Source organism: Capsicum annuum, chromosome 9, assembly GCF_002878395.1.
Source record: "Capsicum annuum cultivar UCD-10X-F1 chromosome 9, UCD10Xv1.1, whole genome shotgun sequence".
Classification (NCBI taxonomy): Eukaryota; Viridiplantae; Streptophyta; class Magnoliopsida; order Solanales; family Solanaceae; genus Capsicum; species Capsicum annuum.
The window spans coordinates 37,395,993-37,458,015 of record NC_061119.1 but is presented as its reverse complement, the minus strand read 5'-3'; the positions used below and the strand labels follow the sequence as shown (position 1 = coordinate 37,458,015).

Genomic DNA, 62,023 nt, shown 5'->3' with positions numbered 1-62,023 from the left:
TCATGGTAATTACACGATCAACTAAGTATGTTTGTCCTGAGTAGAGTGATCAATTGACCAATTTTATTTGAAATGATTCAAACTAAGTCATCATTAGAAATAACTATATTGATTTAACTAAAATTAAAGATGAATTAGTAAGTTCAATTACGATTTCAATTAATCTCATAGTAATTGCATGATCAATTAAGTGTTTCGTACTGAGTAGAATGATTAATTGACCAATTTTATGTGAAATAATTCAAATTTAACCATTATTAGAAATAATTAATCTCGGTAATTACATGATCAATTAAGTGTTTCATCCTTAGTAGAATATTTAATTGATCAATTTTATTTTAAATGATTCAAATTAAGCCATTATTAGTAATAACTATGCTTATTTAACTAAAATTAAATATGAATTAATGAGTTCACTTACAATTTCAATTAATCTCATCGTAATTACATGATTATCTAAGTCTATTCATTCCGAGTAGAGTGATCAATCGACTAATTTTATTTGAAATAATTCAAATTAAGTCATTATTAGTAATAACTAAATTGATTTAACTAAAATTAAAGATAAACTTGCTATTTCAATTAATCTCATAGTAATTAAATGATCAACTAAATGTATTCGTCATGAGTAGAGTGATCAATTGACAAATTTTATTTGAAATGGATCAAATTAAGCCATTATTCGTAATAACTAAATTGATATAACTAAATTAAAGATGAATTAATAAGTTCACTTACAATTTCAATTAATCTAATAGTAATTACATGATCAACTATGTGTATTCATCTCGAGGAGAGTTATCAATCGACCAATTTTATTTGAAATGATTCAAATTAAGTCATTATTAGTAATAACTAAATTGATTTTGACTAAATTAAAGATGAATTGATAAGTCCACTTACAATTTCAATTAATGTATTCCTTAATAGAATGATCAATTGATAAATTTTATTTAAAATGATTCAAATTAAGCAATTATTAGTAATAACTAAATTGATTTAACTAAAATTAAAGACAAGACCTCAGACAAGGGGACAAATATTTGAGTTCTCTTAAAAACATATGAGCTTTAGTATTTTAAATTATTTTCAATATATGTCCAATATGTTTGATAATTTTCAACAAATGAGTCATCTGATGCAACAACTTAGTTCTCTGTTGCAACAGATGTCTATATTTTTTATTAATTTTCAATAGATGAGTCATTTATTGCAATAGGTTAGTCATCTGTTGCAACATATGTCTATATTTGTTTGGTTATTTCCAACAGATGTCTTTATCTGTTTGGTTATTTCCAACAGATGTCTTTAGTTGTTTAGTCATTTTTAACAGATTACTCATCTTTTGCAACATGTTAGTCATCTATTGATTCATAATAAGCCATTATATTAGTAATAAATAAATTTATTTAAATAGAATTAAACATGAATTAATAAGTTCAATTACAGTTTCAATTAATCTCATGGTTATTACACTATCAACTAAGTGTGTTCATCCTTAGTAGAGTGATCAATTGATTAATTTTATTTGGAATGATTAAAACCAAACCATAATTAGAAATAACTATATTGATTTAACTAAAATTAAAGATGAATTAATAAGTTGACTTACAATTTCAATTAATTTTATAGTAATTACATGATCAACTAAGTGTTTCGTCTTAAGTAGAATGATCAATTGACCAAAGGCTACACTTCCGCAAGTTGAATTGCTTGAGGCTTGAATTATTACTGTGATTAATAAAGCAATGAGATATGTAAATCTAAACCTCCCCTTTCCGTTAAGGCACCACCCCACGTCATGTGCTCCTTCTTGTTAACGTTGATATAACCGAGAGTAGAATCTTTATATTGCCTTACATATCCTTCCCTCGTTGTACTATCAAGCTTATAGGTACTTATCTTTCCCTCTTTGTGTTATGTTTTCATGAAACTTCCATATTATTATAAGTTCCTCTACTTGAAGCCTTTAGGAAACAATATATATATATATATATATATATATATCACACGTTAGGAGTAAAAGTAAATAGTAATAGCATAGTTGTACTTGTATATATTAGGTAGACAACCATTATCTTAATTCACATGTTATAGGCCTTCAAGGCATTAATTGATAAGCATTGCGATGGGAGGGTACATAGGTTTGGCTTGGCATACTGCTCGACGTGATTCTGTGCACAAGATCGAGACCATACCATTATAGTGAGCCCATATACTGGGGCGTACCCATTTTTGTGGAATCATTTGTATTTGGAGTCAGCTGGAATGTCATGTACTAGTTTCCCCTGACTCGAGCCAATATATGGCATATATGGCCTGCGGGCAGGCCCTCATAGTGAGCCCCTGGGTGGAGCATACCTAGTTACAGACTGTGATTACAATTATACATATGGGATCATAGCAATAATTATTTGAGTAGCATATGCTTTATACTTGCCTCAGATTGCCTTAGGTAGGCCATTTTGTGATTATTTGTATTACTTATAGGATGCTTACATCACCTAGATAAATTATAGTCGCTATATTATTATGAACACCTTTCTAAACATTACACAAAAATTCCTGTAAGATTGGTGCATAGGTTACCAGTTCATATCTTATATGTGTTATTATTGGCTCTTAATTTTCACTTTAATGTTTGACTCGTATGAGATTTTGTACTTGTTCAACTGTTATTCTGTCTACTTTCATACTAGTACATGTTATTTTATGTACTGACATTCTAGGGGCACTATATTTTATTGATGCAGGCTTAGGCCCTCAGGATAGAAGACGTCCACATTAGGCCCTGTTGTCGTTTTCAGCTGGTATTTTGGTGAGCTCCTTCTCTTTTTGGAGCTGGCCTATGTATAGTATTTTTTATTACATGTACGGGTTCTTAGTTGCGCATGAAGGGCCCTATACTGACTAGTCACTTGTATTATAGCGTGTTAAACTGACTCGAGGCTTCATGGACATCGTGTAAGATTGTATTGTATAGTTTTGTTAATGTAACTCCCTCGTGTATATATGCAACTCTTATTGAATATTTTGCCCGTTATTATCTCATAACCTTGTGTATGTCTTAAAGTGATTGTAGATTAAGTGTATATGGTTCTTGTCCATCATTATCGTCTTGGGGCATGACAACAACGAATGAAGAAATCTAAAATCATTAAGGATTATTCTAACAGGTTGCTTGTGATTTCAAATAAGGTAAGAATACTTAGAACTGAATTTAATGACAATAGAATAGTTCAAAAGATGCTTGTAACCTTACCTGAGAGAAATAACGTAACTATTGCTTCATTGGACAATACTAAAGATCTATCAAAGCTTAGCTTGGCAGAGTTATTCAGTGCTCTGTAGGCACAAGAACAATGAAGGATGATGAGGCAAGAGGGATCCATCGAGGTAGCCCTACAAGAAAAGTTTCTACTTTGTTCAAGTGCTGCCATAGAGCATAAAGGAAAAAAAAAGAGAAGAAATTATGGAAACTACGAAGCTACATCTGCAAAAAAATGCTACTGCCACCGGTAACAAAAAAAAGAAAAATATCCTCCTTGTAAACATTGGGGGGGGGGGGGGGGGAGATCATCCACACTTCAAGTGTTGGAGAAAGCCTGATATGAAACACTGTAAGTGTCAAGAATTTGGTCATGCCGAGATTATCTTCAAAGAGAATGGTGTACAACAACAAAATGAAACACACATTGCAGACCAAGAACGTTAAGAACAATTGTTTGTGGCTACCTATTTCACAAGAAAAAGTTCAAGTGAAAGCTGGCTTATTGATAGTGATTGTACGAACCACATGACCAGTGATGAAAATCTTTTTAGAGAGCTTAAAAATCAATTAATCAAGAGTTGGGATCGAAAATGGGGAATACCTTCCAGCAATAGAAAAAGGGACTATAGCATTTGGGAGTTATAAAGGTACAAAATTATTTATAAAGTTTTATTTGTTCCTGAACTTGATCAGAATTTATTAAGTGTTGGACAACTTCTGAAAAATGAATTCAAATTATTATTTGAATACAAAGCATGTCTAATCAGTGATCCTAGTGATCAGGAAAGGTTCAAAATTAAAATACAGGGATAAAGTTTTTCCTTGAATCCATTAGATGAGGAACACATAGCTTTCAAGTCAGTCCTTAGTTGCAAAAATGTGGCATAAAAGGTTGGGGCATTTTCATAACAAAGATTAGTTGTTTATGTAAAGGATCAAAGTGGTAAATGGTTACCAAACTTAGAGGAGCATATTTCAAGATGTAAGGCTTATTTGATTGGCAAGCGGACTAGATTTCCATTTAAAATTTCCACATGGAGAGATACATAGAAGTTGCAACTCATTCATACCGATCTTTGTGGTCCACAAAGAACTCTATCGCTTAATGGCAGCAGATATTATATTATCTTCATTGATTGTCTAACAAGAATGTTTTGAATTTATTTTATGAAGTTTAAGTCCGAAGTTGCTGAAAATTTCATGAAGTTAGATGCTTGGATAGAGAATCATAGTAGCTGTAAGATTAAGATCACTAGATCAGATAATAGGACTGAATATACATCTGATAGGTTCAATTTTTTTTTGTGAAGAAGCTGGAATAGAGCACTAGATCACTGTCCCTTACTCTCCACAACAAAATAAAGTTAGTTAGAGAAAGAATAGAACAATCATGGAGATATCAACATGCTTGTTGCATGAGAAAAATCTGTCGAAAAAGTTTTGGGCAGAAGCAACAAACACAGTTCTTTTCTTGCTGAATAGACTGCCTACATACGTAGTGGAAGGAAAGACTCCATTCAAGGCATGGTATGGTTTCAAACCTGAATTGAAAAACCTTAAGCTATATAGATGTCTATATTTCTCTTATGTTCCACAGGTTAAGAGAGAAAACTTAGCTAAGACAGTAGATTTAGGAATATTCATTGGCTATAGTTTATTGTCTAAAGCATACAAGATCTTTCAAGCTCAATCAGATAAGATTATGGTAAGTAGAGACGTTCAATTCATCAAAGATAAGCAATGGAACTGGAATGAGGAGTCTCGAGTTCTGAACGATAGTTCAATATTTGATTATGATGAATTGGTGGATGATCAACCTATTAAGGGAATGAGGTCACTCTCTAATATTTATCATAGGTGCGATGTTGCTATCTTTGAACCTGTAGGATATGAGAAAGAAAAAATTGATCAAAAATAGATTGATTCTAAGAAGGAGAAACTGGTCATGATAGGAAAAAACCAAACTTGGAAGCTAGTGGAAAGACCGTAAGACAGAAAAGTGATTGGAGTTAAATGGATTTTTTTAACAAAGCTAAATCCAGATGGCTCGGTAAACAAGTATAAAGCTAGACTGGTGGTGAAAGGATATGCATAAGTTTCCGGAGTAGATTTTTCTGATACTTTTGTCCTAGTATCTAGATTGGATATAATTCGAATGCTTTTGGCTATGGCAGCACAAAAAATTTGACAAATTTTTCAAGTGGATGTGAAGTCAACTTTCTTGAATGGTCTACTACATGAGAAAATATATGTTGAGCATCCAGAAGGATTCGTTGTACTCGGACATGAATATATGGTTTATCTGTTAAAGAAAGCTCTATACGGTTTAAAGCATGCTCCTAGAGCTTGGTATAGCCGAATGGATAACCATTTGCTAGACTTAGGTTTCGAAAGAAACTTAAGAGAATTGACTCTTTATGTCAACAAAGTTGGATTTAACATTGTTATTATTTCTCTGTATGTTGATAATTTACTTGTGACAGGAAACAATATAGTATTGATTGAAGAATTGAAGGATGAGATGCTGAAAGTCTTTGAAATGATTGATCTTGGAGAGATGACTTATTTTCTGGGAATGGAGAATAAGAAAAATGAAGTCTTTTTTATCAAAAGAAATACATAAAGGAGATTCTATAAAGATTTAAAATGGAAGAATACAAGAGTATAAGCACAGATATGAATCAAAGAGAGGATCTAATGAATGATAATAGCCTTGAACGAGTACAAGAAGAAAGCTACAGAAGCTGGATACAAGGCCAGATATATTGTATATTGTAAGTGTACTATCCCATTTTTGAATTCTCCAATTGAATTGCATATTAAAGTTGCAAAAAGAGTGCTCAGATATGTCAAAGGCCCAATAAATTATGGAGTCAAATTTAGCAAGTGTCAGAATTTTAAACTTCAAGAATTTTCTGACAGTGATTGGGGTGGTTCTCTGATGATATGAAAAGTACTTCAGGGTAATATTTTATTTTTGGCGCTCAATGTTTTTCTTGGTGTTTGAAAAAATAAACGATTATTGCTCAATCAACTGTAGAGGTAGAACTTATTGTTGCGACAACTGTGTACACTCAATCTTTATGGATAAGAAAAATCGTTTGCAATCTTGATTTGCAGATGAAGGAAAACACTGAGATATTTGTGGACAACCAAGATCCAAGCACTTTAATGTGAAGATATATTTTATTATAGAAGAGCAAAAGGATGGTTTAGTAAATTTGGTATACTGCAGAACGGAAGAGCGGTTGGCTGATATTTTTTACAAAAGTTCTTCTAGAAGAAAATTTGAGTTCTTGAGAAGCCAACTTGGAATTTGCAGCTCTTGATGCAAGGAGGAGTGTTGAAAGCTGCCTCATGAGCTGTTAACTAATGTTGGGTTGACATGATTACATGGCTGCTGATGTGTCTTTTGTTTTCAGAAGATAAATATTTTATGTATTAGTTTTTCCAGTTGCGAGTTTTCTAATATTTAGACATGTAACTGTTGGTAGATTTAGTTTCTAGTTATTAGGAAGTTTTGTTTTTGAGTTACTGCATTACTTATTGCAGATTTGTTAGGATTTTTTGTATTTAAACAACTTTTTTCAACTTAATAACAGACCTCTCTTTTCCTCTTCTTTTGTTGTATGTTTTTCATCAGTAAACATCAACAAAAACTAATTAGATTTACCCCTCACTGATTAAAACTTCATTTTCAATTTTAAAAAGTCATTCTTACAATTGGTAATGTAAATTTAAATTCTTACATAATAACGTTCTTACAAAATAACGTTAATAAAAGATGAGAAAGAGCTAATTTTCAGATACCATCTTTTATAATCTACACAATTCTCTTATTTCTACAGTCTTAATTTATGTGATATAGTTTAATTGAGCACGAAGTTTAAAAAATATGAAAAGACTTTGTTAGGACCAAAATAATCAGGTATCATGCGGAAGATATCAAAGCAAACCTCGAAAGACCATGAGTAAGAAGATAAATGAGAAATACACCAAAAGAGACACAATAATTTAATGTGGTTTGATTAATCGACCTACATCCACAAAAGGAGATGAGCAATCCACTATATAAAAAAGAGTCCAAAATATAGAAAGAAAAACAGCCTCACACAAATTCAACCAGAATAAAAAGAGGTTCACACAAGTGATACCGTAATACTTGTGTATCACAAATTCTCCCCCAAACGAAACTCTCAAAATCCTAGGACTACATTGTGGATGCTACCAAGCAAGAAGAAAGGAGTCTCTATTTATAGAGTCGGTGACCTTTTCCTACAAGAACAAGAATTAGCCAAATATGGAGAATATGTTTTCCTTCTCCTAAAACGAAACCCAATTATATTAAAGTGTGAAAGATTTTTGAAAACTGATTTGAACTTTTACACTTTATTAAAAATCTCCGCAATAGACAAAATTATTTAATTTTGAATAATCAAATGTTACACGTGCGAGGTATGTGCGGGTGCGGGTTAAACTAGTTATAAATAAAACTATATATAATCGAATAAAGTTATTAAAAATAGCAATTGATATTAAAATAAATGCTAAAAATATGAAAGGTTTTCTTTTAACCGTTAGTGATAAAATATTAGGAAAATTAATAACATTTTTACGTGGAAAAACTTCCTAAAAATATGGTACATGATTGAACATTTCTTTTCGTATATGTTGGTTTGGTGAATTTAACTTTTGTCCTTTTTGTGATCTTGTAATGTATATTTAGACGAGTTAGTGCCTATGTATTACTATTCTTTGATGCTTTATGTTGTGTTGGGATTCACATGATTTTCATCTGCTAGTTTAGATTAGAACCAAAAAATTTTGATGGACCTTAAAGTAAAGTTTGGTCTTTATTTCACAAAGATTATTTATGGTGAAAGATCCTATTTTCAGGATTCTTCAAGCTAATATTGATCTATAAGATCACTTATCGATAATTTTGTATTTAATATGCAGAAATTGTTTGAGATATTTCTAAAAATATATATATATACTTTAATACAAGAATAATATGTAGATATCAATTGAGTTATTTCATAAAAAATAAAATATAAAATAAATGGTTATGGATCCGAATCCGTTAGTATGGAACATTTTCTTTTCCAAGTGAAATAAATAAATTTAATTCAGACGTCAAAATCGATCAATTTAAATTATCCAATCACTTCTCTATTGATTTGTTTCATATAATAAATAATGACCAATTTGTTTACCAAACAAAAGCATTAAAAGAAATTGTAACTCAACTCTTGTCATCTTTCCACCAATTCATAGGGACGTCACCATGAGAAAGAAAAATTCAAATTTGCAAATTCAACAAATAAACAGTGTGCCTTCATTAGACAAAGACAAGAGAGGTGGAGCTATAAAGTTTTTCATTGAAGTAGAAGACTCATAAACCAAACAGGATACTAATTAATATTTTAGGAGAATTTTTCATATAATGCTATTTATTATTTATTATAGTTTAGTAGAATTTTATTTTAGGGTCGTACCATATATTTTAGGACTCCTTAAATATTAATTAGACTCTTTAATTTTTGAAAATATATTTTTCTCTTATCGTATATTTTAGGACTCCTTAATTTTAAATATTATAAAAATAATTAAAATAAATGAAAAGATAATTTTGTCTATTGCAAAAATTTAAGAGAAAAAAGTTCAAATCAGTTTTTTAAGGGTTTTCACACTTTTAATATATTACTAGTTTGGTGTACACGCCTCACGCAGGTACCTTACTTTAATGAGTTCAAATGTTACACTAAATACGATATTCATTTAAATAATAAAAATAAATACAATAATTAAATTCAACATCTTTTGAATATGCAAAGATGGAGAATTTATTTAATTAGTTATATAGTATTTGTAAGTAAAGTAGGTGACTACATTGACAATTTCTTAAATTATTGTTGGTTTCTTCAGTAAGTCGATGTTAGTCCTTAATAATCCATAAAGTTGTTCAATTTGATTTGATTTTATCATAGAAATACAAAATTTGATCTGTAAATTTCATGTCACTTCAATCCCTCTTCGTGATCATCGAAAAGAAGACCACTAAAATTAATCAGCCTCCAAAATTTTAATCATCAACTCTCATTATTCATCATTATTCATTATCAAAATATCTACAAAATCAATTCATCTAAAATTAAATCAAATATTGCAAAAAAAAATATATTTATTGATATAAAAAGAAAAGAAAATCTAAATCAAACAATAAAGAACGATATAAGACCAAAAATAAATAAATCTTGTTTCATGTATTCATTGTAGATGTCATTGTGTTATTGTAGAGAGAAATTATCTAAATATGATAAATTTTTATTTTTTCTAGAAATTATTTATCAATATTAGAATATTATGAATTTCAACTAAACTAAACTAATACAAATAGCAGTTTTAGCTTTAGTCCCTTTTAGACGTTTATCGTGTCTTTTAAAATTTTTTGAAGACTTTTGCTTTCCTTTTATTTAATCGATGCAAAATAGAGTTCATGTTTTTTTTAAAAAAAAAACAAAAAGCAAAAACAAACAATGCAAATGTGATTCCTCGTGTCAAAATATTTGTTGATTTTGAACTTTTAAAATTAGAAAAATAAAATAACATGTGCTATACCTATATTTTTAAAGTCCTTAAATAGATCTACAAATCCAATTTAAAGTAGAAAATAAAATATTTTTCATATATTTATAACTGGAGGAACATGGTGAAAAGAAGATTTTGTCTAAAGCAGAATCTTTTAATGAAGGAAAAAAAATTTGAATCATTTTCTAAGAGTCTTTACACCTTTAATACATCACAAATTATAGATAATTGAGACCCAACATGGATAAAATATTGATATTGTTATTAAATATTCACCAAATAAGTAAATGTGTCTTTTTCTTCAGATGAACTAAAAAGAAAAGTCATATAAATGGGGATAGATGAGATTCTCGACAATATCAATTTACTTATCGTCCTTACTAAAATGAGATGATTCAAAGTAGTTATGAAACACCCTAAATTTGACCCTTGGGAATTTCCTGGGGTTTGCACTCTCTAGTCATTATACGATTTGAGCTTACTAGTCGTATGATGTGGGTACGACTTAGGAGCAAGTCGTATGGTAAACATTGTGTCCTATGTCACTTACTATCCAAGGTATGACTAGACTCCATACAAGTCGTATGGAGATGCTACAAGAAGAGTAGGACAATCGTATGATTAAAAGTGTCAAGCCCTTGAGGTAATATCTAGGGTACTAGTTAGGGGTACCACTCGTGTGATTGGGTACGAGTGCGGTGCCCAAACCGTACCCAGTGCGTTCATTTTTTAGTTTTTAAGCTGAGGATATTCCAAATATTTTTCACCCGAAAACCCTTAAGACCTCGTGTCTTAAAACACATTGTAGCCTCTCATAGCACACTTTGAAAAATCAAAAAACTCGTAAAACTCTCTCTAAACTCTCTCAAGAAGATTGGGCAAGAGTTTCTACAAGGTGTTCATCTAGAGGCTCAAGAGTCAAGTTCTTTCCGTGAATCTTCGGAATAAGGCACGTGACTCTTCCCTCATTATTAGATCATGAAAATCATGTGTTTAAAGCTTCGATTATGAATCATTAATGGTGGTTTTGAAAACCAATGTTGAGGATTTTGTTGCATATTGTTGAGTATTGTTTACTCTTGGTTTTATTGTATTTATACATATTTTAATGATGATTTTGCACATGTGGGTGCTTGGTAATTATGGTTTAACAATTGGATCATGGTTAACCCTAAACTTGATGGTTTTTAATTTGGTTTTGGTCTTGGTGATGGTATGCCTTCAATGAATTTGTGAAAATGTCTAAGAGAACAAATTAGTCACATGTTGAATTGTGTTTTGAACTAAGGCATTGACTAAAGATTGTGAATCATTGGTAAATGATTTTATGAAGGCCTTATTGGCTATATATTGATTTAAATGGTAACCTTGGTGGTTTAATTGGCTAAATGAGTTCGAGTCCCAACACAATGAATTGAATTAATGTCTTTGTTAGACAATGGGTGAGTCCGAAATGAGCAATTGGTTATTAGTGGTTATGTCATGTTGTACGCTTGCAAGTGGTGTTAGTATGATGATACCAACGAAATGCCTTTGTAAGTAATTGGTTTAATGATTGCGTATATGTGTAATGGATGTTTTAATTAGGTTTTAAAGCGGGGTGTGTAGCCAGATCATGAAAGTGGAAGTATAAAAGACTAACAATGAAAATCGCGCTAGCCAGTGCGATTTTCTTTGTGACCGGATGATTTGAGTACCCCAAATGAATATATGAATGGGAGGTTCGAGTCCCCCATGATAAATATAATGGTGCTTAAGTCACTTTGATTGTGCCGGGAGTTTATAGGCATATACAATTATGGATATTTTCTATTTCGTGCGGCTACATGTACTGGGCCCTTTCAACTAGGGGAGAGCTGGGCCCATATAGCCCGTAAGTGCCTTGATATATGATGGTTATGCTGCACAACCTAGGTTAAGGTTTTCAAAGTTCATGCTAAACTTGTTTCCTATCCCGGGATGGTATATATATGTGTGTATGTATTGCATTGGTTACATGCATTGGTTGATTGGTTTTGAACTGTTGACGTTATATTATCCTTATCCTTGAGTTACATGCTAGCACTGCAACCGCTAATTATCTTTAGATGTTGTATCCCTACGCGATGCAGGGACTGGTCATACTATTACACCTCCTGCATAGTGACTTGGATTCATAGACAACTTGTGTTGACTTGAAGAGGTGAGCATCCATACTTCGAAAGGCTCCATGTCTTGCTTTGAGTTTTCTTATGTTTATATTGGTTTAGACTTAGATATTGGTTTTGGCTATGGTCAGGGGTATGTCCCGACCGTATATTCTTGAATTATTTTAGAGGCTTTGTATGAACAAACTGTGGACTTGGGTATGTTATGGAATAGATATGGATTTTGTTGTTATTTTTTGGTTGTTGGTTTTGTATTGGATGGTTTGACTTGTTTGGATTGGTCATGGTCATGAACCTATCCCAAAGTCTTTGAGTTGTAAATTACTCTATGTTGTTATATAGTTGGAACTCACCCAACCCAAGGTATATATGTTGGTTGGTTGGATTGGGTAGCGAGATGATCTCCATTCCTTGTTGGACTTGAGATGCCCATTACGACAAGGCTCTGGTTCGAGTCGTATCAAGTTATCATTTTACAAAAATCAAGATAAAGTTAGTTGTTTGTTTTCATCTTTACCTTTAGTCATAAATATGAAAAAATATTTGCCTAATTCTTTCTCATATAGCTACTAGGAACAAATCTTGGACCCTTTATATTGAGGCTCCTTGTTTCTCATTTGATAGCATTCACATTACTCCTTACGTTTCTAAATAAATGAAGTTTTAGCCTTTTCATTTTGTTTTTAAATATGTGATTCACGCTTTTTAAATGTTTTATAAAAAGAATGATATCTTTTTATATATAAAAACAATGTAAATTTAAAAATTACATAATATTTATTGCTTGTATTTAGTCTACCACAAATTTCAAAGGATTTTGTTAAATCCTTTCTCCCATTAAGTGCATCACAGAAATATAATTGAGACAAGAAAAGAAAAGTGTAGTCAAATTTCATTTTTTTAAAAAAAATAAAAGGAACCCCATCAAAATCTTTTGTAAGGTCTTACATGGAAAAAATAACTAAAAAACTTACTAGAATGTTGAGCTTTCCCTGGAAATAAACGATAACTTTCTCCATTAGCATCTCCTTTGGGGTCTCAAAGTCAAGTCACATACACATCCTTCTACTTTGTAACCTTTGCCTCTCCATTTCTCTAAACATTGATCAAGTTGATCTTGGTTTCGACATGTATAAACTGTAGTACCAAATCCAGCCAATTCTTCTACTATGGCATGCCTATTTTTCGACCCAAGAAAAAGAAAAATAATGTCAATGGCAGCAACAATAACAAAAAATGATAATGTCAACAAGAATAATAAATTCAGTATAATTTTGTATGTGAGATTTGGGGATCGGATAGTGACTTGTAAGTCTTACCCCTTGTAAATAAATTATTTTTAATAGACTTTTAACTTTAGTAATAAAGCACTGAATTAAGTACAAAAAGAAAACAGAGTAATAAAAGTAGAAAAACAATAGCACCATTTCAAAATTACTACTATATAGAAAAGTGAGTCCCTGGATGATCAGGGGTAATTTAGTCCAACAAAAAAAGGAGCAGCTTAAAAGTATTTGTACATTGTGTAGCAAAATGTTCCATTGATGAAAAATCAGACAACTTCATTAGAATTATTGGAGTACTCACTACCAATTACATGCATGTCATTGTCAAAGTAGAGTGACCACCACGTGTAATTGTCTTCACATAATCAAAATGAACTCCTGTTCATTTCTGAATGTGGGGCCATCCATTTGTTGCTAGTGCACTTGCTAGGAGGTTTTCCAAAAGTAGCAGCAAGACCATTCAATTTTTTCTCTTAAAATTAGCCTCAATCTAATTTAATTATTATATTTAAGTATTCACTAAATATATAATAGTAATATTTTTTCAGTTTCAATTTAGTGTTTCTATTAAAGCAAACATGAAATTTAACAAATTACAACTATGATCTTAAATTAAAGATTGTTTAATATATTAAAATTTTTTTTTAATTATTATTATTATTATTATTATTATTATTATATAGAAGAGTGAGATAAAGGACGATCAAAGATATATTTGTCATTTCACATCTAAATAATACAATCATTAGTTAATAATAATATCAACAAAGAACTTTATTAGCCACTTTTTTTCTAGTTTATGTATCTACATTTTCTAAGTGGACCCATTATGTGACTAACAACGTTTTCACTTCTAAGTCCCAACTTATTCAACCACATTATTTATGAAGTAATATTTTAAATAAATTTAAATTTATAATCTAAATCTCCCTTCACAAAATATTAGATTTTTTATATAGAACTAAAATTATTTTTTATTTTTATGTGGTAAGTGTTGAATTTTTTCTTCATATATTTATTTTCTTATATTTTAAACTTTCTAAGTGAAAAATTTGACCCCATCCAAAATTTCAATACTCCAAACTTTTAATATTTTAATTCTTGCTCAAAAATTACTATCGTGCATTAATTTGGTGGGTTAAAATTTAAATTTTTTAATCTATTTAAAGATTTTTTTTGTTCATTGTCAAATAATTATACAAAAAAAAATCATTAAATCATTCTATAAATATTTACTAGAAATAAAAAAATTACGTATGTAATATCCATATAAGGGTTTAAACGCACAATTTTTGTATTCACTTAGGGATTGTAGGTGTAATCACAATTGATGTGCATGTCAATTCGCAAAATAAATATTTAAAAGATAAATTTATAAAAAAGGATTGAAGCACATTAAATGGTCAGTTTAAAAAACTTTTATTATTGAAAAAGTTATGAATTACGAAGGCTTAAGCTTTCATAAAAGTTGAGATTTGTAATCTTAAAAATAAGATATATAATACTTCATTCATTCTTTTTTATTTGCTCAATTTGGGTTGTCTTATATTCCTAAAGCTTCTTTAATATTTCAAGAATAATTTGAGCAAAATCTTTCTATTATGTCTTTGTTAATAAATGTAATCATTATTGATTTGGAAAGAGGCATAACATTTAATTAAGGGTATAATAGTGAAATTACTTTTTTTGGTGAAACAGATTGCATTGAAATTAAATAAACATACTGTTTAGGGCCATCCCGTTACAATCAGTCTAGATTTAATACAAAAGAGAGTCCATTTCCCCTACCAGGGTTTGGATTACAAAAGTTTGTTGATTTAACTGATCTTGCAAAAATATTTCCCACCATGTCTGCCCACAGGGTTTGTTGCGCACACATCGGCAGAACTTCAAAAAGACTGGTACTGATTTGGATATCTAGCTGTGACCCCATCTTTTCCATAGCATCTGCTATTCCATTTTGATCCCTATAGCAATGGGCCACCTGTGGACTTCCTAACCTTCTTAGTTTTGACCTGCACTCATCAATAATAGAGTTATATAGTAATTTTTCATTTGTAAGCCAAGAAATAACTTTAGTCGAATCAATATTAATCTCAGCAGGGAGGAGGTTTTAATGCTCTATAAGAGTAAGGCCTTCATTGAGAGCTTGCAGCTCCATTTGGTTATTAGTATCTCAAGGAAAATCTTTAGCAAATCCTATCACCCAACTGCCATCAGCAGTGCGCACAACCCCGCCAATTTCCTCCTTCCTTGGGTTTCTTTACAGGCCCTATCAGTGTCAAGCATGAAGCATCCCATGTGAGGTTTGACCCACCTAATATTAAGGTCAATTCTAGGGTGGTGGCTCTGGTTGGGTGAGATAAGGAAGGTAAACTCCAGGGCTTCATTGTAAACTTGGCTGTGACTGAGGTGGCCACTCTTATTATTAAAAGTATTCCGATTCCTGTTTCTCCAGATAGACCAAAGGCTAAAGGTGAGGATATTTTGCCTAGACAGCAGCTTCTCGAAAGCTTTATGTTTAAGGAATTTCCAAGTGGAAATCCAATTGCTAGGGTGGAGGCTAGTAATGTTGAGCCCCTTGATCCCGTAACCTTTCTCCAAAAAGGTAGCCCAATTAGGTTTTATGATGGGGTATTCAAAGAAGAAATGGGTTATGTCTTCTGTGGGGTGGTTATAGATATTGCATCCTGGATTGATATCCAAACCAATCCTATCCAGGTAAGAAGAGGTAGGAAGCTTATTGTGGTACTCTAGCCAAAGAAAGGTCTTGATTCTAGGAGGGCAATTGGTGGTCTATATCCATTTAAAATATGGTTTAGCGAGCCGATTGGGGTTATATGACTTATTGGAAAGCAGGTTGTCAATTGAATTAGATTTATGAAGCTTTGATCTGTCGATCACTGGTTTAGCTTTGGAATTCACTTTACAGATTATTACAGTTTACAAATCTCAGATTAGCTTTATTTATAGATTTACTCATATAAATGCATGATTGGTTTTCCATATGAACCTTTATGTTAGTTCTAAAAGTGGATTTCCAATGGTTTGAGCATACAAATTTAAGAGGGAGTAGTATTTAGCATCGAGCGGAAAGTATGGGATTAACGTGCCCTATCTTCCACAGAACTACTTAGCCAACGTAGTTACAGATTATCAGATATTTCTATTTCTATATGGATGATAGTTTTAGCTTGTGATCGATCACCTGGATTAGGTTATAGTCCCTAGCAAGAGTATGGCACCTCTCCCCAACGTGAGATTTCTTTCTTAGGAGGTCAAGACGTTAGACTCTTGTAGCTCACATGGTTTATGTCGGTTAGGAGAACCTCCCTAACAGTAAAGATTTTCAGAATAAGTTTTCATATTTTACTTAGCCTATATGATTTAAGAATAAGAACAAAATACATAATTAAGAACTAAGCGTTGTGACTCACAAGAATTGTATTGTATGCTTAATTCATGATTTATGGTCTTCAGGTTTCAGATTTACTCAAGCCTATGTGAGTCATTTACATTTAGCATGCATGATTTTATAAATTGTGATGACATTGTTCACTTATTTCATTCATCGCCTTATACTCAGTACATCCTCAAAGTACTGATCCACATATAAGTCTATATGCTACATTATCTCATAATGTAGGTTCAAGTGTCAATCCGTAGCAGCACGAGTAATTTCTGAGCATCTTATCTACATCTCTGCAGTTGGTAAGTCCTCATAGTTCGGGAACTTAGCTATTCATGTTTTTAGTTTATTAATAGATGTTTCCATATTCATTTCAGATAGTTTAGGTCAGCTAGGGCCTGTCCTAGTGACTCTCTAGATTTAGTCAGTAGAGGTTTATCAAACTAGTAGATTCAGTTTTAGATCTCAATTACAGTATTCATATTTTCAGTATTTGATTTATTAGACTTTTAAGATTAGTATGATTCAGATATACCCAGATAATTCAGATAGTTTCTACATTTATTATTATTTTTCATTCATACCTTCCCAAATTTGAGATTCAAACTTAGAAAAGGCAGCCAGGGTTATCTCAGAACTACTTGTAGTTTGGAGCACCGTGTGGCATCTCGGGAATCAGATTTTGGGGCGTTACAAACTTGGTATCAGAGCCTAAGGTTTAGAGAGTCCTAGGGAGTCAGACAACCCACGTTACGTAGAGTCTTAATCATCGGTGTGTAGTGCCCCACATCTACGAGCAAGAGGCTATGGAGCATTTTAGGAAATCAACTCTTCTTTCGTGATCTATTGTGCATTCAGTATCTTTATCTGCTGCTAACTTGTACTTTCACGTGACAGAAAATGCCTCCTCAGCGAGCTAACGTACATAGAAATAATAACCAACCACCTCAGCCTACAGATCCTTTGAATAAGAATGTGTCACATGCAAAGTTTTAGGCTGCCTTTCAGGCGCTAGCCTAAGCTGTGACAGCTAATATTCAGGGAAATCATCAGGCTGCAGCCCTACCTCAACAAGATAGGGACTTAGTCGCAGCCAAAATTCAAGATTTTATGAGGATGAATCCACCGGAGTTCTTTGGGTTGAAGACAAGTGAGGACCCACAGCTCTATCTAGATGAGATAAAGAAAATCACCTGAATTATGCATGTTTCTGAAGAGGAGAGTGTAGAATTAGCATCCTATAGGCTGAAGAAAGATGTTTATGATTGGGTAGTGATATGGAAGAAGAGTAGAGGGGAGAATACAGCTCCCATAACTTAGTAGATTTTTCAAGATGCATTCCTAGATAAGTTCTTCCCATGTGAGATGAAAAAAGATAAGATAGAAGAGTTCATGAACCTGAGGTAAGGCTTAATGACAGTGAAAGAGTATTGCCTCAAGTTCAACCAGTTGTCTAAGTATGCCCTTAATCAGATGGCTGACCCTAGGCCAAGCATGAGTAAATTTATGACCAGTATGTCTGGGTTGATAGTTAAGGAGTGTAGGACTGCTATGCTCATTGGAGACATGGATATCCCTAGATTGATAATGCATGCCCAGCAGATTGAGGCAGAGAAGATGAGAGAAAGAGAGAAAGTAAATAAGAAGGCAAGAATAGGGTAGTTTAATTATGGTTAGAATAGGTCTGGAGGAGGAAATCATTCGTAGTTTCAGAGTCATTTATCTATGCCAACACCTTCTTCAGCAGTGTTTCAGCACTTAGAAACAAACAAGAACAGTGAGGTAAGTCTTCTATGTCCAAATCTCAAAATTACATGAGTAATAGGCCCAGTTATCCTTAGTGTGCTAGGTGTGGTAAGAATCATCTTGGTGAATGTTTAGTTAGTTGGAGAGGTTGCTATGGTTGTGGCCACCTGGTCCATAAAATCAAAGAGTGCCTACATATTAGGCAGGAAAATAAGGATGTTTGTCCTCGGACTCAGGCTACTAGTACACCAGCCCCTCTAGGTTGCCCAGCTCCTCATCCAGATGCATCATCTAGTACCGATGGCAGTCAGCGCCAGAATTGGTTTTATGCTACCATCTGCCAGGAGTAGCAGGATTTGCCAGACATTGTTACTGGTATCTTCATGTCTTCAATTTTGATGTTTATGTGTTGTTATTCCCCAGGTCGAGTTTCTCTTATGTGACCTCGCTAGTTGCTATGAATTTTGAGATAAATCCTGAAAAGATCTCCGAGCCCTTCTTGGTTTATACTCTAGTAGGTGAGTCAGTTATTACTAAGAAAATCTATAAGAAATGTCTTATCACTGTCCTTCATAAAGTCATGTTAGCAGACTTGATAGAGTTAGATATGGTTGATTTTGATCTTATTGTTGGTATGGTTTGGCGCTATTTTTGGTATGCTTTTATAGATTGTTGCACCCATGTGATGAAGTTCAATTCCCAGATAAGCCAGATTTCGAGAGGTCAGGTAATTCAGTGTCTCTTAAGAGTCATTTCATATCTTATCTTAAGGCCAGAAAGTTGATATCCAAAGGTTGCATTTACCACGTAGTTCGAGTCAAAGACACAAAGTCTAAGACTCCAACACTTTAGTCTGTTCGAGTGGTCAATGAATTTCCTGATGTTTTTCTATAAGATCTCCCAGGCGTACCTCCCGATAGGGAAATAGAATTTGGTATTGACCTTTTCCCATATAATCAGCCTATTTCTATCCCTCCATATCGCATGTCTCCCGCAGAACTTAAGGAGTTGAAAGAGTAACTCAAAGATCTTTTAGATAAAGGTTTTATAAGGCCTAGTGTTTCTTCATGGGACGCTTCTGTCCTATTCGTGCGAAAGAAAAATGGTTCTTTGCGAATGTGCATTGACTATCATCAGCTAAATAAGGTCACAGTCAAGAACAAATACCCTCTTCCAAGAATTGATTACTTGTTTGACCAACTCCAAGGTGCAAGTTATTTCTCAAAGATAGACCTTAGATCCGGCTATCATTAGCTTAAAGTAAGGGAGTGTGACATTCTAAAGACAACCTTTAGAACCTATTATGGTCATTTTGAGTTTCTAGTCATGTCCTTCGGGCTAACCAATGCTTCAGCAACTTTTATGGACCTCATGAACCGAGTGTTCAAACAGTATCTAGACATGTTTGTCATAGTATTCATAGATGATATCCTTGATACTTTCATAATGAGGATGACCATGTAGATCATCTTAGAATTGTCTTGAAAAATCTTAGAGATCATTAATTATTTGCGAAATTCAGCAAGTGTGAATTCTTGCTAAGATCAGTAGCATTTCTCGGTCATATTATTTCCGCCGATGACATTAAAGTTGATCCCTAAAAGACTGAAGTTGTAAAATATTAGCCTATACCTATCTCGTCGTCAGACATTAGAAGTTTCTTTGGTCTAGCTAGTTATTACATATCTTTTGTTGAGGGTTTCTCATCTATTGCATCCCCTATGTATGGATTGACCCAAAAGAAAGTTAAGTTCCAGTGGTTAGATTTCTGTGAGAAGATTTTTTAGTAGTTGAAGACTTGACTCATTACGGTCCTAGTCTTAGCGTTACTCGGTGGTACGGATGGTTTTGTGGTGTATTGCGATGCCTCTAGAGTTGGTTTGCATCAATGGTAAGGTCATAGCCTATTCTTCTAGACAGCTTAAGCCTCATGAAAATAATTACTCAACCCATGACCTTGAATTAGCTACTGTGGTGTTTGCGTTGAAAATCTGGAGACACTATTTATATGGTGTACATATTGGTGTGTTCACGGACCAGAAAAAGTTTGCAGTATGTGTTTACCTAAAGAGAGTTAAATCTTCGTCAGAGGAGATGGTTAGAATTGTTAAAGGATTATGACATGAGCATGTTATATCATTCGGGAAAGGCAAATGTAGTGGCATACACCCTTAGTAGATTGTCTATGGGCAGTATTGTCCATATGGAGAATAATAAGAAAGAGCCAGTGCAAAAAGTTCATCGTTTGGCTAGATTGGGTGTTAGCTTGGTTGATTCAGTTGAAGGAAATTTTTGGGTTCAGAGTATTTCTGAATCTTCCCTAGTTTCAGAAGTGAAGGAGAAGCAAAATATGGATTCTAGTTTGGTCAAACTGAAAGAGTCAGTGAGAGACTAAAGGGTAAAGGTTTTCTCCCAAGGGGGATATGACATGTTAAGATACTAGAGTAAATTATGTGTGCCATGTGTTGATGAGTTTAGACAATGGATTATGGTTGAAGCTCATACCGCGCGTTATTCTATTTACCCAAGTGCTACCAAGATATACCATGACTTGCGGAAAATCTATTGATGGAATGGTATAAAGAGAGATATAACAAAGTTCGTAGCTAAATCTGCAACTTGTCAATAGGTTAGGGTATAACACCAAAGACCTGGTGGTACATTGCAAGAGTTTGGTATCCCTACTTGGAAGTGGGAAGAGGTGAATATTAATTTTATGATTGGTTTACCCCATTCGCGTCATCAACATGATTTGGTTTGGGTTATTGTAGATAGATGACTAAATCAACCCATTTCTTACCAGTTCACACGTCCTATGCAATTGAAGATTATGCTAAGATGTACATCAGAGAGTTGGTCAGATTGCATGGAGTTCTTTTGTCTATTATCTCAGATAGGGGTACTCAATTTACATCTAAATTTTGGAGAGCCTTTTAGAAGGGTCTTGGTACCCAAGTCAATCTTAGTTCATCTTTTTACCCTCAAATATATGGTCAAGCAAGGAGGACCATCCAAACTTTAGAAGATATGTTTAGGGCATGTGCTCTTGATTTTAAAGGTAGTTGGGATGAGCATTTGCCGTTGATTGAGTTTGCTTATAATAATAGTTACCATTCTAACATTCAGATGACCCTGTTTAAGGATCTTTATAGAAGGAGATCTAGATCACCCATAGATTGGTTTGAAGTAGGTGAGGCCGCTTTGCTTGGGCCGATGCAGTGTTTGAAGATATGGAGAAAGTTAAGTTGATTAGAGAAAGATTGAAAACAGTCCAGAGTCATCAGAAATCATATGTAGATGTGAGAAGAAGGGACCTCAAGTTTGAGGTTGGTGATTTAGTATATTTGAAGATTTCACCCATGAAAGGGGCGAAGAGATTTGGCAAGAAGGGGAAACTTAGTCCCCAATATATTGGCCCTCATAGAATTTTGTGTAGCGTTAGGAAGTAGCTTATGAGCTTAAGTTGCCAGCAGACTTGCTAGCTGTTCATCCTGTATTTCACGTCTATATGCTTAAGAAGTGCATCGGTAACTCCATAATTATAGTTCCTTTAAAAAGATCAGATATCTAGAACAACCTCTCATACTAAGAGAATTTAGTTGAGATTTTAGATAATCAGATCCGTATGCGAGCCAAGTACCCTCACCTCTTCTTCACAAACTCTGATTTAGCTGAAGGTAATACTGTTTCTTAATTCAGTTCGTTTCTAATCTCAGATTCAGCTATGTAGCTATTTTCATGTGAACTAATGCACTTATAGATCAGTTCAGTAAGCTCAAGATGTTGAGAATCCATCATTTAGTTAATTTAGTTTTGCATGATAACTTATAGCCCCAGATTCCCCAATATTCTCAACTTAACCAGCCACATTTGAGGACGAATGTACCCAAGAGGGAGATATTGTAATACCCCAAACTTTCCTAGCTTAAATTTGTCCCCAAAATGTCAAGGATTAGTTTCTAAAGTGAATGATAATTATTTCGTGTGGAATTTTCCATATTTAGACCTTCCATTGTGTGGAAAATTTAGTAAGCTTTCCAATGATATAAGATTTGCCCAAATCCGATAACCAGGTAAGAAGTTATGGCTATTTTAAGTTCCAATCGCAAAACACCATCATTTCGGTCATTAGAGCATTGCATAGAGGGTTTAAATGACGATTGTCAATTTCCAGTGGCCCTCCACGATATTCGCTAACCACGGAGAGGGCCAATTTCCCATTCATCAATTTCCAGAGGTCCAGTGCGATAATGGAGTATCGCGCCATGTGCTAAAATGGCATTCCAAAAGGGCACCACGACTGCCCAGTTTTATTTATCAATTTCCAGCAAGCCATCGCAATAGTGGCACGTCAAGGTGGCCACCCAGTTTGGGAAAATGTGTATTTTTCAATCCGTTTAATTATTAAAAAAGGGGTACTTTGGTCATTCTCCTAGCCCCTAATCCGTCTTAAACAGTGAATTAAACTCCTTCAAAGCACTTTACTTCCATTATTCATCAAATCTCTCTCAAGCAAAACCCTAGTTCATCAAACTTTCTCCCCAAGGAATCGAAATTCCTTCATTTATTTCTCCAAAGAAATTCAAGATTGAAGATTCCCAACACAAGGGCTCTAAGAATTTATCATCAAAGCATCAATAGGAATCCAAGATTCAAGTTTTTCATCAAAGATCACCAATTAAGGTATGCGGGGTTATGAAAAAGGATACCTCTTTCATCCTTGAGCCCAAAGCTTATTTTAATTATGAATTTACTGAATTTTATATGAGTTTCCATGAAATTGAAGTTAGGGTTTATGCCCATTAATGTTGTTTACAAGCTCATGAGATTTCCAATGATTTAGAAGTTGAATTACATGATTATGTTCATATTTTCATGCATATTGCTGAAATTTCTAGATTTTAAGTTGAGTTATGAATGTTTACATTACCAAGCATGAATATTATGATGTTTTAATATGAGATTGAAGCATGGATTATTTTCCCAAGACTGATTTTATTATTTTAAGAAAGATGATGCTTTAAGCATATTATAAGCAGGTTATTTATAGTTTTTTAGTAAAGTTTTGATATTTCGATCACTGGTTTAGCTTTGGAATCCACTTTACAGATTATTGCAGTTTACAAAACTTAGATTAGCTTTATTTACAGATTTACTTATATAAATGCATGATTGGTTTTCCCTATGAACCCTTATGTTAGTTTTAAAAGTGGATTTTCAATGGTTTGAGCATACAGATAGAAGAAGGAGTAGTATTTAGCACCGAGCGAGAAGTGTGGGATTAGCGCATCCTATCTTTTATAGAACTACGTAGCCAACATTGGTACAGATTATCAGATTTTTCCATTTCTATATGGATGACAGTTTTAGTTTGTGATCGATCACATGGATTAGGTTATACTCCCTGGAAAGAGTATGACACCTCTCCCCAACGTGAGGTTTCTTCCTTAGGAGGTTAAGACGTTGGACTCCATGTAGCTCATATGATTTATCTCGGTTAAGAATACCTCCCCAACAGTAAAGATTTTTAGAATAAGTTTTCAGATTTCACTTAGCCTATATGATTTAAGAATAAGAACAAAATATAGATTTCAGAACTAAGTGTTGTGCCTCACAAGAATTGTATTGCATGCTTTACTCTTCATTATTTATGATCTTCAGGTTTCAGATTTACTCAAGCTTATGTGAGTCATTTACATTTAGCATGCATTATTTTATAAACTGTGATGACATTGTTTACTTGTTTCATTCACCCCTATATACTCAGTACATTCTCAAAGTACTGATCCACATATAAGTCTATGTGCTATATTGTCTCATAATATAGGTTCAGGTGCTTAGCCGCCGCAGCAGCGCGAGTGATTTTTGAGCATTTCATCTATATCTCTGCAGTTTGTGAGTCCTCATAGTTCGGGGACTTAGCTATTCATGTTTTCAATTTATTAATAGATGTTTCCATATTCAATTCAGGCAGTTTGAGTCAGCTGGGGCATATCCCAGTGACTCTAGATTTAGTTAGTAGAGGTTTGTTGGACTAGTAGATTCAGTTTTAGATCTCAGTTATATTATTCAGATTTTCACTATTTGCTTTATTAGACTTTTAATATTAGTATGATTTAGACATACCTAGATAATTCAGATAGTTTTCATATTTATAATGATTTTTTATGCATACCTTCCCGATTTTGAGATTCATACTTAGAAAAGGCAGTTAGGGTTAACTCAGAACTACTTGTATTTCAGAGCACCGTGTGGCATCTCGAGCATCAGATTTTAGGGAGTTATATTGCATCATATGAGAGGGTATGCTATTAAGAGAGGATTTGGCTAAGGTGATTTTACCACCCAAGCTGAGCTGTTTGACATTTTTGCTAGCCAACTTGGCATTAAGATTGTCCAGAATGTAGTTGAAGTTCCTGTTAGTGGGTTTTCCATAGAGGATGGAAAAGACTAGGTACTGACCAAAAGAGTCAACTGCTTTAATGAAAAGGAGACTGGACAGGTGATCCCTAGTTTGAGAAGTGCAATTCTTGTCAAAGATGACTTTGGATTTGGTATAGTTGATCCTTTAACCAGAGTGGGAGCTAAAAACCTGCATTACCTAACAGATAGTTCTATAGTTGACTTTAGTGGCTTTAACAAATAGGGTTAAGTCATTAGCAAAGAAGAGATGAGAGGTATTGGGTCCTTTCTTAGTGATGGTGATGGGACTCCACTTAAGGATATCTATCTCATAGTCAATCCTTCTGGAAAGGAGTTTCATCCACATTATGAACAAGTAAGGGGAGATAGGACCTCCCTGCTTAATTTCTCTAGCGGGTTTAAAAAACTCATTTTTCTCTCCATTAATAAGAATAGAGATGAAAGGGGAGAAAATACAAGACATGATAAGGGAATAAAGCCTATGAGGACATTGAACAAGTGAAGGTCTTGCTTGATGAAGGACCACTCCAATCTATCAAAGGCCTTTACAAGATCAATCTTGAGGATTATGTCAGCCAGGTTTCCCTTTTTCTTTTAAAAATAGGAGATAACCTCTTAGAAAATGATGGCATTATTAGAGGTTCTTCTACCAGGAAGGAATCTAGCCTGCCTATGACTGATGATATTAGCCAGGTGAGGCTTGAGTCTTCTGGCAATGATTTTTATGATGAGCTTATACCAAGTGTTACAAAGCCCAATAGGTCTAAAATTTTTAATAGTGGAAGGATTGTTACATATGAGGATGAGATAGATATAAGTGGTGTTGACTTTAGAATCCAAGACATAGGTTCTAAAAGTGTTTTCACAATACTTGGAGATGCGGGTCCCTAAAACTTGCTAATATTTTTGGTAGACGAAGAGATGGTGATCATCTGGCCCACGGGCCTTATCTGGATTGAAGGAGAAGATTGTGCTTTTGATCTCTTCTATGGAAGGAATATTGTCCAAGAATTCATGGTCCTCAAACAAGATAAAGCCCCTAGTTGAGGGATTAGACTGGCACTTCTCCAAGGAAGAGGTATGGTCAATATTTAAAAAAGAGGTGTAAAAGGATATTATATAGTTCTTTATATCCTGATCCGCAGTAATCTAGTTCCCACAATCATCTTTAAGGGCACTAATTCTATTGGATCTTCTTTTGTTAAGGGTAAAGGTGTGGAAGAACTTTGTATTAGAGTCACCCTTAGCCAGCCAGGAAATTCTAGATTTGAGTCTTCAGAACTCTTGCTCTTATCTAAGAACAAGGCTGAACTCCCTTATCAGATTTCTTTCCATGTCATGGAGGAAAAAACTGGTAAGGTAGTGGGGAGATTTCTGAATGCCAGAGAGTCTGGCAAGGAGCTTCCTTTTCCTCTTGAAAATATTCCCAAAGATTTGAATGTTCCAGGCCTTTGCCTATCCTTGAAAATGGGCAGTAGCATCAGTTAGAGGAACATTACTACCAAAAGAATCCTAAATTACCTGAATGAAACTAGGGTGAGAGCACTACATTGGCTCTACCCTAAAAGGTTTATCAAGTATAGGAGGGAGCCTTTAGAGATTGACTAGGATGGGGCAGTGGTCAGAGTGAGTTCTAGGCAGGTGAGTAACAGTGGCATCAGGGAAAAGGTGAATCCAGCCATTATTAGCAAGATATCTATCCAGTCTTTCTAGGGTGAGGTTCCTCTTATTTTTATATCTTTTATTGGTCCAGGTAAACTTACTGCCTTTAAAACCTAGATCATTTAAACCACAATGATTGATTCAATTCTAAAACAAGTTGACTTTGTTCCTATTAATACTGTTGCCTCCAAACTTTCCTAATGCTCTAAGGACCTTATTGAAGTCGTCTCCAATAAGCCAAGGTTTGTGGGGGTAGTTACTAATAGTTTGAGCAAAGTCCATAAGGTTGGACCAAAGGGTTTACCTAGTATTAAAATCAGTACTGGCATAGATAGAACTGAAGAATCAGTTGGAAGGGGGGTTACTAACCTTAAAATTGATATATATGCCTTGGGGGGAAACAGATATGTCCTGGATAGATAGAGCAACACTGTCCCACATGATAACAATACCCATCGAAGACCCGACAACAGAGAATTGGATTTGACTGTTGAATCCTAGGGTCTAGGTGATGTTCTTGTGATCCTCCATGTGAGTCTCAAGAAGAGCTAAAAAGGTGGGCTTGTGAGTACTGATCATATTTTAGAACTGTATCTTAAATTCTGGGTTGGTAGCCTTTCTAACATTCCATAGAATGAAGTTCATCATGAGAGTGAGTGGTGGTTGTTGGAGACTTTCCAGTAAGCCCTTACCATTGTTCAAGGAGGGAGTAGAAGCATTAAATGGCTCCTTCCTCTTCATTGAGATAGGTTTCATCTTTGAAGAATAGAAGATGCTTGTTCTGGTAGCTTTAGCTCTAGTTTAAATTTGCTGACTTCTGTAAGGATGAGGATCAGGAGAAGCTCCCTGATAAGATCTTTGAAGATATGAGAGGGGATTGTTTAGTTCTAACACCTCTGCCTAGGGAGATTTCATGGAGGCCAGGATATTCTCTATTTCTCTGTTACTTTCCCTCAAAGCTTCTAAAGTTTTCTTTCTTTCAAATATTTCCAAGCTTTTTGTGAGAGGGTCCTATAAAAGAGTGTATGTTTGAGGCATTGTCTGGGGCCCCCAAGACCTTAGCATAAAAAGAGGGCCCTCCATTATTAACTCTGATATTTTGGGTGGAAAGAATGGAAGACTCTGGCTCATGTTGGACAGTTCCACAAAGATCAACTCCGTTGACCAGCTGGTCGCCAGTCCCTGACTAAAGATATTTCTCATCGTTATCATCCATATATTTTGACTATAGTTGGTCAGAACTTGGTTTACCCCTTCCCGTACTAGCCGTGCTAGATAGTGGGGTCCTGTATTAGAAAAGTAATGTTCTTTCCTTCCACATTCAGTTTCATTGGAATGGAGAGTTGGGATAGGCATATCGTTAGCCAAGATGCTGAAAAGTGAATTGGCTCCAGAGGTTTGATGGTAAAGATTAGAGTTTGGAGAGAATTCTGAATCGAAGAAGCCATTGAGGGGAAGAGAGTGAGTTAGAGTGTGTATTGAGGTGACACTAGGGCTTTCAGACTTAAGGGTATCCTTTTGGACTTTGTCTGAGAGAGTGTCTTTTGGGTTTACGTCTCGACAAAATGGAAGAGCAGTAAATGAGTGTTTGTTGGAAGTAACACTCTTTTTTTTATTGATGTGCATCGACAGAGCACAATCATAGGGGAAGCCAAGAGTTTGGAGAGAGAGAGTAGAGCTGGAAGGGGTGTCCAACTTAACAATAATTTGAGGATTTTCTAGAGATGTATCTTGTTGGGGGAGGGGGGGGAGGGGCTGGGTCAGAGTACTGGTTTGGCCTAAATTAATAGGCCTTTTCCTGATATTAGGTCGTTCCTGGAGAGTAGGCCCAGGGGCAAATTTAGCAGTTGGCCAGGCTTGCTGGAAAGGCCTATGTGAGGATCCAGGCCTGTCCTCTTTGGACCTAACTTTATGGTTGGGCTTAGGGGAACCCTATCCATTAGGGTAGTGAGGGGAGAGGACTTGGTTCTTACTTTTCGCTGCTATGGAGAGATCCACCTTGGTCGGCGATCCCGGGTCAGTCGGAGTTTTAGTTTTGAAGAACTTGCCAATAGTGGCGTCAAATGTCTTCTCCTTGATATTTTGGTGATATATGTTACCTACTTAGGAATATTTTCTATGATCTTTCCTCCTTCGGTTGAAGTGTCTGTCTTCCATCTGTCTTTTGTTGGTTGGTACCGCTCCATGTTGCTTTGGGGATTTTTGTCTGCTCTATCCTGTATTTGTTGATACTTACTCGAGGTGTGTCCCAAGCATCCACACATTATGTAGAGGAATCCTTCTCCTTCGTAGTGAATTGGATGGGAGTGATTCCCAATTCTGACAGTAGATTTTAATGGAGTGTTCAGGGGGGGGACCTGTATGTAGATCCTGGTGTACCTACCCCTAATTGTAGCGGATGTGCATGCATCTATATTTAGTAGTGTAACGATATTCCTCCCCACCCTATGTAAGATGGAATTATCATAGTATTCGGTTGATAATTGAGACAGGCGAATCCAAATTGCCGTCGATTTGATTTGCAACTTATGAGTGATAAAGTTCGAATCCTATAATCTGAAGGAGAGATAAGCTCGAGACACAAACCAAGGCCCCTCCTACAAAATTCTCTTCTGTGAGTCGCCCTCCATCAACTTGACGGTATAGAATTCATGGCCCAAATCAATTAGTGAAAATAACTCTTTCAATTTCCATAAATCGATCAATTTCTTCTTTAGATATTGGTAGTGGAATTTCTTCCCTATCAAATTGATGATGATAGAGAATCGCCAAGGGGAATAGAATCGCTGTTTGTCCTCGGTGGATAATGAGATGAGGTCGTCTGAATCTTTCCCAGGGAAAGACGATCCAAGGAAATCTGCTATTTCTGAGGTTATCTGCGTATTTGATAGATTTTTTTGTTTAACTACTTCACTAAAGAGAAGTTTACATGGGGGATCTATTGCCATGTGGCCCTCCTTGGTATCGACGGGGGAGGGGGGGGCAGGGGGAGTCCGAGGTGGAGAAGAGGGGTTGGTCATTTTCGGTTGGTGAAGGGAGGTTATTTTAGAGAGAAGACAGTCTTTCTCTCTCTGATCTGGAAAAATTTTGATATAGTGAAATTATTTTTAATTTCATAGGAATAAGATATTAAGATGTGTATCTAACCCAAATAAATTAAATAAAAAGAAATGAAGAGAGTAATGGATAAATTAATGTGCGTGTAAAATAACTTTAAACTAACATTAAATAGCATATATATTTTTAATCCCTTTTATAAAATTTTTAACTCAACCAATATTAATTTAATTAGTGCTCTATCTTTTTATAGATAATTTTCAACTATCAATAATGGACCTATAGTATTTTTATATTATTTTATTATGAAAATGAATGTATGATATATTTATATTGATAAGAACTATCTCTTACCTCCTTAATCTAAATACGTTATTTATGTTTATTTATATAGTATATTAGGTAAAAGGATCATATTTTAAGAAAATATTGCTCATAAGATTTTATAAAATATGCTATTATATTGACACTTATAATTTAAATTTATCCTATTGAATAATTTTTAAATAAAATTGAAAAATAAAAATATTAAAATTACTTTAATTTAAGAAAATTTGTTTGACTTGATGTTAAAATAAGCATTGAAGAATACTATATTTTAATTTTAATTATAAAGATTTTAAAAAGTTGTAAGTTATTATTTGATTTTATAAAAAAAAAAATATAGTTTTTTTTTTAAATGTGATCTCTATTACCATTTTCTATCGTATTTATTTCAAAATATTAATTTAATTTTTTTAATAAATTAATTAAATATCGATAAGTATATTTAAAAATATAATAGTGGGCCCGTAAAATGGGCTCTTCATTATCTAGTAATATAATTACTAAAAATATACAAATACACTATTTATGTTTCCAATATTACAAAAAATTTCAACTCCCTAAACATATTACAAAAATCCCAACATATACATAGAATGTTATGTATATGTCGACTATGTTGTGTATATTAATAGGGGAGAGAGAGTAAAGTAATTAAAAAAGTGGAAGAGAGTGTAATTAGTTCCAAAAGGATTGATATTTATGTTATTTAAACATATAATTATGATGTGGTCCAAGTAAAGAATTTAACTTTTATATATTTAACACTATAGAAGAAGGAGTTTTACATTTATAGAAAACTGTTCATAACAATTGAAACTAGTTTCTTGAAAAATAAAACAAATAATAACTTGCGCTATTAACAATAAAAGGAATTGAGAGATATATTTTTCTCTTTATTTTTCATTTTGATTGACCCTTATACTGAAAATAAAATTTTCTTTTTTTATTTATTATTTATGCAAATAAGGAGAGGTTTATTATTTTTTTTAATATTAGCCTTATCATTAAGTAACTATACAACATAATAGTTGTCAACAAAATTCTTTCAAAATATAATTAGTAGCTTTCTAAGGGAAGTATCAAATCAACAAATGTAAAACAAAATAAAATTGATAAAGTACATTATGAGTTATTGTACATTTTAGTAAAATTTGTGCAATTTTGAAGTTACAATTTGATTTTTAATCAGAACATTTATAATGTCTTACTAATAATATCCCACATTCTCTTTTTGGATGTGTTTGGTATAAACATGTTTTTTTTTTATCAAAAAATAAAAAATTATTTTAAAAATATTTTTCAGAAACATTTTTTATTTATTTTCTTGTATTCAATAAGTAATAAAAAGTATTATTCAAAAATTATTTTTATATAATTTAGATTACTATAAGAGGTAGGAGTATGGGGTGGCAGAGTGAGAGCTACGGGGGTAGGGTTAAGACAAGGAGGACCCAATGATAAAATATAATTTTTCTATTTTCACAAAGTCATTTTCCAAAATTTTAAAAACTTATTTTTCAAAAGAATACGTTTTTAAAAAATTTAACCTGTCAAATGTGAAAAAAGAACATAGTGAACACATCATTTGTTTGTTTAAACTTGAATTCTATATCCTTTGTGTTTGCTAATTCTCCTTCATAATTCTTTCTCATAAATAAATTCCTTTAAAGTTGTCCAATTATATGACCAAAAAACTTAATAATTATGAGACTTACCAAAGAAGACTAATTAATGTATCACTAAATTAAATTAATTATGCAATAATAAAAACATTACGTAAGTCATATTTTTTAAAAAAAATTGCTATTTTTATATCATGAGTTTGGGCCGGGCTTAGCGCAAGCCTTATGCAACTAGTCTAGAATATAAATTATGATTCCACCTCCAATTACTCTAAGTATAAGATATAATAGTCCCGAAATAAAATACAGAATTAATTTATCTCATGTTTAGTTGGAGTACTAGCTAGTTATGAAATTAGTTATTTCATCATTTGTATCTTAATGATGAGATAAGTTATCTTATATACATAATGGGATAACTAATTTTGAAATAACTTGTTTCCAATCAAACGACCCATAATGGCATGAGTACTATTTATACGAGTATGTATATGTAAGTACAATCGGTAGTTATATGAAACACTCAAACCAAAATAAGCTCATACCCTATGCCTTTAGTGCCTCCAGTAACAAGGGCATTTTTCCCTTGAAGAGTCCACCTTCCATCTTCACTACTATTAGATTTCTTTTCTGCCATTGATGATTCTTGGTATAGTTAACTGCAACTGAATAGGAATTTATAAGCAATAAATCTGTGTTAAATAGGTGAGAAAATGTATTAAGGCCACGTGAAAGAGTGGTTCAGTTACAACTATAATATTGTCCTTGTAAGTTTGTGACATATATACACTTATTATAGTCCCTCCTTTTGGCAAATAATTGGGATAATATAAATAGGCTAGCTAGTATGTCTTTTCAATTATATTTTTTGTGGCCGTCCTGGTACCACAATGGACCTCTAGCTCTTTATTATCTTCTTGTTTTTTCTGTCCTTCCACTGCAACAAGAATTAATATTGTTATATGTCAAATATCATGGACAGTTCTTTAACTGATATTGGTTAAATGTCAAACATCAATTTTAAAAAATCTATATTTGGGAGAAGGTTGGGGAGATATCTGAAAAAACAATTCATTTGAAAATTAATTTGAATTGGGCTTCTATTAATGTTTATAGTGCAGAGTAACCTACCCATCTTGACCAAATTACCTCGTTTAACACGTTATGTTATTACTTGTTCATTGACACGAACACTTTTTCACCTGTCAAAATATGAGTCTGGAACTAAATGACGTGTAAAACAATAAAGCGGACAAAAAATTTGAGTGCAAAACTAAATTTTCTATTTTTCTACATATGCAATGTAAGATATTACACAGCAATAGCGCAACAGAAATATAGATCGGCATATTGATTGTTATAAAGTTATCGCAGTGTTGACGTTGTCGTCGTTCACTTTCCACTTCTGATGAGTTTTATATGTACTCAAAATATCTCAGCAGATAGTGTGGTGTTTTAAGAGATGAATTTCTGTAGTTTGGGATCCAATCTGTGCATTCACATTTATAGTGTTCTCCATCAAAAAACTGTTACTAAAGTAGCTTCTTTCGGACAACAATTTCTTTCTAGGGCAGTTTGAAATGAAGAGAAAGAGTTGCAACTGATCCAGATAAGAGGGATCATTAACACACGTTAAAAAAAAAACGTAAACTTACATGCAATCCTATTTTTTTTTACCTTGGATTGGTCAAAATATTCGAAATTAAAGACTAGCTAATTAATTTAAACAGATATATATCACCTCCATAAACAACATTGTCTTTAACAATTGTTAGGCCTATGGACTCATATAACACACTAAATTAGTGTGATACACGAGTCTTTAAATTAGAGTAGATATCTGATTTCCATCAACCATTTACCAGATCTAGAGCCTGTTTCGAAAGTTACCTTGAGAACTGAATTGGGTGTAATTACATAGTTTGACATGTTTGGTTGGTCCATTAATTCTTTGACTAGTAGGTAATTGGATATAATTAGGAGTGGGTAATTGCACTCTCCAATTCACCAAGAAATCTGTGAATTATTGGTAGTGCATGGTGTAATTACAAGCTAGTTACTTGAGAAAATTGAAGGAAAAGTGTCTTTTAAGTCTTGAATGAAGGATTAATGACATTGACCAACTTAAAGGGTCAAACATAATTAGGAAATTTTATCAAGTTAATTGTGGACTTGATTAATATTTTCAAAACTTTCTAATCTTTTTAAAAATACAAATCAACCTAACCCACACCCCCTCTTCAATCCATATCATCAACCATCTCTTTTCTCTCTCTTAACAGCTTCTCTCAACTAACAATTCTGCAAATTTCTCCTTTCAATCCCCGGCGACTGCAACCTCCGACAATAAATAGTTGGGCTTCGAGTTTCTTTTTGACTTCAACCGTCAATCGACGTGACAGCCTTGCTCTCCGGCCACAACAGCTTTGAATTCTTCATCATTCCTTTTTTTCTTTCACAGGTAAAAAATTATGGCCTTTTAAGTTTTGAAGAAAATGAGGAACTTGAGTCAACTTCTCTTATAGTATTGGTTAATAATTTCAAAATTTATTTCTTTAATTTGAAATACGGTCTGAATAAAATCCTAATTTCTGGTATTTCTTCTCTTCTCTTTTCGAAGTGAATTATGATTTTTTGTTGTTTGTTGCATTTTTTTGAAGTTTGATTTTTGTTGTTTGTGTTTATACAAACAAAACAATAATTTTGGTGTTTTTCGTGTTGTGCCCATTGCTGGGTTGTTTTGTTCTTGGTAAAAAATGTGATATTGCTATTGTTCTGTTGAACAAAATCGTTCTACTATTTTTTTTCTTCAGTAGATTATCTATTTGGTGCAACATATTAACCATCTCATGCAATAGATTTAACATATGATGCAACAGATCAACCATTTGATGCAATAGAGGAACCTTCAAATTAAATTCTAATGCAACAGATTAACCATCTTATGCAACAGATTAATCATCTAATGCAATAGAGGAACCATCAGATAAAAAATTTGATGCAATATTTTAACTATCTGATGTAACAGTTTAACTATCTGATACAACAGATTAACCATATGTTGGAATAGATTAACCATCTGATGCAACGAATTTACTATCAGATGCAACAGAGGAAAAATCGCATTAAAAATCTGATGCGACAGATTAACCATTTGATGCAACGAAGAAACCATTGGATTAAAGATCTGATGCAACAGATGAACCATATATTAGGTAAAATCATATCAACTCTTCCAACAGGATATGTTCAAGACTTAATTTTTCCAACTGATCATTCATCTATCGCAATAGACGATTCTTCTATTGGAAGAAATCTAAACAATATTGACCGTTGATAACTGTTCCAATAGATCACTCATATGTTGCAACAGATGTGTGACCTATTGCATAGACCATTCATCTTTCTCAGCAGATAATTGATATGTTTTATATTGTCGCAATAGATTACTCAATCGTTTCTACAGGTTAGTTAACTGGTCTAATAGATTACTCATATATTGCAACCGATGTATGATCTGTTGCACAGACCATTTATCTTTCTTAACAGATGAGTAACATATTTTGTATTATCACAACAGATTAGCAGTTATTGCTACAGGTTATTTAACTATTCTAATTGATCATTCATATATTACAACAGATGTGTGATTTGTTGTATAGACCATTTATCTTTCTCAATAAATGAGTGATATATTTTGTATTATTACATCAGATTACTCATCTGTTGCAATAGGTTATTTAACTATTCCAACAGATCACTCATATGTTGTGACAGATGTGTGATCTGTTGCACAGACCATTCATCTGTCTTAAAGGATGAGTGATATGTTTTGTATTGTTGCAACAGATAACTCATTCATTACAACAGGTTAGTTATTTGGTGCAGCAAATAACCTACCTAGTGCAACAGATGTGTAATTTGTTACAACTGTTATTTTACTGTTTTGCATGTTAGATTTACTGTTATCCTTTTTTAACGATATCAACTATAATATGTTTTTTTATGTTCCTATTAATTTTAGATAATATGGCTCTGAAAAGAGCAGAAACCAAATCAAGTCCAAGTAAAGGAATAAGTGAAGTACCTAGGCTACATCCACCACTCTATGAGCTTTCTTTAATAGCATTATCTCAATCAGGAGCAGAATATGATGAACACGGGAGGAGGAATGTTTCAAAAGAGATGATTCAAATGCTAATAGCCCTTTCACCGAAGAGTTGGTCAAAACTTTCAGCATTGATCGTTATCTTATGAGAATGCAGTACGATGGTACCACATATTTAATGGGTGAATTCGTGGTTAAGTCAGCCATGAAAAAATCATTTGACGCCTTCAGAAAAATACTTCAAGAATAAAAATAGGATGCTTATTTTTGGGACAACTGATTTGGAAAATATCTTGATTTGTTGGAGGACAGCAATGCTCGTTTCCAAATGAAAATGGTACATGAACTTCTCAAGTGTAGGTTTATGTATGAATACAATAAAATAAAATAGATGAGGTGTGGATAAATTACTGTGTCATGCCTGTTTGTTTTAGTTGGAAGGAGTTTGCCATAGTTACTGGACTAAAATTTTATCCTCCTTCTCCTTCTCATGTTATACCTATTCTAACCCCCCAAAAAATACCCCGCACACCTAAAAAAGGCAAAGACAAGTCATGTGATCATGATGACCTAGTGTCCATTGTTGGTCCAAGCTTCAAAATTTTTTTTTGATAGAATCGTTGAAAGGTAAAAGAATTTCAAAGAAGCACAAGTAGTCATTGTGCTTGGTTTGGTTTGTACATAATATTCTTTGGTAAAGAGACGTTAACAACAATATAAGCGTTGGTTTAATAAAGCTCTCTGAGGTTCTTGAGGCTTTTAATAGCTATCCTTGGGGTTATGAAATCTGTAAAATGACTATCAAATATTTGTTGACTTCGTTAGTGCCAAAGACATTCAACTTATACGGATTTCCATAGGCTTTCATGCTAAATGTTTCTTTCTTTTATTATGATATCATTAATTTTTTACTCAATAATGGTTTTGATTTATTGGCGTTATTTTATAGGCTTAGGCGTTTGAAGTCATTCCTTATTTGAGACAACAAGTGAACTACCAGAAATTTTTTTTCTATCCAAGAATCTTGAGATGGTTGTCAGCCAAAATTGATTAAAATGCAAAGTTTTTTGATCTCTTCAACCCCTCGAAGGATGCAGTAAGTATAATTATAATTAAGTTTTTATTTTAATTAATAATTTTTCTGAATGATCTAATCATTATTCTAATATATGTAATGATTTATGTTAGATTGTGCATCCGTCGCTAGTTCCGACCAATCGAGAGTTGAATATGTCATTTTTTCTTACTTTACGACCTGTGTAAATTGTATCAGACCCTAAGATCATTGACAGAATAAAAATGGAATTATTTGGAGCAATAACCATTACAAGAAAAATAATTTTGGAGGGTGGGCTTATTGTTGTTAATGGTCTTAGTGATAATAGAGCTATTGGTGGTGGTAGTGGTGTTTCTGTTGGTGCTAATGATGCTCCTCTTATAGTATTTAAAACAAATTATTGTGAGTATGATCATTCTGGTTATACAGATTTTGCCTCTCTTAGCGAATGTTCTGCATGCAAATGTCAAGACTGTAAGGCGAAACATGATGTAGTGATTAATGTTATTAATGCATTAACTGCTTCCATAAAGAAATTGATATGTAAGATGGGTGTCATTTCATCAAAGAGGATTTCATATTCATTTACTCCATTAGAGATTAAGGCTAAGAGGAGAAGAAAAATAATTTCCAAGGCATTATCAAGCATAAAAAAAATGAAATTGCCACTCCGCTGTCCGTGTGTTGTATTGAGCAATGTACAATGGACAAAGGAGATCAATACGAGCTGAAGAAGGTAAATATATATATGTCTGTTTCAAATAACAAACAGACACATATCTTTTTCAACAGATGACACATTTGTTGAAAATTATCAAACAAATATACATATTTGTTGCAACAGTTGACTAACTTGTTGCATTAGATAAAGTATCTATTGCAACATATGTCTCGTCTGTTTTAGCAAATCAAACAGCTCTTCGTACCACTGTTATTTGTACCAACAGACAACCTATCTGATGCAACAGATGAGTCATATGTTGCAATAGATGGTTCATCCATTGGAAATAATCATACAGGTTTTCCTCATGTAGACATTTATCTCAACAGTTGATTCATCTGTTGTAATAGAAATATAATCTATTTGGGATAATTTAAAACAGGAGGAAGACCTGTTTGATTTGCTAGAATAGATGAGTTATTCTTTTCTATTTTCTTATATCTCTATGATTAACATTGACCAATTCTAGCTTTTCAGGTGGATGTAAAAGCTACTGTTGAATAACATTGATAATATGTTACTCTTTTTATGGAAATACAGGGAACAGCAAGCGCAGAAATCATATGTAAGCAAAAATAAAGATCCATGATGAACAAAGCCGAATTTCATAGCACCGGATGAAGAATAACTTGTCCATATTGAGTAGATCTTTATAGCTTAAGTCTGTCAAAGTAATAACCTCATCCCTCCTTAGGAATTCTTGGCATTAATACTTAAATTATTGATGTATTTGTTGAGATCTGTACCCATAATAATTTTTTTACATTTCATTATTTGTTGATTTAGTTCAGCTAATTTCTGAAGGCTTCGATTTATATTATTTTGTCTATGAATTTTTTTTCTTAGATTTGAACTTATTAACTGAAGTGGAATACTAGATTCAAATATTACAACAGATAATGTATCTGTTGCAACAGACGACACATCTGTTGGAAAATATCAAATAGATTTAGAAATATGTTGCAGTAGGTAGGTAATCTGCTGGAAATTATCAAACAAGTCTTTCCACTGTTGCAATAGATAGACTTAGGTAAAAACATCGACATAATGCAACAGATGACCAACCTATTGCAACAGATAAACTATATATCAGAACAGGTACAATATCTATTACAACAGATGGACAATCTGTTGCATTATAAAAATTCAACTTTCATTAGACATAAAAAAATTGCCACTACATGTAAAAAGTGAAAGTGACTTGAAACAAAAAAAGGCGAAACACATTGACAGTGTTCAGTTTAAACACCTAAAATAAAATAGGCATCAAGTAGACAAAGTTTATTTTAAACATGTAAAATAAAATAGGCATCAAATGTGTCAGTTTGTCACTCTTTGCCCTGTTGGCTGCTCGCGTGTAATTCACATAGTGAAGGCTTGTAGAACCCTCATTTTTGCTGATTTGGCCCCCAATGGTTATTTTTCTCACATTGTCTTATATATTAATCTTTTTCCTAAAATTTAACCATAACTTCTCAAATCTTCTTTTTCTTCTTCATTTTTTTTCTATCCAAATTCATCTCGATTATTTGTATTTTTTCTCCATATTTTTTTTCATTTTTTCCAACTGAGCTTAATAATGTCGAGCTCATCTTCAACTATTATTTGTGATAAAGATTTTTGAAATTGTAAGTATGGTCATGAAGCTCTATTGAAGACTTCTTGGACTCAACAAAATCCAGGTCGTAGGTTTTTTACTTGTAAGATTTCAAAGGTGATATTTTTTTATTTAATTAGTTGATTACTTATTGACTTGTAGTTATTTTGTAATTGTGGTCTTATTTTTGTAGAAGTTGGGTGGATATAATTACTTTAATTGGTATGAAGAATGACACTTTTCATAAGCAAATCATGTAATCTGGGGTTTGTTGAAGAAAGTTAAGGCTTTTGAAGAGAAACAAAATCGAGCAAGGAGATACTACATTGTTGGCATTATTGCTACTGATTTGGTGGTATTGGGCACATAGATATTCAAGACTAATTGCATAAATTTTCATGGTGTTGTATTGCATTTGCTACTAGTTTGGTGTCGTTGAGCACATTGATAATCAACCGTAATTGTTAGAAAATATCAAATATATTTGGACATATGTTGCAACATATAGGTCGTCTGTTGGAAATTATCAAACAGGTCTTCTCACTGTTGCTACAGATAAGACTATATCAGCATAATGCAACAGAGGACCAACCCATTGCAATAGATAAACTATCTTTCAGAACAGATAGAATATATTTTACAACAGCTGGACAATCTATTGCATTATGAAAAATTCAACTATCATCAAACAAAAAAAATTACCCCTACATGTATGGATGTATGTAACGTAATGTAATGTAAAGTATATAAAGTGAAGTGACTTGAAATAAAAAAGTTGTTATTTCACAGGATCTTCTTTATAAACAAGCTCCAAGCGTCCAGTTAGTACCCCATGAGCCCAGACCTCTTGCATGTTTCCCACAACTTTGTCGCATAAAAAGGTCATTGGCTCAGCTAATTCTGTGCTGGCTAGCAAACATTTGATGTGTACAAGAGCATACAACCCGCACGCAGCAGCAATTTTATTTTTTGGAAGGTCCATGTTCTTATTTCGACCTTCAAAATCTTATGGCTGCTTCATCAACACTTTCGTAGGAAAACGATCCATCAGTTTACTCTGCCTCAACAAGATGGGGAACAACTCCAACAGTGGCTGCATCTAGATAAAAAAAATTGACCTTGTCCAAGGCAAGTAAGTTGCAGTCATAAACATTGATCTTTCCCTCCTCGAGAAGTATCTCAACAGCCTGATAATGTATGTTGTCCACGTTCATAACTCCAATAATCCTCTTTGTCGTGTGGATTTAGCCTCTCCTCTCCAACATATTTTATCATTTCCTTATCCCATTGGGTTAGTAACGAATGAAATCCCTCGCCACCGGGAGTTGATGCTAGGTTACTGAGATAATCGTACCTATCCTTGAGATTCCTGTAGATGTCAAGGTCCATTATCCTATCGCAGCATCATAAGCTTCTAGGTAGGCTAATTGTCTGCCCCTCATGAGGCAGAGGATTTTTTCAACATACTGTGATATAAGAAGTCAATTTTTAAATAGGTTAGTAATTGTAAAGAAGGAAAACATAGTGAAAGATACAACGGATGGTCCATCTATTGCAGAGGGTTCTCTGAATCTATTCACAGATTACCCTTCTAATATAACTTATGTAAGAGATGGGTAATATGTTGTAACAGAACCACCACAAGTTGCACTAGAATACACATATGTTGCAATAGATGACAATTAGATTAAAAGTCTAGGTTAGGAAAAGTAAAATTACCCTGCCCACACATTACGTACACATATCTGTGATACTTTTAAAGTCTTCGGTGGAAAAGGTACAGATGGGTTAATCTTTTACGCCTTGCTTGGCCCGTTGTAGATCCCTCTTCTCTTTGGCATCAAGTTCCATATATATGTCCACCTTCTTGAATGTCCCCTGAACTTCAATAGTTTTTGAAAAGGAAGGATTTGTAATTTTTTTAGATTTTCGATTAGAGAATACTTAGCTAATTGTTCTTTTCTTCCTCCTAACTGCTGCTATAAGAGTGTATGGGCCCCTCACCTTCTTGGATGGTATGACACCCCTTTTGGATTTTAATTCCTCAATAGCTTTAGCGATAACCTCTACTTTTTCAAAGAGTTTATCCTGGCTGTCCTTGCATTTTTCGCATTTGTAATGAGAACATGAGGGTGAAGAGGGGTAAGAGGGACCGATGTAACGGTGAGAGGGACCTTTGTAATAGGGAGAGAGACCTATGAGAGGTGTGTTTTCAAACATATTTATATTATATCGAGCATCAACATGCTCAACATCTCGACTGGGAGTAGCATCGGCATGCCTAGCACGAACATCAACTCCACCAATAACACTTCTAGAAGACGCACCCAGATTTATTGTAGTAGTTTGGTTATGAAGATCCACAATACTAGGTTGATCTTGCCTAATTGCTCTTTTTAGTGCTGTTGCTCCAGCCAATTCTTTCTTTATTAACTCCATCATTGGGTCTGCTATATTATCAACATGATCTAGATTAATAAAAGAAGTCATCCCCAACTCCTGCTCAGTAGGCACAATCCATGGATGCACAACCAATAAAAAAAGACAGATATATTTAAATCATATAATATAATAATTTTCACAGTTGAGTTACATGTTAACACAAACAACTTATGCAATAGATGATCTGTATGTCACAATAGATTAACAATATGTTGCATTAGATTACCCGTCTATTGGATAATTTGCAGTGGATGGTTAATCTATTAAGAGTCTGTTTCAGAGAACCAAAGCAACAGATAGGTAATCTGATGCAAAATATCAATCATCTATTGTAACAGATATAACATCTATTGTAAAAGATATAATATATGTAGTAACAGAACTAACAAATGTTAAATCAGATATAACATCTTTTGCACCAGATATAACATCTGTTTAATATCTTTAATTGAGTCAAATTATTTTACTTGAAATAAGGCGTACTGCATCATCTGGAGGGTTAAAGAGATCAGTCTCCTTAATTCTTATATTATTATTTACAACCAACCACCTAAATATCCTTAGATGAGAAACCTCATTCGAGTAATCCATTACCTGCTTTCGGAGGGGAGGAACGGCTTCAAATGCCCAAGACTAAAAAATATATACAGGAAGCAAGAAAAAAAGTCATATTAACTATATTCAATATAAATTAATGGATAAGTAAAAATAGTGATTAATTTTACCAGGAAAGTCGTATAATATAATCGTCCCTGGGCATAGCTTTATTAGTAAATATTTGACAGTTAAGTAGAAGCTGTCATATCCCCAGGGATAATTATTGAATTTATCAAAATCCTCAGCACGCGCTAGCAAATCATCTTCTATGACCTTGTTGATGTCTCTTTCCAATATAACAGAATAGGAAAACCAAGCTAAGCATAATTTCTCCTTGTACTGCTTTGTATGGTTTTATCCTTGAGATATGTCATCAAATTCAATGCTTTGTAGCCACGTCCAGCAATTTCCAACAACCCATCTATTTTTTTCTTGCGTTTGTTGGTTTTACTGGGTGGTTGCTGGGACAATGTCTTCCCTCTATTTGTTTGTGGTAGTTTGGATATCCTGCTTGCCTTGGCGATAGGTTCTTCTAGACAATCGCATCTCAAGCCCATCACTGTGGCAAACTCTTGCAACCCAAAACAAATCGACATGCCATAGTAGTTGATCCAGTTTCATCCATCTTTTTGCCCCTTCCTTCGAATATTTATCATCACCGACATACTTGATCCTGCGCTTTAGAAGACCATATACCATCCTCATTTGGAAATGGGCAGGGTGGTCGTCAGGAAGCTCAAGAAAGCATCCAAAGCAGCTCCTCTTAAAAAGTTCGTTTATGTTTTCATTCTTCCTAATATTCCTAAAATAATTAAATTTTTTCCCCAACTGACATTTGAGTACAAGTTCACAAGTTATTTCTACAGGGTCATCTACCGGCATCGCAACTTGAAACCTATCAATAATAATAGATTTGACAGGATTATTCTGGGATGTCGGTATTAATTCATGCCCCATTGGTGATCCATTATCATCATGTTGATGATCATTCTTTTTCTCACTCTATAATTCCTCCTCTTTCTCACTTTCATTATTTTCATCACTATCTATAGACCCTTGTCCACCTCCCTCAATGTTATTTTCATATCTCTTCTCAGCTTCATTTTTTCCTGACTGAGACTATTCAGGAAGCTCCTCCGAATCTCTTTGTACTGTAGCCTTTGTTGTCAGATGGTCAAAAGTTGATCTACTTTCACTTTTTTTTTCTTTTGGGAGATATGTTTTACCTACAAACAATAGAAAAACAAAAATTATATTACAATTAATGTATGCATAAATTTTAAAAAATACATTACAAACACCACCAATACCGACACATCAACAGCCACCACCACAAACACCATTAACCAATGCCACAAATACCATGAATACCAACAACACCAACAACTACTAAAAACACCACCAACCAATGCCACCAACAGCCACTACAAACATCACTAGTGCTACCATGATGACCACCACCACCACCACCACCACCACGACCACCAATACCACAAACACCATCCAACAATACCACGATAGTCAATGAAACACTGCAACAAAAACTAAGATTTTCTCGAGTTCTTTCTATGATTTTACAATAAAAACTCAAAATTGTAAACCCATTCTCGAAGATAATACAACTAAAAGTCTTCTTTAACATCATTCACTTAAAATCCCTTATTATTTAAAAAAAATAACAATTATAGAACTCTTCTCGAACTCTGTTACCTATGAAAATGGAGAAAACGACTGATACAAGCAAGAATGAAGTAAAAAATAACACCTACGTGGTAAAAAATGAGAAGAAAATAAATCTTTTGTGAAGGGTTAAGAAATTTGTTGAGTAGTTGTTATTTGTATTGTTGAGAGAGAGAAAAGAGCGAGAACTCAAGATTTGAAATGATGAAACGTTTTTCTCAAAAATGGATGATTTGTATGGGTTGATTTATATTTTGGAAAAGTATGACAAGTTTTGAAAATGTTAATTTTGTCTGAATTGATCTTAATTATTTTTTAAAATTATAAAAGATAAGCACAATTTTTAACCCTCTCATCATGCAATTGCCAAAAGACATAATTGAAGTTGTAGTTGACCCTATGAACTCACCCCTAGTCCTAGATTAATCAATTTAGGTATTAGCTGAACATATGAACTCAATTAAAATTTTATAAAAATAAATGTTCAACCTGTTGTAACAGATGACTTATCTGTTGGAATTAATAAAACAGATTAAGTCATTTGTTGTAATAGATTACCCATCTGTTGTAAATTATCAAACAAATTAAGTCATCTATTGCAACAGATTAGCCATCTATTGTAAATTATCAAACAGATTAAGTCATCTGTTGCAACAGACTACCCATCAGTTATAAATTATCAAATAGGTGCTACCATCTGTTGTAGTTGACCCTATGAGAACTCATCCCTAGTCCTAGATTAATCAATTAAGGTATTAGTTAAATATATTAGGTAATAAGAATTGCTTCAGCTTAGAGTGATCGATTGACGACTCTGGTCGGGAGGAACGTAATACCGTCTTATCATTCATTACCAAAAGACTCAATTAAAGTTGTAGTTGACCCTATGAAAATTCATCCCTAGTCCTAGATTAGTTCATTAAGGGATTATTTGAACATATAAGGTAATAAGAATCACTTTATATCAGAGTGATCGATCGACGAATCTGGTCAGAAGGAATGCAATACCGTCTCATCGTACAATTGCTAAAAGGCTCAATTAAAATTGTAGTTGATCCATTGAGAACTCACCCCTAGTCCTAGATTAATCAATTAATGTATTAGTTGAACATATAAGGAAATAATAATCGATTTAGCTCAGAGCGATCGATGGATGACTCTGGTCGAGAGGAATGCAATACTGTCTCATCATGCTATTGCCAAAAGACTTAATTAAAGCTGTAGTTGAACCTATGAGAACTTACCCCTAGTTCTAGATTAATCAATTAAGTTATTAGTTGAACATATAAGGTAATAAGAATTGTTTCAGCTCAGAGTGATTGATCGATGAATTTGGTCAGGAGAAACGCAATATTGTCTCATCATGCAATTGTTAAAAGGCTCAATTAAAGTTGTAGTTGACCATATGAGAACTCACCCCTAGTCTTATATTAATCAATTAAGGTATTAGTTGAACATATAAGGTAATAAGAATTAATTCAGCTCAGAGCGATCGATCGATGACTCTAGTTAGGAGGAAAGTAATATCATCTCATCATACAATTGCCAAAAGACTCAATTAAAGTTGTAGTTGACTCTATGATAACCCACCCCTAATCCTAGATTAATAAATTAAGGTATTAGTTGAACATATAAGGTAATAAGAATCGATTCAGCTCAGAGTGATCGATCGACGAATCTGGTTGGGAGGAACACAATACCGTCTCATCATGTAATTACCAAAAGATTCAATTAAATTTCTAGTTGACCCTATGAAAGCTCACCCCTAGTCCTAGATTAATCAATTTAGATATTATTTGAACATATGAACTCAATTGAAATTGTTTAAAAATAAATGTTCAATATGTTGCAACAGATGACTTATCTGTTTGAATTTATCAAACAGATTAAGTTATCTGTTGCAACAGATTATCCATCAATTGTAAATCATCAGATAGGCGCTGTCATCTGTTGCGATAGATTATCGAGCTTTGGAAATTTTCAAACAGAAATTGTCATCTATTGCAAAGTATGACTTAGATGTTTTAAGATTTTTTTTTAAAGCAATTTAGGTATTTCCTGTACGAGATAAAAAATATAAATTACTAAGGCGGTAAAAAAATTACCTGGATAAGTTAAAAATCTCCTTATTGAGTAGTCTTATTTGATTTTTTCAATGTCACCGTCTCCTCGCTCCCCTCAAAAGTTATTAATGAATATTTAAAACCCATATCTAGAATACTCTCTCTTCTTTATTCTCAGTTCTCTTTCTCTCTTTTTTTCCTCTCTTTTCTCTCTTCTTTCGAATGAGGATCCTTTCGGATCTCAACCGATCAATATCTTTTCTCGACTGAACTGGATGTTTTAATCCCTTTATTTTTTTTAATATTGCAGGTATGGTTCACTATTGCTCTTTCCTTCTCATCATCTTCTTTGTATATTATTTAAATTAGATATTTACATCTGTTGTTATTAATGATTTACTCATTACCAGTTTCCTATTAATTGAGAAAATTGAAGTAAAGATGACTTTTAAGTCTTGAATGAACGAACCTTTATTTTTATTAAAATATGCAAAAAAAAGTCGTCGGTTGGGAGAACTTAAAAATCCTTATTGCCAGTATAGTTTTTTTCATGTCTTTTGTTTGTTACTTTGGTGTTGTTGTTGTTGGAGGTGGTGGTCATGTTGGAACAAGTGGTATTTGTGTTGTTGATAGTGTTGGAACATATAGTGTTATTTCTTTGTTATTGATGCTGTTGGTGGTGGTGTTGCAATAGTTTCCTCAACTATTGCAACTGATGAATCAGCTGTTGGAACATACGGAGAAACTGTTTGAAGAAATCAAACCAGTAGCAAGGCTGGTTTGATTTATTCCAACAGATGACCCATTTGTTGCAACATGTCATGTATCTGTTACAATAAATGCCTCATTGGTTGAATAGATAGGGTATCTGTTGTATCAGATTGGTCATCTGTTGATTTATTCAATTTTGTGTTACCCTTTTGTAAAGTTCTTTTTGTTCTTCTCTTGTTTGTCATCAAGTGTATTTCTCTTGTTTGCAGATAAAAAAATGAACTGGGCCAACTTTTGCCCGACCAGCGTTAAAGGCTAGAGTAAAGATGGGTTCGAAAGAATAAGCTGCTTGCAGATAAAACCATTTCGTATGTGGGAGGTTTGTATTACTGATCAACCTATCGTGAAAACACACAACCAGTATAATGATTTTGTGAATTTTGGTTCTTTACCTATTAGGCGTTAATCCTTCAAACAAAATATGACATTTTACAGTTAAGATTGTTAGGTTCGAACTGGTAAGGCTGAGGGACTAAGTAAGTGGTGTCGATACCTTGTCACAGTTTAATGAAGATTTTGCTAATATTTATGTGTCAAGTTTGGAGAAGGGTTAAGGTTTTTGGTGGTAGTGTAAACATTAAAATAGTGATTACACTAACTTTAAAGGTTCAATGGACTTTTGAAAGGCCTTCGAAGCCTCTCACTGCTGCAAACAAGAATGAAAATGAATATAGTTATTGCTCTAGTCCAAATTTATATGGATGGCTTGCTCGAGGATACTGTTATACAGTAAAAGGTTATTGTAAGAATACCTGTGCGGAAAGGGGGAGGTGGAGAAGTTCATATATCAACTCAGACCTTATTAAAGAAAAAAATACAAGGTAGGATGGAAAGTGTAGAGAAACTGGCTGATGAAATTGACATAAAAAATAAAAAACTAAATGAGTTGCAAATGTGAAAGTGTATCCAAAAATAAAAATCCATCAGTTGTTCTTGAAAAGGAAAAATGCTCAAGTGGACTGGAGTTGTGCACTTTGTTCGGGGACTGCAACTAGCTAGTGTGGCCTGAATGAAGACCCACAAAATACAGGACTAGAACTCTAAGGAAGCAGTTTTGCGAGCACGGAAGGTGGTAAGATTTTCTATTGAGATTTAAACCTAAACCAACTACTCCTGAATTAAAAATAAGGGATCAAGCCAAAGTGGCAATTTCTCAAGTTAAACTTGCATCCCAAGCCTCTTATTTATGGCTCCGGTCAGGACAAAGGCAGTGGAAATAATAAGGCATGGGATTTCTGCCCAACTTCAGACCTTTTTGTTTCTACTTCCATTGACCTGATCATATCTATAAATAGAAGGCATGGTATGCAAATTAGACTTTAGAATTTGACGCCTTGGCTTCCCTTATTTTTACTTCTGGATTTGTTGGTTCAGGTTTCATTCTTGACTAAAAATCTTACCAATCTTCTGTGCTCGCGAAGTTTCTTCCTTATAGTTCTGGTCCTACATTTTGTGAGTCTTCATTGAGGCCACGCTCGCTAGTTGTATTCTCTAGTAAAGTGACCAACTCCAGTCCTCTTGACCATTTTTCTTTTTCTTCAACGACTGACGGATTTTAATATTTGGATACACTTTCATATTTGAAGCTGATTCAGTTTTTTCGTTTCTCATATCAATTTTATTGGCCAGATTTCCTAGAAGTTCCTTACTTGCTTCCCTGTGTTTCCTATTAAATAAGGTCTGAGATGATACATGGTTTTCTCCACCTCCCCCTTCCCGCATATGTATTCTCCCAAGCACCTTTTGCTGTATATTAGTCTCCTCGAGCAACACATTCATATAAATTCAGACCAGGGAATTTCTATTGGTTCCATCATTGTTTACTGCAGTGTGAGGCGTCATAGGCCTTCCAAGAAGTCTATTGCGCTATTAAAGTTGGTTCAATCACTATTGAATATTTACACTGCCGCCAAAAACTTGAACCTTTCCCTAAACTTGACATAAAAATATTAGCATAAACCGTCATTAAATTGTAACAGGGTATCGACACCACCATCTTAGAACCCTTCGGCCTTATCAGTTCGCACCTATCAAACTAAATTATACAATGCAGGATCTTGTTTGAAGGATCAATGTCTAATCGGTAAAAAACTACATTCACAAGATCATTGTACTTTATGTGTGTCTGTCACGGTATCCTGATTAATAGTACATAACTCCCACGCATGAAAGTGGATCCATTCATCTGCACACATCTTATTCTTCTTACCGCATCAAGACATGTCAGACAGTGTTTATTCAACTGCAAGTATGTGATGACTATTAAAAAAGAGGTGAAGAGTCATGACTTTTTATCTAACACATTAAAAACAGCTGATGAATCGAATTCTCCATCTGTTGCAACTAATGAATCAGCTGTTAGAAGAAATCAAAATATCTCCTCCAACAGATGGTCCATCTGTCACAACAGATAATACACATGTTGCAACAAATGTCTCATATGTTGCAACAGATTGTAAATCTATTTTGATAGACCATCTGTTGTACATACAGACCATATGTTGCAACAGATGGTAAACTTTTTGCGATAGATGGATGATCTATTACAACAGTTTAATAATAACGGCTTTTATCAAGTCTCAAACTATTTTGAAAAGGTGAGAAGTATTAATGTAAAAGAAAAAGTCACAACTTTTTAAAGAAAACAAAATGCATCCAGTTTGAATGTAATTAATACAATGGAGCTGAACAGTCGTGCCTTTTGGCTTGACATATCCAGCTTCAATCCTCTATAAATAGGTCCCTCTTTAATCTTCATTCTAATCCACTTTATTTATTTTTTGCATTTTTTCTTTTCTTATGACATCTTCAACCACTTCTCTTCAAAGAAAATATTCCTTTCTTGTTGAGGTAGGTTTTTTTCTTGTGTAAATCTACCAGTTGGTAGTATACGTTGTATTACATTAGAAATATTTTCTTTACTTTATGTTTTTTATCGATTTATGCGTGTTCTAGATATGGATGATCCTGTTTGGGATATTGCTATTCTGCACAATACAGTGTGGGAACTTCAGAGGCAGGTTAATGACCTGTAGAGGGAGTTAGTCGCCATGAGAGAAAGGATGTTTAGAGAGATGCAGAGGCTGAAGAGGGCCCTGCTGCTGCGAGTTGATTGGCCGACTGGAATTAATGATGATGATGATGATAATAATTAGAATGTGCTTTTTTTAGCATATGTATTTTAATTTTTCTGTAGTCGACTTTGGCTTTTTAATTCTTATTCAATTTTTATTCTGATTATTTTTTCTAATATATCGACGGTTGGAGGTAAGGAGCAATTTTGAATCTAGTAGCAATAACAATTTTGGCTTTTGAGTTCTTTCAATAGATGGATCATATGTTGGAACAAATTGGTCATTGGTTGGGTTTTTGTTAACAGATTATCATTTGTTGCTACAGATTTATCATCTGTTAGAGAAAAACATTCCAGTTTGATGAACTGTATCGTGTTCTTCCATCTAATGTCTATCTGTTGCAACAGATGGTAATTTGTAGAAAATAGTTATGGTTTGCTGTATTTAGTTCATGTTTTGCCTTTTTTTTTATTGATGCACAAGTTATTAAAAAAAATATTTTATATATAATAAATGATAACATTACGTTCACAACAATGAGTTAAATATATAAAAGTCCATAACAAACAACAACACAAGTTTTTGCAATTATGGCGATCATGGTGGATTACGATCCAGGTATGTAGTTCTTTTGTGGCCGATGCACTCACATACAAAGCACTTCTTTCTTCCAGATGAAAATGATTCTCCGACTCCACGCCTCCTCTTATATGACTTTCTTCCCGGTTTGATAGTGCTTGGGTCAATATATGGAAGAGGTATTAATCTCCCCAAAAGCTCTGCGAAAATAACCCAAGATTCTTTGGGAGACACCGGAGTAATATGCCCACTATATGCCATTTTATATCTTTCCTTCAAATAATATGCAGAGGTGTGCTCATAAATTTTAGGTCCATATTTTGCATCGTATTAAGCTCGAAGCGCTGCCATAGCATATGGATAGAGTATTTTGTCAAGTCAAAAACTCTGCACGTACAAGATCTTATTTGAAGATCGACCGTGACAACATCACTATGACCGGTGATAATAAATTTGTAATATGTTATTTGATGAGATAATAACCTATTCCCCAAAATGATGTTCGTTTATATTATATTTTTGATTTCTAGAACAAATGGGGTTCTTCTTGGGCCCTCGAACTGCACACGCCTTTCGTTAAAAAATTGGTCATACTTCTTGTTTATTATTTCAAACAGAACCTTGATAGGAAATTCTCTTTCATTGCCAAACAATGAATTCACCGATTCAGCAATGTTTGATGTCATAATATTGTACCTATATAAAAGAATCACTTAGTACGACATCATACTAAACTTATGACTCAAACAAGACATTAAATTCATAAGAATGTACCTATCTGCAGGACAGAATGTCTGGCTCCATCTCTTAAAACCGACACATATGAGATGTTCTGCTACCTTGGGAGGCACATCTGCTATTTGATTAAAATGGTCTAAAAAATCCTCTCTACAATATGTTTTAGTTGCTTTATAAAAAAGGGTCACTATCCTTTCGTTGTGATAGTTGGTCCGAATGTTCTTTCTAAGATGCCTGATGCAATAACCAAAGTAAGCTGAAGTGAAGAAAATTGAACCCATCTTTGGAATACTTGGATGCCTATCCAAAACAAAACACAACTCTTCGGTATCTTCGACGCAGCTTCATAGTTATTTAAAAAAAAAATCCATAAGAGGCATGACATTCCTTTTCCGCTACACAAAAAGCAATAAGAAAGATGTGATTCTCCGCATTCTACGCCACCTTCGCTAACAAAACTCCATTATACCTGCTCCTCAAGAAGGTACCGTTGACGGCTATGCCTTTTCTCAACTATCGAAAACCTTGAATCCAAGCACTATAGGATACAAAAAAGTACTTGAACCTTCCATTTTCATTAACATGTAATGAGGTCTTACTTTCAGGATTTGTTGACTCCATTATGTAATGGTAGGTCTCCAGGACTGCATTCCCATGCTCGTGTGTCCCCCTAACCAATTCCTTGGCAATCTCTATGGCCGTATATATCTTTCAATAACTAACTAAGACACCCAATTCCATAAGGAGTTGATTGGCCATAACCTTCGTAGAAGGGCCTTTGCCATAGGGGAAACTATTCTTGAAATATTCACGTAGGACCTTTGCCGTGGCGTGAGGATTTTGGCCCGAGATGTGCTCTGAACCACATGTGTGATACTTTTCATGTTTATGAATGACGAATATGTCAGAATTTACGTACTTCAATGCTCTCAACCATCACTTGCAATTTGGATTAGCATATTTATAGCAAAAGACGCTGCTCGAATTAATCACCTTCTTTATTCTGAAATCTTTTTTCAAGAAAAAAATAAACAAAGTGGTCATCGAGAAGAACTGTCCACAGGATTGGTCGCATCAAGGGGCGTAGGTGTTTGATCATCATTTGAAATATTCATATCTAGATCATCCAACCTATCATCAAAGATGTTTTATTGTTGTTCTTATTTTATGTTCTAGTTCTTATTCTCTCTCATCTTTTCAACCATGCACATCTTTAACACCGGCCTGGATGAATAACTAAGATAAGAACACAATCGAATCTAATCAATTATCTTTAAAGATAGTACCCTCTGATTTTTAAAGGAGCTGTTCATGTAGCTGATAACGAGTTCTTTTGATTGACAATTCAGTCCACAATAACTAATGATTAAGTTCACAAAATCATCATACAAAACAATACTTTGGACTGTTATAGCCATCGTTTCTAGGATTTCACCCTCCTTCCAATGCCATACATATTGATTGTTCTTCTTGATCCATTGACCATGACAATCTACCCTTATTATTATTGGTCCCTCCATTAGTGGTACCTAAATAAAGTCATTTGTTAAAAAAAGTTAATAGTAATTTCATAATGTTGTACATGAATTCCAACAGATGTGTAATCTGTTGCAACAGGTAAGTGATCAGTCGCAATAGATTACTTACCTTTTGGGATTCATGTTATGATCCTGAAGCTGATTTCAACAGATGAGTCATCTGTTGTAACAGGTGAATCATATGTTGCAACAAACTATATATCTGTTGCAACAGATGAAGCTCCTATTGGGATAGATGTTACAGTACAAAGGCACCCTTGAAGCTGATTTCAACAGATGAGTGACATGTTACAACAAATAATTAACCTGTTATGACAGATGACTTACTTGTTGCAACAGATGGTGCGTCTGTTGGAATCAAGGTCAGGTTCTATTACAACAGGTTACTAATATGTTGCAACAAATATTTACCGTTTGTTGGAATTAAGTTCAGGTTCTGTTGTAATAGGTTACTACTTTGTTGTAACAGATATTTACCCTGTTGCAACGGATGACATATCTGTTGGAATTGAGTTCACGTTTGGTTTCAACAGGTTACTAATCTATTACAACAGATGGACCATATGTTGCAACAGATGACCCATCTGTTCGATTCATGTTAAGGCACTATAGAACCATAACATGAATCTAACATATGAGTCTTTCGTTGAAACAGATGTCTCATCTGTCGCAACAGATGATTGATTTGTTTAAACATATGGCTCTTATGTTGCATTCATGTTCGCGTGTTATTTATTGTTGAAAAAATAGTACAATAGCAGTTACCCAGATGACAAATTCAACTAAAAATCATAATTTGACTTACCAAAGTCTTCTATGAAGTAATGCCAAAGTGGAAAGTGATGTACAAAATAAAATTTGACCTAAGAAATTGGTCAAATTTCTTAGGTCAAATAGCAACAGTAGTGGTAACAACAACAACAACAACAACAATGGTCAACAAGAAGAAGATGAAGATGATAATGAAGCAACAGATGATGATAATGAAGCAGAAGATGATGAATAAAGCAGCAACAACAATGAACAACAAAAATCACAAAAGAGAGAAAACAATAATGGATGAGAAGAGAGAGAAACACGCCTTTTTTCCCTCTATTTTCCTGTATATTAGGTAAAAATTTGGATCAAATAAATTTAAAAACTTGTGGGTTATTCTCAAACTTACCCAACTTTCTTAATACATAATAAAGTAATTGTCATCTCCACTTAATTATTAAGACTTGTGTCACCTAAACCTCATTTTCAGCTCTTGTCACTTTTAGCTCAAAGCCCTTAGTTACTTTTTTTTTTTTTTTTAATTTCTATTTCTATTTTTTGTTGTAATTTATTTTTTATTTCTATTATTTTGAATTCATTTTTATTTTTATTATTTTAATACTTTAAAAATATTTATTTTTATTTTATATTATTTATATTTCACTTTCTTCTCATTTTTCGACCTTTAATCCTTGGGATTTCATGCAATTGTTCGTATTATATATTTTTTATTTATTTTATGTTTATACTTTTATTTAGCATAATTTTGTTAGTATTTTCATTTATAAATTAAAGTAGAATTTATTGTTGAATAAGGTTATAGAGCTACATTTTTCTTTTCTTTTGAATCATATTTATGTACGTTATGTTGAAATTTATATTACTAGTATTATGTTAATCTTTTTGTTTTTGAATTTTAAACGTATGTTATATTTTTAGTTTCAATTATTTGTTTTACATGTATTGACTTGATATTCACATTGCAAGTCATTCATTTTTTAAGCTAGAATTGAAAAATTATCCTTTTGTCAAATATTTTAATAATTTTATGACATTATATTAATAATATTAATTTCTTGTCAAACCTGCATTTTATAATGTTCTTAAAAATCATGTACTTTTAGCTTTTATGATTAATATATATATATATCACTTATAAATGCTCTTATTTGTCTAATATAAAATTTTATGTTTTATAATTAATTTTTATTTTAAAAATTTAATATAACCATTTTTTTATTTTTTTTTGGCTACAACTCAAATAAGTTTACCCTATGCCTTTAGTGCCTCCAGTAACAAGGGCAGTTTTCCCTTGAAGAGTCCGCCTTCCATCTTCACTACTATTGGATTCCTTTTCTGCCATTGATGGTTCTTGCTATAGTTTACTGCAACAAATGAATAGGTGACAAAATGAGTTAGGCGGCATGGAAAAAGGACAAAAAGGTGGTCCAATTCCAGTTGTAATATCGGACCATATATATTTTTTTGTTTTTAAAAAAAACTTAAATGAAAATTCGGATAACTTTAATAGTGTCTTTATGTCTTTTCTCTTCTATAAATCAAAGATTTAGCTTCTGATACCGCAACATAATTGCATTCACACAGTATAGTTGTTTAAGGGAGTTTTTCTTTTAACAATTTTTATGCGTTTTTGAATTATTTTTTATTATGTAGGACATTGGTCAAACCATATTCAATAATATATTTTTAGTATATCTTTTGTGTCATCAAATTTATCGCTGACACTATTTACAACTAATTAACTTCCGCATTATGCCTAATTGATTTCAAATTCAATATTAACACAAAAATATATTTATTATTATATAATATTATCCTTCTTAAATCAAGATTAGACCGTACGATTTTTCTTAAAAACCTCACACCATTAATTGCAACAAAATGTGAACATTTTGTTCACACATCCAAGAGTAGCTCCGTATTGCCTTATGCTTTCTATTGAAGTTTCTAATAGCTACGTTTAAAATAATAATTAGAGAAGATCTAGCAAAATCTTTTCAATTTTAAATAGTTAAACATTGAACATTCCTGATTTCATCAAACAAATTAAAAAGAAGTTAATCTTGCATATCAATCAATTACATAAGTGTTCAACACAAAGAATAGTTAAAAAGAACCATTAATTGTGAGTCCGCCATCAACACAAATAACTTGGCCAGTAATATAGGAAGCAGCAGGAAAGCAAAGGAATGCCACCATTGCTGAAACTTCTTTTGGTTCTCCGGCTCTGTTGATTGGTGTTCTATTAATACTTCTTTCAATATATTCTTTAGTCAATGGATCTTCCTGTGAAAAAAATAAGATAAAATTTTATTAATGGCATAATATTTTCTTCGTCATAGCTAATAGTAGTATTGAAACATGATCTAACAACAAGAAAAAACAAGAATTGTGAAGGAAGCATCTGTCACAAGTTCGACTTTATAATGGATATATACTTGTGACAAATTTTTTGATGCCGCATTCGCGCCGAGTTCTCCATGAATACTACTTTAGGAGAATCTAACACGCACTCTTTGATATTTTTGAAGACTTGGAGCAAAATGGTTTTTCAGTGTTAAGATATTTGAACAGACTGATGCTGAAGAAGTAGTGTTAAGAATGGACCTTGGGCCTAACTCAACCTCAAAAGCTAGCTCAACAGGTGAGGATTACCCAACTCCATATAAGCAAACCACTAGTCCATTTCCCAACCAATATGGGACTTTTACCCACTCTAACAAGTAGTTCACTAAATATCTAGGGGTAAAGTACTGTTTGAGCATGGATTGCCTAACAAATCGAGATAAACTCTGAATATTAGATATGACCTCAAAATAATAAGGATTAAGGTGATAAATATTTTGTGACGAAATGATTGTGACTCTAATTTAGTTTAGGAGGGAGAGAAGGTTACCGCCGCTGCTTTGATGAGTGGTGTATCGATAATCCATGGTGCAACTGCATTGACTCGTATGTTATCTTTAGCCCACTCGTAAGCCAAGTTCCTTGTAAGTTGATTCATTGCTCCTATTAAGATGAAAAAATTCCAAAAAATAAAAAATTATCTGATGTACTTGCAATTGTACCTTTAGTTGCATCTACATTTTTTATATTTTATATCAAATGTGATATTTTGAAAGCTATTTAGGAGTGTAAAGATTTAAAAATATATTGAGATCAAATTGAAGTTAGACGTCAACTTACCATCAATTACTGAATATTCTAGAAATAGGTTGAGGCTTGAGGCCAAGGTGAGGCAAGAAGTCTATACTTTGTATTGTTGTTGCTTGCGTTTTAGCAATAACTTATTTTCTAGGTGATTTGTAGAGTTCAATAATTGGTGGCACTTTTGGGATCTATCTATCCCAACGATCACTCTACAAATGTTCTAACATTCCAATTTATGTGAAACAAGAGGAATTTGACATGCCCTAATCGGATTAACAAATCAAATACAGTTTACTATTGGCTCTTAAACCATTAAATATGAAGGGTGTGTTTGGTATGATGGAAAATATTTTTCATGGAAAATGTTTTATGGAAAAAGTTTTCCTGGAGAATAAGTTCGTTTTCCACTTATTTTCTCATGTTTGGTTGGTGAGTGGAAAATATTTTATGGTGTTTGATTGGTGAGTAGAAAATATTTTTCAGAAATATATATTCTAGTATTTTGTTGGTGAGTGAAAAAAATATTTTTAGAAAATACTACTAACTATTAACTAGTATATCACTACCTGAACAAATTTAAGCATAACAAATAATATCAATATCGAGTATTAAGATATTACAAGTCACTAAATTTTAAGCAATTACTAATTAGCAAACATATGAGACACTTTTCAACATTTTATCAGGACAATCTCAAAATACCACAATCAATAGAAATACAATTGAACAACAAGCTTATTCAACCTTGTGAAACAAGCTACAACGATGACAAAATAGAATATGCAATTAACAAAAGTAACATAAGTAAGTCTTCCTCTATGCACATGGAAATAACAATACATTCAACGAACATTGGAAACAAAGAAAAATTCGGACTTCAATATTTTTTATTTCATGCAGTGAAAAATTGGAGCAAAGCACTGTAAAAATATCTCTGAGTAATGTGTATTTTTTGAGTAATGTGAATTTGAGTGTTGTTGGGGTGGGGGGAAGAGGGGCGAGGGTGAGGGCATAAAAGACACATCTGTCATTTTTTGGAAAATGACTTCTCTTGTGATACTGGTCAAAGAGGCATCTTAGCACTCGAGGATATGAAGACGTGAGGAAATATCCGAGCTTGTGGGGCTGCCTAACCAAGGAACAAGCTTTGAAGTGTAGAGAACAAGTCCCAACACTCCAAAGCTGCCCAAGAAGCCAAGTCCCTTTGTTTGGGCTCATTAAGGGCCTTTTGGTCATTTATGTAACAAGTGTTGCCCTAGCCTATAAATAGAACAATTAGGTCATTTTGTCATTTAGACTTTGATAATATGTTTTGAGAGCACCATCGAGTGTCTTGCAAGGTGGAATCCTTGTGTTGGTAGCTTGCTTAGAAACGTTGGTTGCTTGGGGATTCCGATTCCTTTGAGGTAACGTAAGAGATAATTTTATGTTGTGTGTGGTATTAAAGGTCCAAGAGTGGAATAAGCTCTTGGGTTGTTAATATTACATCCCCATTTGTCTATCCTTCTATCTTTACTTTATTCTAATTGTTGGTGTTCTTGTTCTAGTATTGTAATCCGTGACTTGTTGTCATTGTTATATCATTGTTGTTGTTCATCTTGTCTTTATATTGTTGTTAATCTTACTTTGGATTGGCTATTTCAGTGTTAAAACACACCCTTTATCTCTCCATTGTTGTTGTTATTGTGAATCCGAGTGTGGTCTCTAAAAGGTCCTTGAATCTTCGGATTTGTGGACTATTTTGAGTGTGTTTTCTTGTCTTCTTGATAATTCCGGTATCATTTGGTATCAGAGCCATCTTTGGTTTTGTTCCTACAACACCAATCTTGGGCTCCCTTGGTTGAAAATTAAAAAAAAAAAGGTTGAAAACTGAAATTTTTAGAAAATTACAAAACTGTCCATTTGGTGCTCTTGGCCAAAAATTGTGTTATTGTTGTGTATTGGCCAAGAATTTTTGTTTATTTAGTTGTTTCTAATTGTTAACTTTCTTGTTCACTAACACTTTGAGTCTAAAATCTAAAGTTGAGCTTGAACTTGTTAGAGTTGTTGTTGTGAACTTAAAGAGTGGCCAATTGTTATTGTTCATTGTGGTCTTAGCCGTGACTTGTTGGCGTTGTTGTTGTTATAGGTGGACGTTTAGATTGTTAAGTTCTTGGTGGTTGATGAAGATGTTCTTGATGTTCTTACAATATTCATAACTTGATGAATAAAGTGACTGCTAGATCTTAAAAAGGTGAAAACTTGTTAGTCTTGTAAGACTTGCAATCATCCATCAACTAGTCAATCACTTCTCAACAACTTTCCTTGTTTTAAGGACCTTGTTTTAGGGAATTAGTGCAAAAAGTCAAGTCTTCCATTCTTTTTAATTTGAAGAGGATTTCAAGACTTGTTTCCCTCCAAAACAATTCCCACCAATTCCAAATCACCAATTGTTCAAGACTTTCAATTTTGAAATATCAAAAAATTGTTAGGCCGCAACCACTTCACTGTTACTGTTCACACAATAAATTTTAGCTCAAATTTAGATTTTCTTAGTTTCTTATTTTTGGTTCCTAATTTTGTTTGTTGACTCTAATAACTAATCAATAAGATAGTACTACTCTACTAGATTGTAAATTAGTTTTTGAATACGCTTCTTCGTGTTAACGTTGTTTGTTTTGTGCTTTTCTCATTTCTGAGTCGTAGTATCTTTTGGTTCAAGTTCGTACATTACTTATTTGAGTCGTTTCAAATAAGAATCTACTCCGACCTCGAGCCACAATTGGGATCAAGTAACCTCATTGGAGTATAAGCGAGTTATCAACGCTTATGAGACCAATAGAGTGAAAACGTCAAAGTGTGAAAGTGAGGAATTGTGGACTGTTTTAAGTCGACTCGTGGACTGATTTTTGCTATCATTAATGTGTTATTGTTTTTATTATATTTTAGTGTTCTTAATAGGTACTATGGCATCGGGAAAGGTAACCATGAACAATTTGATGGCTGTCATAATGGGTATGAAACATGACCTTAGTCGTCGAATGGAGAGAATAGAAAGAATAATGAACCGAGTGGAAGGAAAAATGAAAGGGACGGAAAGCTCTCTTTGCAAGGAGTTGTATAACTTAATAGAGCAATCAAGCCTTCCTAATCAAGTTCCCGTGAGTGGACATGCTCCACTTGAGCTACAAGGTAATCAAACTAGCTCGTGCACTATAGTGAATAAGGCTAGTAGCCAACTAAGTATGAATGATAGTTTGAATTTAGGTGAGCCGAATGTGCCTCCATTTGGTGATGATAATGTACAACTTGAGATTTTGGAAACACTAGTTGATCCATCTAGTGTTGAAGTCATTGTGGTAAGTGATAGTATATTGTCTTATGAAAGTCATGAAGACCAACTTGTGTGTGAAAATGGTGATGTTAAACATCCTGGCCGATTGAATAAGGATGACCCTCTAGTTATTTTTGTTGTAGATCATGTGAGTATAGAGGGTGTCAATGGGTGTAATATGGTAGTCTTCGGGAAAGAAAGTATGTCCTCCACCCGTGTCCATGGACACTCTACCCCTTTGATCCCAGCGACCATTTGAAATGTGATGTTGATTCATTTCAAACCATATTTGGGAATGACGTGTGTACACTATGTGGGCATGGTTATGTTGATGCTAAGCATGTCTTGTATGTAATTCGGGTTTCCCGTGATTGGTGTATCATTTTTGAGAACTTGAGGGATGTTTGGCTATATGTGAAATTTGAGCCACTTTGGCATGATGCTATGATTGATTACGCTAATCCTAACCCTCATACCTTGAGGAACTTGTGTTTTCTTGTCCTTCCTATTATTTTGCAAGGTTCGAATTCGAGGACGAATCCTTTCTAAGTAGGGGAGGATGATACGGGTCAAAGAGGCATCTTAGCATTCGAAGATATGAAGACGTGAGGAAAGACCTGAGCTTGTGGGGCTGCCTAACCAAGGAACAAGCTTTGAAGTGTAGAGAACAAGTCCCAACACTCCAAAGTTGTCCAAGAAGCCAAACCCCTTTGTTTGGGCTCATCAAGGGCCTTTTGGTCATTTATGTAACAAGTGTTGCCCTAGCCTATAAATAAAACAATTAGGTCATTTTGTCATTTAGACTTTGATGATACGTTTTGAGAGCACCATAGAGTGTCTTGCAAGGTGGAATCCTTGTGTTGGTAGCTTGCTTAGAAACGTTGGTTGACTGGGAATTCCAATTCCCTTGAGGTCATGTAAGAGATAGGTTTATGTTGTGTGTGGTATTAAAGGTCCAAGAGTGGAATAAGCTCTTGGGTTGTTAATATTACATCTTTATTTGTCTGTCTTTCTATCTTTACTTTGTTCTAATCGTTGGTGTTCTTGTTCTAGTATTGTAACCCGTGACTTGTTGTCATTTTTATATCCTTGTTGTTCATCTTGTCTTCATATTGTTGTTGTTAATCTTACTTTGGATTGGCTGTTTTGGTGTTAAAACACACCCTTTATCTCGTCATTGTTGTTGTTATTGTTGAATCCGAGTGTGGTCTCTAAACGGTCCTTGAATCTTCGGATTTGTGGACTGTTTTGAGTGTGTTTTCTTGTCTTCTTGATAATTCCGGTATCACCTTGACCCATGAGGGAAGTGATTTTCCCTCAAATGGAGGAAAATAAGTCATTTTGGAAAACATTTTCCCAATGTTTAGTACAACCAAACAAGGGAAAATCAGAAAACATTTTTCAGAAAATATTTTTCATCATACCAAACACACCCGAAGAGTGAATTTAGTTAGATAGAAGTCATTTCCTAAAGAACTATTTTTCTTGAGAAAGTCATTTACTTACGTTTAGTTGACAAACCACACTTTCCAGATAAATATATATACTTTCGGGAAATGACTTCGCTCACTTTATCAGAATATATTGTCGCGCCCATTCACTAATATTGTTATTGATCATCTTTTGTAAACAAAAATTCCAAAAAAAAAATTTTTCACTTCCCAATTAAATTCCAAAGATGAATGTTTTTTCATACCAAATACTCTCAACATGTATTTATGTCTTCATAAATCAGACAATGTATATAAACTGAAAATAATAAGAGTTACCTTTAGTTGATGAATACATGGAATTTATTGGCAATGCCACAATCCCAGCAACAGATGAGATAAATACAATGCTTCCATTTCCCGACTCCTTCAAAATGGGATGTGCAAGTTGGGAGATGTGGTAAGAAGCTTCAAAATTGGTTTTCATAAGAATGGAGAAATCCTCCTCAGTAAACTCTGTAGCTGGCTTAACTATCAGCATACCTGCATTATTTATCTAGTATAAAAATAGGTTAAATAACTTTGACATAGAGTAATAGATGCCATTCGAATAAAAAAAGGAAGGACGAACAGAGAAGAATTAAATTGAGGAAGAATGGAAAACAAAGGTTTAGAGGAAAATGACAAGATGCTTTGAGTAAAGTCCTATGTTTGAGTAATTTGATAGATGATCACTCATGTATAGGTTGACATCAGAAAAGTTTTTTAAAAAAATTATATAAAGATCACTTAATTATTTGATAGAAGATCACTTAATTAACTCTTACCTTCTATTTTAAGATAATGA

The 62,023-nt window shown here is 33.6% G+C and overlaps 2 protein-coding genes and 1 long non-coding RNA gene across 3 annotated transcripts in view; all 3 read right to left on the bottom strand.

Annotated features, from left to right (window-relative positions):
- Positions 1-1,775: 1,775 nt before the first annotated feature.
- LOC124887311 lies at positions 1,776-13,322 on the bottom strand. Its single transcript, XR_007044772.1, has 2 exons — positions 12,984-13,322; positions 1,776-3,402 (listed from the first exon to the last, which is right to left on the bottom strand). It is a non-coding gene; the product is annotated as an uncharacterized LOC124887311 (long non-coding RNA).
- A 1,606-nt stretch (positions 13,323-14,928) lies between these two features.
- Positions 14,929-32,340, bottom strand: LOC107842828 (tropinone reductase homolog At2g29290-like). The gene is made up of 2 exons (XM_016686859.2): positions 32,087-32,340; positions 14,929-15,310 (listed from the first exon to the last, which is right to left on the bottom strand). The coding sequence occupies exons 1-2, from the start codon at positions 32,176-32,178 to the stop codon at positions 15,043-15,045; spliced, it is 360 nt and encodes a 119-aa protein (XP_016542345.1). The 5' UTR covers positions 32,179-32,340; the 3' UTR covers positions 14,929-15,042.
- A 22,927-nt stretch (positions 32,341-55,267) lies between these two features.
- The window catches only part of LOC107842827 (tropinone reductase homolog), a 9,809-nt gene continuing 3,053 nt past the window's right edge, over positions 55,268-62,023 (bottom strand). The window contains exons 3-5 of the mRNA XM_047396754.1: positions 61,516-61,732; positions 56,180-56,292; positions 55,268-55,569 (exon numbers count right to left, since the gene is read on the bottom strand). Of these exons, the coding sequence (XP_047252710.1) occupies positions 55,390-55,569; positions 56,180-56,292; positions 61,516-61,732 (510 nt within the window). The 3' untranslated portion in view covers positions 55,268-55,389. The remainder of the gene's footprint in view (positions 55,570-56,179; positions 56,293-61,515; positions 61,733-62,023) is intronic.

Coding starts and splice junctions, on each gene's coding strand:
- LOC107842828 (XM_016686859.2), bottom strand. CDS start 32,178: ATGGCAGAAAAGAAATCTAATAGTAGTGAAGATGGAAGGTGGACTCTT. Junction 15,311..32,086: donor GGAGGCACTAAAGGCATAGG/GTATGAGCTTAT, acceptor TGATGAGTGCAG/GTCAAAACTAAGAAGGTTAG.